The sequence below is a fragment of the Lathyrus oleraceus genome, chromosome 4 (genome assembly GCF_024323335.1).
Source record: "Lathyrus oleraceus cultivar Zhongwan6 chromosome 4, CAAS_Psat_ZW6_1.0, whole genome shotgun sequence".
Taxonomy (NCBI): domain Eukaryota; kingdom Viridiplantae; phylum Streptophyta; class Magnoliopsida; order Fabales; family Fabaceae; genus Lathyrus; species Lathyrus oleraceus.
In genome coordinates, this window is record NC_066582.1 from 475,106,847 (window position 1) to 475,178,935 (window position 72,089).

General features: G+C 35.7%; 1 protein-coding gene across 1 annotated transcript; it reads right to left on the reverse strand.

The window, feature by feature from the left end:
• Positions 1–33,779: 33,779 nt before the first annotated feature.
• LOC127138035 (uncharacterized) lies at positions 33,780–44,736 on the reverse strand. Its single transcript, XM_051064440.1, has 2 exons — positions 44,109–44,736; positions 33,780–34,396 (listed from the first exon to the last, which is right to left on the reverse strand). Exons 1-2 carry the CDS (start codon positions 44,734–44,736, stop codon positions 33,780–33,782), a joined length of 1,245 nt encoding a protein of 414 aa, XP_050920397.1.
• Positions 44,737–72,089: the final 27,353 nt, after the last annotated feature.

Sequence of the window (72,089 nt, forward strand, 5' to 3'; positions counted from 1 at the left end):
AAGAAGATGTCAGATGAGAAACTGGTAAGGAAAATACTCAAGTCACTCCCTTAGAGATTTGCTATGAAAGTGACAGCCATAGAAGAGTCTCAAGACATCTCCAACATGAAAGTTGATGAGCTAATTGGTTCCCTTCAAACATTTGAGATGGGAATGAATGATGGATCTGAAAGGAAAACCAAAAGCATAACCTTCATATCAAACACAGAGGAGGAAAATAGTCAGGATATTGATGAAGATTTGGCCAATGAAGTAGCAATGCTGGGAAGACATTTCAACAGGCTGTTGAAAAAGATGGATGTAAGATCCAAGGCTAATGTTAAGAACATCTCATCTGACATCAGTAAATCCAACAATGCTGGAAGAAGAGCAAGGTCGGATGATAAGCCCAAAGAAGGAAAAGAAGTACAGTGTTATGAATGTGATGGGTATGGACACATCAGAACTGAATGTGGAACCTACCTTAAGAAGCAGCAATTGAGTCTTGCTGCTACTTGGTCTGATGAGAGTGAAACAGAAGAGTCTGCAAATTTGGTGACTGCCTTGACTGGAAGATGGGGTTCTGATGAAGACTCAAGTGATGATGAAGTAATCTTTGAAGAGTTGGCCACTACCTATAGAAAGTTGTGTCACAAAAGTGTAGAGTTGTGTAAACAGGTTGAAAGCCAGAAGAAAGAAATAACTCAACTTGAGAAGGAAAAGGTAGAACACTTGGAAACCATCTCCAAATTAAAAACAGAAGCAGTGGTTCTGAATGCCAAGCTAGATGAAAGTCAACAAGTTGAAATCCAGAAGATAGTACAGCTGGAGAATGAGAAGGCAGACCATGTGGAAACTATCTCCAAGTTAAAAACTGAAGCTATGTTCTTGAATTCTAAACTAGAAGAGATGACCAAGTATGTAAGAATGTTAAACAATGGATCTGACTCCTTAGACAAGATTCTCCAAACTGGACAAATAACAGGAGACAAATCTGGCATTGGGTATAATGAATCTAAGCCTGAGTGCAGTTACACTGGTTGCAAACCTCAAGCCAAACCTAAATGCATCCATAGTAAAAGCAAACCTGTGATGTCACATCATATGTCACAACATCAGAAGAGAAGACATCAGAAAGGGAAACACGAAAGATGGAAATGCCATTACTGTGGGAAATTTGGTCACCTGAAGCCCTTCTGCTATAAGCTGTATGGTTATCCTAGCCCTGTTCATCATCAGACTCACTATCAACCCAGACCCAAACAACACAGGCCTGTCAACAAGAAGCAATGGGTTCCTAAGACTAATGCTACAAGTCTAATAGCTCACATTCCCCTCAGAGTTTCAGCCAAAGAAGAGTGGTATTTTGATAGTGGATGTTCCAGACACATGACTGGAAACAAAGACCTGATAACTGGACTTCATCCTCATGCCATAAACTACGTTACCTTTGGTGATGGAGCAAAGGGTGAAATCAAGGGGATAAGCAAGCTTGATTGTCCTGGAGTGCCTAAACTTGACAAGGTCCCACTGGTTAAGGATTTGACTGCAAATCTAATAAGCATCAGTCAACTATGTGATCAAGGTCTGAATGTTGACTTCACCAAAACTGAATGTCTGATTACTAACAAAGATAGTGAAGTGATTATGAAAGGAATCAGGACCAAAGACAACTGTTACATGTGGAACTCCCAAATTAGTTACTCCTCAAAATATACTTCAGTCAAGGAGAAAGGGATGAAAATGATTATATCTGCTAGAGAAACTCCCAAATTGAGAGTCTGTGGGAAATGTCAGACAAGGATGTCACACCAGAAACTCAGACTTAACATCACCTCCAAAGGAGAAAAGCTCATGATGGCTCAAATAGATAGGAAGTTGGATCAGATGGTTGAACATGTTGATAGTCATACACAGTATGAAGTTGGAAAGAGCTTTGTTGGACTTGGGCTACTAGTCAAGCAGATAGAAGGGCCTATGTGTCTATCTCAAAGCAAAAGTGCCAAGAACAATGTTGAGAAGATTGGGATGGAGAGTGAAAGGACACCTGCTCCTACACATTTGACAGATGAAAATGGTGGTTATGCTGAATATATATCATATGGAAGTAGCTGTTCTCAACAGGGTTGGTTGAAACTACTGATGATTGCATACAATGTCACACGCAATGTCATGACATTGTACTATGACAACCTGAATGCTAAAACTATGTCCAAAAATCCTATTCAGCACAGTTGGATCAGGCACATTAATTTATGTCATCACTCCATTAGAGAATTTATGAAAGACAAATTCATAGCTCTAAAGCATGAAATGCAATTAGCTGACAAATTTGCAAAGGGTTTGGATGATAATCAGCTTGAATATGTAAGAGGGAAATTGGGGATTTGGATTATTGTGAAGTTATGGCAATTAATGTGGAGTGGAAAAGGTAATAAAAATATTGTCTGCCCAATTAAAAGAAAGAGCCACATTAATGATGAATCATTACCTAGTATTGGAACTAGTATCTATGTCATTTCTACATGCTAATTAAACACAGCCATTTCCATCTTCATCCAACTTCTCAGCAAACCTCTGCTAGGGCAAAGAGATTTTTTTCAAAAGTTTAACAACACGTCTCTACATCCCTCAAAACCCACTCATCATGCAAGGACTCCCTCCATAGAGTTTCTAGATGAAGACGTGCTGGACGACGCCCCAGGTCCTTCTTCCATGGCTGGAAGTAAGCAAGGTAACATTCCTGATAAATCTCCTCATCAAGATGACATGCATTATGTTGATCGTGCCATTAGGAACCTAGTAACTAGGATTCTAAATGAAGGGCATGCAGTCAAGGGTATTTCCACCCCTCTGTCTAGAAGGGAACCCTCTCCTAAGGTGGAAACCCAAGCTGAGAAAGATGATGACTCATATAAATCAGATAAAGAAGGGGCTGCTGAAGGATTATGTTCTCTAGGTAAAAACGTACCTAGCAAGAAACCAGCAAACGTGTCTCATGAAACTGATGAGAATATTATTGATCTGGAGGAAGAAAGTTTTGAGGAAGAAGATGACACCTTGGTCCATCTTGTGAAACCAAGTGTAGCAAAGAAACTGAGGACCAGAAAAGGGAAGACTATGGCTGAAATGAGGACAGCAAGAAGAGTGAAAAAGGTTGCTGGTACCCTCCAAATCTTGGAGTAAGGTTGAGGTTAGGAAGAGGAAAGAAAGAGAGAGTTCTAACTCTGAAGAGGATGTCAAAGACGATGTCCCAGACATCTCCCCTGCTAAAAAGCAGGCTGTTAAGAAGTCTCCAGGAAAAGCTGCAGCTGTGCACTTAGATAACATCTCTTTTCATTTAGAAGATGGTGCTACAAAATGGAAGTTTGTCATTCAGAGGAGGGTAGTTGTTGAAAGAGAGCTGGGAAAAGAGGCTGTTAAGGTGAAGGAAGTCATGAAATTGATTAAGGCTGTTGGACTGATGAAGACAGTGGTTTACCCCAATGTTATGAGGGGTTAGTAAAAGAATTTGTTGTGAATATCCCTGAGGATATTTCTAAAAAGAGCAGCAGGGAATTCTGCAAGGTGTTTGTAAGAGGTAGATGTGTGAGATTCTCCCCAACCATAATCAACAAGTTCCTAGGGAGAGGAACTGATGGAGGAGTGGATTTAGAGACTACAGACAATGAGGTCTGTAGGACTCTTACAGCTGAGCCAGTAAGTGTTCCTGGTCCTTCAAGGCCTTCTGTTTTACAGGAATCAGCACCTCTAGCACCAACTCTAGTGTATCAGAGAAGAAGTAAACTTGACCTTTTCCAGAAACAAATTTAATCGCCTGAACCGGAGGTAAGTACTGAAAATGATTCCTCTAGTGATGATTGTGCCATTTCTGATACTTGTGACACTAATCCAGTTGATTTACCCATTGCTTTGAGGAAGGATAAAAGATCTTGTCCCTCCCTATATCGACACCCTATCTCTCAATATGTCTCCACTAAACATCTTTCCACACAATATCAAAGTTTTATTGCAGCTGTTGATTCTGTGAAAATCCCATCATCTGTTGAAGAAACATTGCAAAATAGAAATTGGGTCCAAGCTATGGTTGAGGAAATGAGAGCACTTGAAAAAAATGGTACTTGGGAGATTATTGAAAGGAAAAGAGACAAAAGTCCAGTTGGATGCAGATGGATCTATATTGTAAAGTACAAATCTGATGGTACACTTGATCGGTACAAAGCAAGACTAGTGGCAAAAGGTTATACTCAGACGTATGGTATTGATTATGAGGAGACATTTGCCCTAGTGGCAAAGATGAATACTGTTCGAATCTTACTATCTCTTGCTGCTTCATGTGGATGGGAATTGCAACAGCTTGATGTTAAAAATGTGTTCTTGCATGGAGACTTAGAGGAAGAAGTGTATATGGAGATTCCACCAGGTGTTGGCATAACAAATGAATCTAACAAGGTGTGTAAATTGAAGAAAGCCTTATATGGACTGAAGCAGTCCCCTCGGGCATGGTTTGGAAGATTCACAAAGGCAATGATGTGTTTGGGCTATAAGCAAAGTCAAGGAGACCACACTTTATTTTTTAAGCATTCACAAGGAGGAAAACTGACTGTACTTCTTATTTATGTTGATGATATTATTGTTACATGAGATGATTTGGTTGAGAGACATTTCCTCAAAGAGAAATTATCAGCAGAGTTTGAGATGAAAGACCTTGGGCAACTCAAGTATTTCTTGGGAATTGAGGTAGCCCACTCAAAGCAAGGCATCTTTATTTCTCAAAGGAAGTATGTGCTTGATCTTTTGCAGGAAACTGGCAAACTTGGATGCAAACCTGCAAGTGTTCCCATTGAACAAAATCACAGGATAAGCTTTGAGGAGGAAAGTGACAAAGTTGACAAGGGTCAATATCAGAGATTAGTGGGAAAATTGATTTACTTGGCACACACTAGACCAGATTTGGCATATGCAGTCAGTGTGGTGAGCCAATTCATGCATGATCCGAGGGTGAGACATTTGCAGGCTGTAGACCGCGTTCTACAATATCTTAAAGCAACTCCAGGGAGAGGACTTTTGTTTAAAAGAGGTGGAAATCTAACTATGGAGACTTACACTGATGCGGATTATGCCGGATCAGTGAGTGACAAAAGATCTACGCCAGGCTATTGTACTTTTCTGTGTGGTAACCTGTCATACGGTGAACTGACTTTGTGTGTTTTGCTTTGGAAAGCAAATGTCGCGGATAGCAAGAGTCGCCACCGGCTTTTCTTTTATCCAATAAGGAAAGGTGGAAAAGAACAGGAAAGACCTTAATTAGATTTTGGGTTCGGGAGGTACATTATACAAAGGGAAGGTGTTAGCACCCTTTGTATCCATGGTTATCCATGGGCTCTTAATTGCTCGATCACTTATGTTTGTCTGAAAAAAGTGTTTGTGGATTGCTTAAAAATGTTTTGAAAAGAGAGTTTAACTTTGTAATGATTCTTGTACGAATGTATACAAAGTATTTATCTCATTTAATTTGAAAGCGGTTTACAAAAATATAACTTGATAACGATTCTAGTACGAATGTATATCAAGTGGTGATTTTCTAGTATTTGCAAAATGTGAGGTATGAAAAATATTTTAGGTTGTGAGCTAGCAATTAAGATTTATACCACCCAAGGTCTTTATGGGCATTTCCTATCCTTATGGGTAAAACTGTCCTTACTATTGAGAAGTAAGTAGTTTTATCCTTTGGATGTAAAGGGTCATCGTAGGGTCATCGATCGGTCATTGAAGGCAACATTCGTAAGGATACCTTAGCATTCGGAGGGACGATCATCATTTAACCGTAGGCTACACCGAAGGGTCATCGAGGGACAAAATCATATATTCGAAGGCAACATCCGAGGGACTATGATTTATCGGGACATGATGATTTATTCGAAGGGTCTTTGCTAAGTGTATCCCCACATTCGCGGGACATGACTGTAATACCGTAATACCGTAATACCATAGGGTAACAAAGAGAGGTCCAAGATCACATATTCAAAGGCCATATTTTACAATCAATTAGGTAATTAGGATGAATCTCCACATTAAAATCAATACATTAAAATCAATTAAGTAATTTAGGGTGGATCTTCGCAATAAAATTAATACATTAAAATCAATTAAGTAATTTAGGGTGAATCTCCACAAGGGTATTCCACAAATAAAGTGGAATACCTATCAAGCTATCTTTTCCGGGGATATGTGAACCTTTACAAAACTCAGCAAACATGTCAGAATACCAAATCAGGGTGCAATCGAGAATTACACCACAAAAGAAATCACAACAGTCATAGGGTCAGGTAAACAATGCATGGCTATGATAAAACATGTCAGATGAGCAAAAAAACAGAACAGAAAAGTCAACGTCTGTCACGTTCGCTCCTGCCTCACCTAGCGAAGGCTTAGCGAATACTCGCTACATGCTCGCTTAGCGACGTGCTAGCGAGCGACTGCGGATTCTGGTTTTGATAACAGTACAATTTCAGCCAATTTTATGCCTTATGGCACCCATTACAGAGATTATATGGTTAAACATTCCAGATATTCATACATACTTAAACTCACATGCAAAACTTAAGATATTTTTATAAATTCAATCATAATGCCATATGCAAATTAAGAACCTAAAGCGGTAATAGCAATGCAAACCTGTTTGCAACTGAATTGCAACCTTGAATTGGCAAATCGGATTGAATTGGGCGGAGGTAACCTTGATGCAGATGAGTTTCCTTCAGGGTTTCCTTTAGGGTTGCTCTAAATTCTCTGGGTTAGCCCCCAGGGTTTGCTGTGTTGCTTCTGTTAGGGTTTCTTTGCTAGGGTTTCTCTCCGTCTGCCTCTGTCTTCGTCCTCCCTTTTCCTGACTGGAGTTGTGGTATTTATAATGCTCTTTGTGTGACCTAATGGGCTCAGAATGAAGCCCAGAATTTTCTGGTATTCGCAAGCTTCGCTAGGCGAGTGGCGTAGCGAAGGAATTGCTCGCCTAGCGAGCAAACCAACTTAGGCCATTTTCTGGATTTTGTCGTCCGTGTGCTGGGTCCTTGTTCTTTTAAGATCAATGCCTTGAAAAATAAGTTGGAGTGCCTTAGAAATGCCTTGTAATATTAACGGGCAAATTTTGGGGTATGACAGCTGCCCCTGTTCAATATTCTTGAACCGAGAGAGTTAGAATGGTATGTACGCCATTCGTGGTCTGGAGGTGGAAGATTATTGAACACTAGAATGCCCCAAAAATTTGCACTTGTTAATGAGAAGTTATTCCTGATGGAGATGGGCTTAAAGATGCCATCCAGGAGGTTTGGTGATGAAAGATCAGAATGGATCATACGCTGCTGGGGATAAAGGATCAGAATGGACCATATGCTAGATCGTATCTGAGTAGCAGAATGAGTTATCCATTAGGCGGGTGACTTCGCTGGGGATGAAAGATCAGAATGGATCGTACGCTAGATCGCATCTGAGTTGCAGAATGAGCCGTACGTTAGGCTGTATCTGACGAAGGTAGAATCAGAATGGATCGTACGCTAGATCGTATCTGAGTTGAAGGTCCAAATGGGTCGTACGTTAGACCGTGTTAGGGTTGCAGAATGAGCCGTACGTTAGGCTGTATCTGAAGAAGAAGGTCCAAATGGGTCGTACGTTAGACTGTATTGGAGTTGCAGAATGAGCCGTACGTTAGGCTGTATCTGAAGAAGAAAGTAGTCGTTGTCGCATTACGCGAAAAACCTGCGGGAAAACAAGAACAACAGAGCCGCCACCGTGCGTTATTTATCCCAAAAGCGGGAAAGGAAACGCTCAGAGTAAACCTGAGAAAGACATGGTCTCGCGACCAAAGAGAATGGGATCGGGAGTCGGTTATGCGAAGGGAAGGTATTAGCACCCCTACGCATCCGTCGTACTCGACGGGATCCACGCACAATAGGAAGGAAAATGGTTGCTAAAACACTGCTCACACACACACACACACTGGCTGAAAGAGACACAAGAAAACAAGACTGAAACTGACTCGGCAGGATGTCGCATCCTGGGCCTACTTAGTCTATCAGGCATAGACATCAGAGTCAAAGTAGTTCGGACTGGGAAACGACACATGCTCGCTAGGATGTCGCATCCTATGCATACGTATCTTCTTGGACGAAGAAGAATCAGAGCATTTGTAGCTCGGCTGACACACACACAAACAAACACAGGCAAAGGCAAACGTGGAGCCTGAATGCCAATCACTGGACTTACATCAGCATCCGAACCAAAACACACCCACACTGGAACCCGAATGCCACTCGATGGTCTTACATCAGCTTCCAAGCACACAACAAGTTAAAAGGGAGTCGGGGACTCGAGCCTATAACTGTCAAGCACACACTCAAACAAACAGACAACAAATTGCTAAGGAGCCAGGCACTCGAGCCTAGCAACTGTCAAACAACACACACAAAAAGATAAAAGGCGCCCGGAGAGATCAGCTCATCTCCTGCCTACGTACCTCATCTGGTATGAGGATCAGGGCGACGTAGTTCCCCTACGCAGGGATACAGGACTAGCCTAACCAGATAACAGAGGGAGACACAACTAGGGAGACTACGACTCGAGCCTAGATGTTATCATGCAAAATCATCCCTAAGTTAAGGTTTCTAGCTAACTGGCACAGGGAGCCAGCCTATCCTAAACATGACTTGCACAGGAAGCAAGCCACACCTGACTTGCACAGGAAGCAAGTCAAACTAAACCTAACTTGCACAGGAAGCAAGCTAAACTAAACCTAACTTGCACAGGAAGCAAGCTAAAGCAAACACACAAACACAAGTAGCACACACTATATGCAAGCAATGGGCTCAAACAAGGTTAGGTTTTAGTCGAGGGGTCATATCAACCTCAACAAACAAACCTCTGGAACTGGGTAAAGGTTGCTCTTAACCTTGACATTGAGAGCCAAGGTGAAGCAGATGAAAGGAGATGAGGGGTGTGCCTCATTGCTCTTACCCCTGGTCAGGGAGAGCATTTGAATATCAGAAGGTGTGGGAGTTCAGAAAGGGGGAACTCTATCCACAAGTTAGACTCTATAGATCTTGGGCTTTTACTCACTATGCATCAACACAGGTAGTGTGAGCAAGGTGAGTGACACACAGACTAGCAGGGGATAGATTGCTTATCCCTTGGGTTCTGCCAATTGCCTCTTCACTTAGGAGGTCTTTGAATATGTACAAGGACAAAATTAAACATCCACAAACATTGCCTCTTAAGGAGGACTTCAGACAGTTGCCTGGCCAAGTAACAGGCCAGGTCTTCCAGACTACATGAAGATAGAAAGGTATACCTCAATGCAAATTGCTTATCAAGCAAAGCAAAGCAAAAGTTCACAAGGAACTGAGCAACTAAAAGCACCTGAAACCAGTCAGACAACATTAGTACACAACTTCAAAGTTAAAGCAAAAGGAAACAGATATCAACCAGTCAACACAAACAAGCTAAGTGTGCAATGCACAAGGCTCAAGGCATGTGAGCCAAGCAACCTACAAAACAAATGGATTAGTCATGATAAACAAGCAAGCACAAACAATTTGTATTGGTCTCATTGGATAATTGTTGGTCAACCTGAAAACATGAACTCAAATGTGAGTAACAGGACCACTAGGACAAGCCTAGGGACAAAAGAGAATGAGAAAGTCAAAACAGCAAATGGCAAGTGTCCAAAATCATGTTTGAACAATCAAGAAATAAACCCAATTGGTTTCACATTCATATCAATCATTATCATCATTTCATGAACAAAAGAAGTCAAAGCATGGCATTTAGAAGCTCATAGAAGTCAACAGCAAGACTTGAATCAAAAGCAATCTCAAACATTTCCAAAAATCATCAAATAAATCATGATCAATCACAACCCACAGCATGGTAAGCATGTCAAATTTCATCTCATTTGGACAAGTAGAAGGTGGTCAATGAAAATCAGAAAGGCAAAGCAATTCCAAACATGCTCAAAGAAGTCAACCAAACATGCATCAACTTGAAAAAATCATAAATCAGGGATGGCATATGATAAATGAATGGGACTAAAACCATGGTAAAGTTTAAGATGTCTAGTAATCACATATCAAATTTCATGTCCATCTAATAAAGTATGAGGATTTCACAAATGAAATGGGAACATGTGTCACAAAAAGTCAACATTTTGGTCAAACAGGGGAGAAAATCTCAATCAATTAGGAAATGCCACAAATAATTCCAAGAAAAATCACATGTAAACTAGACATACTCAAGTGAATTCATGCAAAAAATCAAAGCATTTTGAGGTCAAGAGGCATGGCTATGAAAATCATCAAGTTGCACATCAATGGTGTGACACAAATTGTCACACCTTACTTCAAAAAATCATAACTGAACAACCAGAGATGATAAATTCATAAACTCTACACCAAAATCACCATGGATATGTCTAGTTTATGCACAAAAACATTCGAAGGCAATGGATAAAGTGTCATCATTTCACAAATGTTTTGGTAAAAGGTACAAAATATTGTCACATGTCACAAACCCTAATACCAATTAAAATCCACTTATTCAAAAAATCAGGAAAAAATATGATAATAAACTAGAGATTGTGATTAACACAATGCAAAAATTCCCATGAAATTTGGATTTAAAATGAAAGACTTATGAATTTTGCAAGTTTGTGTATCAAATTGAAATAAACATTGAAAACAAATATGATTTAATGGGTCAAGTGGCACGGGCGATGGCAATTTTGTAATATCCTGGACCACTTAACAAAACGCAGCGCTTCACACATGCAAATGGAATGTTCTGATTGGTTGAGGCAATGGCACAGTAACACGCCCATGCAATGCACGTGAACAGGAAGAAAAATCTGGGAAATTAGGGTTTAACGCTACAGTGCATTCATCATCTTTATCCAAATTCGTGAATTTTTAATGTGCCCAGAAAATCAAATTGGATACATCATTGGACTCAGCAAACATCACAAAACACGAATCCATCATTCATTTGCATTGAATCAAGCCAAGCATCAAGAATCGAGCAAAAACAAATATGAACAACAAACTTTAAAACTAGATTTCTCTCAGCATAAGCAACCAAAATGCACGACTCAAAGCTTAATGAAACCAGCAAAGTGAGATCTATTAGAAGCATGTCATGGTTTAGCAAATGGTGGAAATCGAAATCTTACTTGTTTTTGAAGAAAATGTAGAAACAGTTGTTGTTTGGTGATGCAAGCTCAAAACAGATGCACACAAAGCTTCCAAATGCTGAATGGTGAAGGATGTTTAGCTCAGGAAAGCTTGGAATGACTTTAATCCCAATCTGCCGTTGATGAGGGCTTCATGTAGCAGTATGCTTTTCTTTGATTACAGCTGGGAAAAGGTGCTTGAAATATGCTCAAAATAGATGTTGAATGATGAAGTAAATGACCAAGGCTCGAGCGCTTGAGGTTTGTTGATAGAAAATTCAAAATGAAGGAAGATGAGAATTGAGAGAAAGTGAGAAAATATGTTTGTAAAGTGGCTACTAGGGCTTCAATCAGAAAGAAAATGGTCCTTTATACTTCTGTTTATGATTGCTAAGCATGGTTAAGTTGTATGGTAATCCAAATTTGTTAAAAATGACAACTTTGCTAATTGGTCACTTTTGCTTAAATGGTGAGGTGCAAGGCCAAGGCTGCGAAATTGGGCTTTGGAACATGTCAAAAATGCAAATTCTGATCAATTCCAATTGGCCAAAGTGATGGAAAATATTTATTTTAAAAAGTCAAATTTTCACTTCACTTAAAATTAATTCAAGTAAGTTCAAAAATGCCATTTTGATCTATGATGTTTTGATGAATGATGGTTACATATTTGGAAAGAGGAGGTCAAATATGACTTGTTGCAAAAAACCCCACCCAATTTGGCCAAATGGTTTGAGAGATATGGCCTTTTGAAGTTCAAAAATTTCTGAAAATGATTTGATCATAACTTGCCAACCATACATGGGAATTGAGTATTCTTGGACTTTTTGAAAATGGGAGAACAATATCTTCAACTTTCATGTTGGGCAAAAATTCATTTGAAGCTTGTATCATGATGTAAGTTTAGGATCAAGAAGTTTCCATTTTTGGCAAATTCCAATTACAGGTCAACTTTCTATTTCTGGAAATTTCTTGTCTGACTTTATTTTCTTCACTGTGGATGCTTGACATGATATATGAAGCTTATATGGACATGAATGAACCCTCTCAAACCAAATCCCACCATCAAAATCATAAAATCAAGCCCAGTTGACCAAGGTTGACTTTTTAGGGTTTCTGGTAAACTGTGCATTGACTGATGACTTCTGAACATCCAATCCTTGACCAAAACACTTCCAAAGGATCCCTAGGTCATGTGAACATGTTGGACCAACCCTAGGGCCTTGCCTTCTTAGAAAATGCACTGAATTGCTTGATTGACTGACCTCCTGACCAGTTTGACCTAATTCTTCTGAATGGCTTGCACTTGAGGCAAAGGGACAATGCAATGCTATGCAGTGGACTATGTTAATGTTAATGACCTAATAATGAAAATGTATGTACAATGATAGGTGCAAATTTGAGGTGCTACAGTCGTACGCTAGACTACACCCCGGAATGTACCGTACGCTAGGCAGTATCTGAGGATTTGAAGATCCAAATGGGTCGTACGTTAGACCGTATTGGAGTTGCAGAATGAGCCGTACGTTAGGCTGTATCTGAAGAAGAAAGTAGTCGTACGCTAGACTACACCCCGGAACGTACCGTACGCTAGGCAGTATCTGAGGATTTGAAGATCCAAATGGGTCGTACGTTAGACCGTATTGGAGTTGCTGAAGGTCAGAATGGACCGTACGTTAGATCGCATCTGAGTTGAAGGAGTCATATGTTGAGCTGAATCAGAATGAACCGTACGCTAGGCTAAATCTGATAGTATTTATATATGTTGTATTTGCAATGAACATCTGGGGTGGGCTTTAGAGATGCCACCATTGGGAGGATATCAGAGTGTCTGTCAGGATGGATGTTCATATGGATTATATCTGAGAGCTGTATTTGAATCTTGGATGTACTTGATAAAGATGTCCGTCTGAATGGACCTTTGTTTTGACTGTACTAGGAGGATAATTAACCTGAAAAATAAAGTTAGCTTGATGCCATGTCATGGTGCATGAGATATTTTATGCTTATGAAAATAAATGCGAACAATGTATGCATGCGGATGCTGTGAAATGATGTAATGAATGAATTATGCGTCTGAAAAGTTTTTTCTGGCGACCCCCTGGGGAAAATAAATCCCCATCTTCTGGTTGGAGATACTTGTATTGATGACCCTTTCTCATCTAGGGATACTTGATTTCTGTCTGATGGTAGAAATATTTAACAGAAGCCTGGCTGGGGGTGGAAGAGATGACCAATTTGTCTAGTAATGTCAATTGCTTCTGGGGAATAACTGGCTTTGCTGGGGAATAGAATTAGCAACGGATTCATTGGAAAGCGTGGTTAGACCTTCTCCTCGATCCTAAAGTCTTGTAGTAATCGCTACTTCTATTTTAGGCATGCATTTTTGGTACATATCGATCATATTCAAATGCATATATTAATTCAAATTAAATCAATGGACGTTTACGCAAACAAAACAGAAAAAGTAAAACAAAAGCATCTTTTTGGAAATAAAATTATATTGATTTTGAAAGAGGGCCTATAAACAGGCAATTTGTGTACAAGGAGACAGAAATCCTAGTCAGAGGAAATCGTCGAGACAACAAAGAAAAAGCTATGAAGAAAAAAGAGTCCTATTGATTTTAATTCTGCTACTGTCATTATGTCTTCAAGCATCTCATCTCCTGTTGTCTGATAGAAGTGATTGGCTTGTTCAATCCCTGGAACTTGGATGAAGTTGTCTGAGAACGGGACATAGTCATACGCTTTTAATCCCTAATTTTTGCCTGGACCGCCTTTTCAGGTTTTCAGTCCACCAGGATACCCTTTTTTGCCCAAGCCGCCTTTTCAGGTTTTCGACTTGCCGGGTGTACATTTTTATATGTTTATCCCTAATTTTTTCCCGAACCCCTTTTGGTTCGTCGGGATGCCCTTACTTTTTCCTAGATACGTCGACCTAGCGGGTCTCTTTTATGCGTAGTATTTTTTAACTATGTCCGCGTTCACAGGATGCGGGAAATCTTCACCATCCATTGTAGCAAGTATCATGGCTCCTCCAGAGAACACCTTCTTAACTACAAATGGCCCTTCGTATGTGGGGGTCCATTTGCCTCTAGAGTCACCTTGTGGTAGAATGATACGCTTGATCACCAAGTCGCCAATTTGATACACCTGTCTCTTGACCTTTTTGTTAAATGCCTGGGTCATGCGCTTCTGATATATCTGCCCGTGACAAACAACCGCAAGCCTCTTTTTATCAATCAAATTTATCTGATCGAGTCGAGTCTGAACCCAATCATCCTCGTCTAAACCTGCCTCTTTCATAATTCTTAGAGAGGGAATCTGAACTTCCACTGGTAAAACAGCTTCCATTCCGTAGACTAAAGAGAAAGGAGTTTCCCCTGTCGAAGTTCGTACTGAAGTGCGATAACCATGAAGAGCAAAGGGTAACATTTCATGCCAGTCTTTGTATGTTACTGTCATCTTTTGTATAATCTTCTTAATATTCTTGTTAGCAGCCTCCACGGCGCCGTTCATCTTTGGCCGGTACGGGGAAGAGTTATGGTGTTTTATTTTGAACTGCGTGCAGAGTTCAGTAATCATCTTGTTGTTCAAATTGGTGCCATTGTCCGTGATAACTCTTTCAGGGATGCCATATCGACAAATGAGATTATTCTTGATGAATCGTGCCACCACATTCTTGGTGACAGAAGCAAATGAGGCTGCCTCTACCCACTTTGTAAAGTAATCAATAGCAACAAGGATGAAACAATGTCCATTAGAAGCAGTAGGTTTAATCTCTCCGATCATATCAACGCCCCACATTGCAAAGGGCCAAGGGGCTGTCAACACGTTCAATGGAGCAGGAGGCACATGTACTTTATCCGCATAGATCTGGCACTTGTGACAAGTTCTGGAGTGATGGTGGCAATCAGCTTCCATGGTAGACCAATAATACCCTGATCTCAGAATCTTCTTGGCCATTGTATGTCCACTAGAATGAGTCCCAAAAATACCATCATGCATGTCTCCCATAATCTTTTCTGCTTCCTCTTTATCCACACAGCGAAGCAAAGTCGAATCATGATTACGTTTGTATAATACTCCATTACTCAAAAGGAATTTAGCGGAAAACTTCCTCAGAAATTTTCTGTCATTGATGGATGCCCCTTCAGGGTATTCCTGAGTTTCTAAATATCTCTTTACTTCGTGGAACCAAGGTTTCTCTTCTATTTCATCAGCATTAAGTTCATAACAGTATGCTGGTTCATCTAATCGTTTAATGGTGATCATGGGAGCTTCATTGTCCCATCTGACTCTGAACATAGATGACATGGTAGCCAACGCGTCTGCCAACTGATTCTCTTCTCGTGGAATATGTTCGAATGTAATCTCTTCAAAATATGGGATTAATGTCAACACCCGTTCTCGATAAGGGATGAGATTCGGATGTTTAGTGTCCCATTCTCCTTTGATCTGGCTGATTACTAGTGCTAAGTCTCCGTACACACCCAAAAGCTTGATTCTTAGGTCTATAGCGGCTCTGAGTCCCAAAATACATGCTTCATACTCAGCCATATTATTGGTACAATCAAAACATAGTCTAGCGGTGAAAGGCGTATGACAACCCTTGGGGGAAATGATTACAACACCAACACCATTGCCCAATGCATTAGAAGATCCATCAAAAACCATAGTCCATCGGGATTCCAGTTCGGGTCTTTCATCCGGTCCAGGTTCTTCATAATCAGTAACAAGCATGACATCCTCATCTGGGAACTCAAAATTCATAGATTGGTAATCATCCACTGCTTGATGAGCCAAATGATCGGCTAGCACGCTTCCTTTGATTGCTTTCTGGGTAGTATACTGGATATCATACTCTGTTAAAATCATCTGCCATCTTGCTATTCTTCCGGAGAGGGCAGGTTTCTCAAATATGTATTTGATAGGATCCATCTTAGAAATCAACAAAGTGGTATGATTCAACATATACTGTCTTAGTCGGCGAGCAGCCCAGGCCAAAGCACAACAAGTTCTCTCGAGCAGTGAGTATCTTGTTTCACAGTTGGTAAACTTTTTGCTAAGGTAGTATATGGCATGCTCTTTTCGACCAGACTCGTCATGTTGCCCCAACACACACCCCATTGAATTTTCTAACACGGTCAAATACATAATTAGAGGTCTTCCTTCAACTGGTGGCACCAGAATTGGAGGTTCTTGGAGATACTTCTTGAATTTGTCAAAAGCTTCTTGACATTCATCATTCCATATCATCTCTTGATTTTTCCTTAGTAGTTTGAAGATGGGTTTGCAGGTAGCAGTCAAATGAGAAATAAATCGGGCAATGTAGTTCAAACGTCCCAAGAAACCTCTGACTTCTTTATCCGTACGGGGAACTGGCATCTCTCGAATAGCTCTCACCTTGGCCGGGTCAACCTCAATTCCTTTACCACTGACAATAAAGCCCAAGAGTTTACCGGATCTTACTCCAAAGGTGCATTTGTTCGGGTTCAATCTCAACTTGTATTTCTTCAACCTCTCAAACAGTTTGTATAAATGATCGAGATATTCTTCTTCGGTATGAGATTTGGCTATCATGTCATCCACATATACTTCTATTTCATGATGGATCATGTCATGGAACAAAACCACCATAGCACGCTGGTATGTTGCCTCTGCGTTCTTTAAACCGAATGGCATTACTTTATAACAGAAAGTGCCCCATTGCGTCACAAACGTGGTTTTCTCCATGTCCTCAGGCGCCATCTTAATCTGGTTATAACCTGAGAATCCATCCATGAAGGAGAATACCTTGTGTTGAGCGGTGTTATCTACCAGAACATCAATGTGTGGAAGTGGAAAGTCATCTTTGGGACTCACTTTATTCAAATATCTGTAATCTACGCACATTCGCACCTTACCATCCTTCTTCGGCACTGGTACCACATTGGCAACCCATTGGGGATAAGAAGTAACAGCTAGAAAACCGGCATTGAACTGTTTCATAACTTCGGCTTTGATTTTCTCGGACATCTCAGGACGCATGCGACGAACCTTCTGCTTAACAGGATGACAATCTTCCTTCATCGGCAAACGATGCACTACTATATCAGTATCCAGTCCTGGCATGTCTTCGTAAGACCAAGCAAAAATCTCAATATAGTCATGTAATATCTGAATCAATCTTTCCTTGACACTGTTTCCCAAGCCTGCTCCTATTTTGACTTCTTTCTTGTCCACTTCAGTACCCAGATTTACAATTTCGATTGACTCTTCATGCGGCTGTATAGTCTTTTCTTCTTGCACTATCAGTCTGGCAAGCTCTTCAGGTACTTCACAATCTTCCTCACTTCCATCCTCGGTTTGGTAGATCGGATTTTCGAAGTCATAATTAACAGTAGCAGAACTATTATCAACATGATCCAGAGTGGGTGTGGATTCCTGACTAAAGGAAATCGGGATAGTGTCTTCAGCCTTTCAATTATTGAGTCCGTCACCAATTGTTGGGAAAATCCAGCTATCCAAGTCACAATCGCTATCAGCATCTTCTACAACATTAATCTGATCTTTGACCATCCTTTCAGAGTTAAATCCCAGGCCAGACTTATCCAACTTGTACGGTACATCGATCAGTTGACCCCAGCCAGTACGACCACCATCTTCAACCACGACTTGAGCGTCCTTCAGAGAAATCATAGCAGGAGGAGCACTGATAACCTTGGGCACACAGGAAGTTGGCTTAAGGACATGACTGGGGGGAGGAACTACTTCAAATGACTGAGAAGGAGTCTCAAAGAATTCACCATCCATCTCGATGTATCTGAAGGCCTGGACACTACTGACAATATATTCTTCTTCTCCACACACAGTGACAATCTTGCCCTCTATTGGATACCTCAGCTTTTGATGGATGGACGAGGCTACAGCACTTGCCCCATGAATCCAAGGGCGTCCCAGCAAGCAGGAATAGGCAGGACGAATGTTCATTACGTGAAAGATAGTGTTGAAGACTTGAGGTCCTATCTTGATAGGGAGAACCACTTCACCATGGAAAACACTCTTCGCACCATCGTAAGCACGTACCACAATGTCACTAGGCTTCAGTTCAATGCTTTTACAGTCAAGTTTATCGAGCACGGCTTTCGGTAGCACATTCAAAGAAGAGCCATTATCGATCAACACATGAGACAAGGTGATCCCCTTACACTCAATGGAGATATGCAGATCTTTATTGTGATTCTTTCCTGCTGGTGTCAGGTCAGCATCAGAAAAGCCTAGGCCATTGTCAACAGCCAGATGAGCAACATAATTTTCGAACTGATCGACGGAGGTCTCCTGAGGTACATGAGCAGTCTTCAAGAATTTTATCAACGCTTTGGCATGAGATTCAGAAGATAATAACAAGGATAACATCGAGATCTTAGACGGAGTATGCCCCAGCTGTTCTACCACATCAAAATCACTCTTACGGATGATTTTCAGCATTTCCTCCACTTCCTGCTTGGCAACATCTTCGGTAGTAACTTCGACCGGTGTCTTCGACTGAGCAGGGTTGATCGTTGGTCCCTTTCCTCGAATTTCAGGGGCGGGAGGTGAGATTTCTGGAGAGAAGATCCTTCCACTTCGAGTAACTTTACTAGTCCCAACAATGTCATTAGGATTAGCAGAATTACCAACTTGCTTCACGCCATGGATGTAAACATCACCTCCATAATTCCACGGAATGGCTTTGCTTGAGGAATACGGTACTGGGCCAGGTGCAGTAATGATTAGGGGAGCTACCTTGGGCTCAACAGTAATCTTCACAGGTACTCTAGTAGCGGTAATCTTCACTGGGACTTTGGACCTAGCAATCACAGATATTTCTTCAACAGCGTTTTCCACCTTAGGAATCCTTTCAAAGAGAATTGTACGATCATCCATCAGCCGTTGAATACCATTCCTCAATTTCATGCAACCATTGGGTCGGAGTACACAAAGATCGCAACTTTCAGCACAACCTGGAAATAAACCAGCTTGCAATAAATTCTTCTTGATGGTCAGGAGAGGAGACACTAAGTCGGCTACATTAGCAATGTGAGAATTGTCATCCACAGAATTAACAGTCTTGTCATGGTTAGGCATAGGAGCAGTGATGACATTAGGAGTCTCCGGAGGATCGAATTCAATTTCCCCAGCATCGATCATATCCTGAATCTTATTCTTCAACAACCAGCAATCGTTTGTATCATGCCCGGGGCTATCGGAGTGATACGCACACCTGGCATTGGGATTATAACGGGGAGAAGTAGTGTTGAGATTTGCAGGAGGGCCTCTGAGAGTAATTAAATTTTCCTTTAGCATACCCTGCAGTGCTTGCGCTAAAGTCATATTGATCTTGGTAAACTGCCTTCTTGGCCTGTCTTGTCTGTGCTGGAAGTTTTGAGCTGGCGGGGCTGCAATTGTAACTGCTCCGATGGTATGGTCACAACTTTTCTTGTTATGACCCCTTTCACCATACATAGCATTTGACTCATTCTTTCCCTAATGGGACTTTTTGCTGCTTGCAGAGGTAGCCGCCTGTATCTTTCCACTTCGAATACCACTTTCAACACGTTCACCTGTCAATATAAGGTCAGTGAAACCCAATGAAGAACTTCCCAGTAGATGGCTGTAGAATGGGTCAGTCAGTGTACCCATGAACATGTCCACTAATTCTCGATCAGTCATAGGGGGTTTGACTCGGCCAGCTAAATCTCTCCATTTTTTAGCATATTCTTTGAAGCTTTCTTTAGATCCCATAGTCATATTCTGCAACTGTAGCCGAGTAGGCGCCAATTCAGAATTATACTGGTAGTGCTTGTAGAAAGCTGTCGCTAAATCAGTCCAGGTGCGGATGTTAGAGCTCTCGAGCTGGTAGTACCACTCCAACTGTGTGCCAGACAGGCTCTCCTGGAAGAAATGGATCCATAGCTTCCTATCAGTGGTATACGGCTGAATCTTTCTCACGTAAGCTCTCAGATGCATCTGAGGACAAGATGCCCCATCATACTTAGTGAAAGTGGGGATTTTGAATTTGCAAGGAATGACCACATCAGAGACCAGTCCCAAGCTTTCGAAATCCAGACCGGGCGCCTTCTGACCCTTCATAGCTAGCATGCGTTCTTCCAACAACTTATACTTATCCTCTTTTAGAGAGTATTGTTCATCTTCATAATCTTCATCGTCGTCCTCCTGGTCGAGAGGATCAGCATTCTCATCTTCCGAATCATTTTCTGTCTCCTCTTCTTGATCCTTCGGAAGTCTAATCTTGACTCTTGCAGCCTGTCCTTTAAGCCTTCTTCCCGGGTTAATGTAACTCACAGGTTTCTTGTCTTTCTTCTTCTCGAGCAAGAGAGCCTTCAGTTCTTCCTGCCCCTTGGATAAGCTCAGCATCATCTCCTGGAATTGAGCATTCTGAGCTTGGAGATCTTTGACAGTCTGTTCGAGGGCCATTTTCTGTTTGCAACTGAATTGTAACCTTGAATTGGCAAATCGGATTGAATTGGGCGGAGGTAACCTTGATGCAGATGAGTTTCCTTCAGGGTTTCCTTTAGGGTTGCTCTGAATTCTCTTGGTTAGCCCCCAGGGTTTGCTGTGTTGCTTCTGTTAGGGTTTCTTTGCTAGGGTTTCTCTCCGTCTGCCTCTGTCTTCGTCCTCATTAAGCTGGCAGGTGAGTTCCAACACTTTCTTCCTTTCAGCACAGAACTGGGCTTCAAAAGTATCCCTTTCCTCCCTCAACTGGATCCAGGATCTCTTTAATTCTTCCATACTGGTAGGCATATCTGGATAAGGAATGATCTGAGGAGTACTTCCCTCAACTTCTGGTTCAACAATCAGCGGTCCAACTGCGAGATATGGCATGACAAGTTCACGAGCTCTTGCGCGTACCCATCTGAGATAAGGTTCCATAGGAATAGAGTTTTTCGGTCCTAAAGTACTTCTTTTCACCATGCCCCAAGCTCGTATAAACCTTTGACGGAGACTTTGGGAATCATTGTCATAGTCAAACACAGTGCCTTGGATAATCATTTCATGTGGACCATCTCTTCGAGCACAACCAAACTGACGTAGGGCTAAAGCAGGATTATAAGTAATACCTCCCCTCATTCCCAGGAGTGGTACGTTAGAGAATTCTCCACAACGGTCAATGAGGATAACATTTTCTTCGAGATGAGGACACCAACGGATGTCTGAATGGGAGAGTGACATTATCTTTTGAGACCATTTCAAATTCTGCTCATTCTTCAAGACTGATTGAGGAAGGTGTGAAATAAACCACCTAGATAATAAAGGTATGCAGCACATAAGAGTCCCTTGCCTTTTCATAGTACGAGTGTGAAGGGAATGCAAAATGTCTCCAAGCAAGGTAGGCACAGGGTTATGAGTGAGAAATATCTTAATAGCATTCATGTCTATGAATTGATCCGGGTTAGGAAATAGCACCAAACCATAGATTAGTAATGCTAGGACATCTTCGAAAGCATGGACATTCATATCTTTTAAGAATTCTCGGGCCTGATTTATCAGAAACTTGGCAAGTAAACCCTTAATTCCACTTCTTGTTACCCAATTGGTTTCAATGTCTGACTTTGTCATGTGTAAAGCTGCGGCGACTTCTTCAGGCTTCGGAATCTTTTCCCAACCACTGAAAGGTATTTGATCAAGGATAGGCATCCCAAGCAGTTTGGAGAATTCTTCTAATGTGGGTACCAACTAATAATCTGGGAATGTGAAACAATGATGTTTGGGATCAAAGAACTCGAATAGAACTCTCATCATATCTTCTTTGAAACCAGTGGTAACTAAATTGAGGAGACAACCATGTTTCTTGATGAACTGAGCCTGATCGGGAAATTCTGACACTAAATCCTTGAGTTGAGGAGAGATGGCTACAAAATTGATCCGGATGGTCTTCCTGGGAGTCATAGCCTTACAAAATAGAGCAACGTTAAATCCCTAAGTCCTTGAATGGTTAGTACAATGCCATGATGTTATGATGTTATGATGTTATGATGTTATGATGTTATGATGTTATGATGTTACAAGCACAAACAAGTCACACAACAATCATACTTAGGTTTTAAGGCTTGCATGAGTTGCATAGGTAAATACCCTCCCCATTGAAGTTTGGTTGGTTCAACCTGTCCTAGAATAATAACCGGATTCTAGAAGGATCTCAAATCATTGACCTTCCTTTAAGTCCACTTCAGTGCAACACCAAGTGGTTGACCGAAGCTTCCCTAAAGTCCAATCTCAAAGAGTGTAGTATCGAGTCTCAACCAACCCCAGTCGGAACCGAAGTCAGTTATCTCACTACTTTCTAATGGCTAGGATGAGTCAATTAGGGTTCTAAAGGTCTGGTTAATGCTTTGATGACACCACGCGGAAGCCAAATTTTTCCTCAAGTAAACATGAGGAACATCAGGACATCCAAAGTGTCACATTAACCGTAGCCATCATTTTAACCATTCCAGTATACGCCGGATAGTCGCGATGATCTATTGCCACTACGCCAAATAAGGGAAAAGAGGGCGCTTATTTTGGCCTATAACAGCGCTTTTAAGAGCCCTCTAAAGTGGCGCTGGCATAGGTAAAGACAGCGCTTTGTTTTCCTGGAGAAAGCGCTGTCTAAAGTGGCCCTTTAAGGGCCACATTATAGTGCGCTTTCAGAAAAAAGCGCCCTCTGGAGTGGTCCATAAAGGGACACCTTAGAGGGCGCTTTCAGGAAAAAGCGCCCTCTAAAGTTGTCAATGTAAAGTGTTTAGAGGGCGCTTTCAGGAAAAAACGCCCTCTAAAGTTGTCAATGTAAAGTGTTTAGGGGGCGCTTTCAGGAAAAAGCGCCCTCTAAAGTTGTCAATGTAAAGTGTTTAGAGGGCGCTTTCTGGACAAAGCGCCCTCTAAAGTTGTCAATGTAAAGTGTTTAGAGGGCGCTTCCTACAAAAAGCGCCCTCTAAAGTGTTAGTTATTTTAAAAAAATTTGTTTGAAAAACAGTGGATATTTAATTGGTAACCTGTTCGCATGCTGCAAAAGTGTAAAACTCATATTGATTTCATCCTTTAATCCAATGTTATACACCATTAATCCATTGATATATACAACATGAATCCATTTATATACAACATTAATCCTCCATATATACAACATTAATATATGATTCTTTGATCAACAATATACAACAACATATTCATGATTTAGTAAAAGTACAACAACAATATACAACATATATACAACAACAACATACAACAACAACATTCCATACATATATGTACAACAATATACAACCTAGCTATATGATTCTTTGATCAACAATGAATTGACACAATTCATCCTTCATTTCATCCAAATTTGCTCTTGAGTAAGATTTGTATTCCTCAAAGTACTACAATTAAGAGAATAAAACATATTCATGATTTAGTAACAAATTAGATGAAATATCCGATAATATTAAAATAAACCCTAAGTTATTATTCCATACCATTTTTGGGATGTCTATACGATTCAACGCAATGATGTCTCTCATAAATCTCAATACAAAAAATCCGCAATCGACCGAATTATTTTGCTGAGGACACTACACAGAAAAACAAACAATATATATATAGTTAATTTCTTACAAACACTATTATAAGCAAAAAAACAAACACTATTATAAGCAAAAATAAGATACTTAATATATACCTGAACTCTGATCCAAGTAATGTCCTTCCTATTGCGGTAATTCTTTTTCGTTCTAAATTTTATTATTGCCCTAACAAAATAAAAACGTATATTGAGATCAATCTGACAGACATAATTAAATATACAAATACACACGAATATTTAGGGGAATTTCACTTACGCGTCAACCGTCTTCTTCATATTCGGATATTTACTCCAATCACCCGATAAAGAATGGAGATAATACACTATTAGTCTCGAAAGATCCATAGCAACCAACACCCAGTGACCACTGTAAAATAAAACAAAAATTTAGATGAATGAAAATTTTCTACGTAAAAGATATACATAGATTAGAATGAAATTATTAGAAAGAAAATCTAACCCGTTGCCAGAATTAAACGGTAAAAAATACAAACTGGGTGTAGTATTATCGCCGGCCGCCATGAATCTATCGACTAGATCATTCTTTACGGATGTTGGATTTTTCGTTATTAACGTTGCGTTGATATGGGAAGCAGCAATAAAATTGAAACGGTTACACAATTCATTTTCCCGCATCAATGTTACATACATATACCTTAAATAGAAACATAATAAACATTAGACTACTCATTGAAATGTATAAATAAATTGTTCAACTAAGTAAATTATAGATTGATCGGAGTACCATATGTATGTATGAATGACAGCGATGCCCAATTCGGTGTGTTCAAAAAGTTGTTGGAAGTCCTCCTTTCCAATTATTTCGAAATGAGCAGATCCGAAAACACCTTCATCAAAATATATAGTACGAATGGCCCCGTGCATAATATCGGACTCATCCACCATTTTCTCAAGACGCATCATAATTTGAGATTTTGTCCCGGACGTCGTTGGAATATCCTTAGCAGCGCTTTTCAACTTTCGACCGGGAACCTAAAAATTCATATAAAATAAATCATGACTTTTTGTGATGCAACAGAATCGTTGCGTATATAATTCAATGAGTATATATATTTGTACCTCTTTTTGAGATGCAACCGACTCGATGCGTCTTGAAATCCCTTTACCAACTTTATGTGTGGGTCTTGTAGGAGTCTAACATTACCATGTAATAAGGATTGATTAAATATCACAATTGTAGCTGAATTGAAATGTGAATACTAAATATTCATAATCATTTAGAACATATATACCTCGGCATCAGGGAAAATTAGATCTGACGGCCAACCAACAAAGAATCCGACTGCATCTCGCATCAACGTTGTCTCTGAAACAACGTCAGGTAATGGTAGAACGGCGTCCGTATCTAATACAAGGTCAACCGAAACTTTCATAAATCCCACCGGGAGGGGATTATGGTGAAGTAATTCACCCGAAGTATTGTGTACTTTTCCCTTGCCAACCATGCGATAAGTTGGTGACGATAGATACAGCTGACAAGGTGAAATGCCCTAAACCAATAATAAATGTTATTGTTAACGTGTATATGTGTCAAGTAAAAAAGTGCTATTTTAATTTCATAATAACATATATAATTACCTCGGGAAATTTCGGTTGACAATTGATACTAGCTCGGTCACTAGTATCTTTTGCCTCGGAGGCGCACCTTTCCTCTCTATACCTTGCATTCTCGATTTGCAGTTGGAGTACTTGTGCCCTTAACTCCGCCAAGGTCTCCATCACCTCTTTGTTGGTAGGATTTTTTGTTTTTGGTTTTTTATAAAATGACGACGGAGTCACACCAAAACCCTTACCCCTCACACGACCGGAATACTCAGGAACATTTAGTACTCGACTAAGTACGCTCCTGCAATCCTGGACCTCGGTTGAAGGTACGGTTTGGGATAAAGTCTCCTGAAATATTATTAGAGGAGCCTTGCATAATACGTGCTCCGGAAGAGATGTTGCGTCACTTTTCTCCTCGGCTAGCTACACATTGAATTAGATTATAAGATCATCAATTATAACATATTGTGACAATGTATAAGCTCATAGCATTTGAATATACTCACAATTCTTTGTTGTAACCGTGCATAACCCGTACGCCCTTTTTTGTACGGATACGCGGGTTTTGATGCCCTTTTCCTATTTTTGTCGCTTACTTCCTGGATAAAAAAGTTTAAGGCATATTAGAACCAAGTAACTTAACAATTGTATAATACCATAATTAATAGACATTACATGGAATTTTTCGTTTCTTCGTTTGGCGACAAAGTTATCCCATTCATCGGCTGAAATAATCTCGGCATACTTCATTGGTCGTTCTCCTTCAACAAATTTTCCTTCCTCATCCTTGAGAAATTTGTTGCACAAAAAGGATCGAAATCCTCGGAGTCTTTTTCCGGCCAATTGAATACAATATTTTTGCCGGCTTTCATCGATGTGAAAGGATCTCTAAAAAACATACACATGGAGTGTGTTATTATAAAGTAATATTATAACAATATATGGTCAACAAATAGTCAAAAAAAAAACATATAACAATATATGGTAAGTACCTGTATCTCCGACCATATTTTTTCTTTGCCAACCTTCAAGTCCGGACTTCTCCAATTATCACATGTAATCGGAATATGTTGTCGAACAAGGAAACCAATGTAACTTGCCAACATTGAACCGTTAGGCTCAATTAGTTGGTCTTCAGCACTCCAATGCACTTCAAATTTTACACCCTTGTCTCTTGCACGAATGATTGACTTCATAACAGTCAATCCTCGTTTGATTTCTTTTTCAACATTGTTACGTGATCCATTCTTGTCATGGGTATCGTCTTGGTTAGACATTTTATCTGTAATATAGAAATGATTCAATAAGACCAAAGTAAGACAATGATTCAATACGTGAACACATTCATATACCTTCCATTTCTCATGCAAAAGACCTACTGCATGCAAAAGACCAATGCAAACTCACACACATCTACTGCATGCAAAAGACCAATGCAAACTTATGGTGTTTGGAACATGAACAAGCTTGCATCCATAATCATCAAGCTTCCAAGCACAAGCTCAAACACACTTCAAATGATATCAGTTTTCAATCAAAAATAAAAAACTCAGTTTGCCCTAAACAACATTAATCAACATAATGCACAAAATGTAAAACTAAGTTTAGAAAATGCCCTAATCAAACACATGAAGAAAGTGAACGGTAAAGATGGAGAAGAGAAATACCTTCAAGGTGACGGTAACGATGGAGAAGAAAGTGAACAGTGACGGTGGACGTGAACGCAGCAGCAGAAAAAGGCGACGGCGACGACGACGGTGAGGGAGGGAGAACGAACGGAGGACGAGAGTAATCGCAGTAGATGGTGGACGCAGTAGAGAGAAAACCCAGTTACGTAAGCGAAATAGCTTGTAGAAAGGGAAAATAAAGAGACATGCAGTATATGTTATAATTTTAATGTTTACTAGAGGGGATCTTAGAGGGCGCTTTTGTAAAAAAAGCGCCCTCTAAAGGGGGCCTAAGAGGGCGCTTCTGAAAGCGCTCTCTAAGGCTTTCCAAAAGCGCCTTCTAAATTGGAAATGTACATGTACTTAGAGAGCGCTTTTTTAAAAGCGCCCTCTAAGGGTAACCTTAGAGGGCGCTTTCACTAAAGCGCCCTCTATTGTTGTCCCTCCATTTCCTCATTATTTTTTTTTGACTTCACTTTAGAGGGCGCTTTTTTACAAAAGCGCCCTCTAAAGGGGGCCTAAGAGGGCGCTTCTAAAAGCGCTCTCTAAGGCTTTCCAAAAGCGCCTTATAAACTGGAAATGTACATGGACATAGAGAGCGCTTTTTCAAAAGCGCCCTCTAAGGTTACCCTTAGAGGGCGCTTTCAATAAAGCGTCCTCTATTGGTGTCCCTCCATTTCCTCATTATTTTTTCGCTTCACTTTAGAGTGCGCTTTGTTACAAAAGCGCCCTCTAAAGTGCGCTGTCTATTCCAATAGTATGCTCCTTATTTTTTCTCTTCACTTTAGAGTGCGCTTTTGTAATAAAGCGCCCTCTAAGGGGCGCTGTCTATTCCAGTTTTTGGCGTAGTGTGCTACTTACCTAAGGTACACTAGATCCGGGTGTAGGATCTTTCACTCAAGCATAAAATACCCAAGCAATCCCTTAAAAGTAAATCAGACAATTTGAATAAGTGATCTTGTTTTTTAAGGTAACCTCTCTTTTATTTTCCCCAGCAGAGTCGCCAGTTCTGTCATACGGTGAACTGACTTTGTGTGTTTTGCTTTGGAAAGCAAATGTCGCGGATAGCAAGAGTCGCCACCGACTTTTCTTTTATCCAATAAGGAAAGGTGGAAAAGAACAGGAAAGACCTTAATTAGATTTTGGGTTCGGGAGGTACATTATACAAAGGGAAGGTGTTAGCACCCTTTGTATCCATGGTTATCCATGGGCTCTTAATTGCTCGATCACTTATGTTTGTCTGAAAAAAGTGTTTGTGGATTGCTTAAAAATGTTTTGAAAAGAGAGTTTAACTTTGTAATGATTCTTGTGCGAATGTATACAAAGTATTTATCTCATTTAATTTGAAAGCGGTTTACAAAAATATAACTTGATAACGATTCTAGTATGAATGTATATCAAGTGGTGATTTTCTAGTATTTGCAAAATGTGAGGTATGAAAAATATTTTAGGTTGTGAGCTAGCAATTAAGATTTATACCACCCAAGGTCTTTATGGGCATTTCCTATCCTTATGGGTAAAACTGTCCTTACTATTGAGAAGTAAGTAGTTTTATCCTTTGGATGTAAAGGGTCATCGTAGGGTCATCGATCGGTCATTGAAGGCAACATTCGTAAGGATACCTTAGCATTCGGAGGGACGATCATCATTTAACCGTAGGCTACACCGAAGGGTCATCGAGGGACAAAATCATATATTCGAAGGCAACATCCGAGGGACTATGATTTATCGGGACATGATGATTTATTCGAAGGGTCTTTGCTAAGTGTATCCCCACATTCGCGGGATATGACTGTAATACCGTAATACCGTAATACCATAGGGTAACAAAGAGAGGTCCAAGATCACGTATTCAAAGGCCATATTTTACAATCAATTAGGTAATTAGGATGAATCTCCACATTAAAATCAATACATTAAAATCAATTAAGTAATTTAGGGTGGATCTTCGCAATAAAATTAATACATTAAAATCAATTAAGTAATTTAGGGTGAATCTCCACAAGGGTATTCCACAAATAAAGTGGAATACCTATCAAGCTATCTTTTCCGGGGATATGTGAACCTTTACAAAACTCAGCAAACATGTCAGAATACCAAATCAGGGTGCAATCGAGAATTACACCACAAAAGAAATCACAACAGTCATAGGGTCAGGTAAACAATGCATGGCTATGATAAAACATGTCAGATGAGCAAAAAAACAGAACAGAAAAGTCAACGTCTGTCACGTTCGCTCCTGCCTCGCCTAGCGAAGGCTTAGCGAATACTCGCTACATGCTCGCTTAGCGACGTGCTAGCGAGCGACTGCGGATTCTGGTTTTGATAACAGTACAATTTCAGCCAATTTTATGCCTTATGGCACCCATTACAGAGATTATATGGTTAAACATTCCAGATATTCATACATACTTAAACTCACATGCAAAACTTAAGATATTTTTATAAATTCAATCATAATGCCATATGCAAATTAAGAACCTAAAGCGGTAATAGCAATGCAAACCTGTTTGCAACTGAATTGCAACCTTGAATTGGCAAATCGGATTGAATTGGGCGGAGGTAACCTTGATGCAGATGAGTTTCCTTCAGGGTTTCCTTTAGGGTTGCTCTAAATTCTCTGGGTTAGCCCCCAGGGTTTGCTGTGTTGCTTCTGTTAGGGTTTCTTTGCTAGGGTTTCTCTCCGTCTGCCTCTGTCTTCGTCCTCCCTTTTCCTGACTGGAGTTGTGGTATTTATAATGCTCTTTGTGTGACCTAATGGGCTCAGAATGAAGCCCAGAATTTTCTGGTATTCGCAAGCTTCGCTAGGCGAGTGGCGTAGCGAAGGGTTCGCTAGGCGAAGGAATTGCTCGCCTAGCGAGCAAACCAACTTAGGCCATTTTCTGGATTTTGTCGTCCGTGTGCTGGGTCCTTGTTCTTTTAAGATCAATGCCTTGAAAAATAAGTTGGAGTGCCTTAGAAATGCCTTGTAATATTAACGGGCAAATTTTGGGGTATGACATAACCTTGTAGCTTGGAAGAGTAAGAAGCAAAGTGTAGTTGCTCGATCAAGCGCCGAGGCAGAATTTAGAGCAATGGCACTAGGAATTTGTGAGCTATTGTGGATGAAACAAATTTTAGAAGACTTGAAGATACAATGTGAAGGTCCTATGAAATTGTTTTGTGACAATAAATCGGCTATTAGTATTGCTCATAATCCTGTTCAGCATGACAGGACTAAACACATTGAGATTGACCGACATTTTATCAAAGAGAAGTTGGATAGTGGACTGATAACTACATCTTACGTTCCTTCCGGGCATCAGCTGGCAGATGTGTTAACAGAAGGCTTACCAACAGAAAGATTCATGCAACTTACTTGCAAGCTGGGAATGATAGATATCCATTCACCAGCTTGAGGGGGAGTGTTGTAAATATTAGATTGTAAATAGTAATTATTTCTATTAGTAATGAGGCCCATTAGTCAAAGCCCATTAGGTTTTCTATTCTCTCTTATTTAAAGCATGTAGATGTAACATGTAAGAATCACTTTTTAATATATCAGTAAAATATTTTACAACAATTTATATGGAAGACATCTTAAATTTTCACCTTTCATATATATGCTTTTTAGAATCTATTTAACTTATCCTCCTCCATTGACACTCCTTTGAAATCTTGGAATGTTGGCATAAATTTGTTATTGTTAATATATAGAAATTTGTTATTGTTACAAAAAAAAAAGATCTTTTAGTTTCAATATATTTAATTTTTCAAATATTCTATTTTTTTTTACAACAAAATATCTTATTTGTTGTTTAGTCTTTTAATTAATTTGAAATTATTTTGAAGATACTTGAATATTGTACCTTATTAAAATTTATTACTATTTATGTTTATTAAATTATTTTTTAAAATTATTAATTTAGGTAAAGTTCTCAATTCTTTCTAATATATTATACACTTTTAGAGTTTTTTTTATCAAATACAACTCTTGAATAAATTTCTAAATAACTTTTGAAAATTTATCATTTCATTTCCTATTTTATAAAAAATTCTATTTTCACAAATTATGTTACTATTAATATATTACCAACCTTTCAACTACTTTTCATATTTATCAAAAGAAATTTTACATTGATGACTACTATAAATTTATACTACTCCTATTATGTTATGTTAATGGTTAACTTTTTATTATAAAATATATATCTATCCATATCTCTTTATAAACTTTACACTTTTCCTTGAACTATTTATTCTATTTATTGTCTTCATAAATATTTAAAGTAGTAGTTTATTTTGATTAAATCGTTAAAAATAAATTACTTAATGTGTAACATTTTTATTTTATTAACTCTATAAAACCTTCATGTTGCTCAATATTGATGGTATTTTCATAGTCTCTATGCAATAAAGTTGTTTTGAAATTCACCATAACTACACTTATTGTATTATGTTTTATCATAGGTGAAAAAAATTTATTGGAATCAATTTTATCCTTTGACTAAATCTTTTTGCTACAAGCCTTGTCATATATATTTGTTCTTCAATCTCAAAAATACATTAATTTTTATTGAATACCCACTTGCTTCCAATCACCATTTACTTTTTTTAGATAGTCTTCCAAATCAAAAACTATGGTTTTTCATAGTGGCGACATAACTAGCAAACCCATCATGTCTAAGCTCGCACTGCTTAAGCTTGTCGATACACATGCGAGAATAATTCGAGTCAACTTAAGTAGTTGAGACCAAAATCTAACCATGTTCCATTTAAAGGCAAGCTAGCTGGTTGGCCCATGAAACAAAAATATCTTTTAAAACATTTGTTAATTAATAATCAAATGAAAATGTTTATAATTTTAATAAAAAATTAAACATTGTAGTGATATTTGTGGGGCTCTCAAATAAGACGGTATGTGTTCGTTGGATGTGTGTCCCGTGAGGCACCACCCAGGGTGTGTCTGTTACGTGGCATTGAGACTCGCCTTAAGAGAGAACCGTGGATAAATACTGTCTTTCTAGATCCTAACTACATGCACGGAGTCATGCCATAACTCACTAGAAAATAGGTCGTTAACTGTTTTAATCAAGGGGGAACAATTACCACTTCTTGAGGGTTCTTTGAATCCTTGGCCCATATGCCTCTATAAATACATCAACCATAGGGTTGAGGACACTAATCATAAATACATACGATACACACTTAAAAGCCACATAGCTTCTCACCTCACATGAGCTTACTCTCTCATCATCATAAACACCAACAAATAGGGCTTCTCGTCGCTGCGCGAAAGCCCTACATCACCAGAAAAATAATAAGGCATCTTGTCACCCCTACTAGTACAATGATACCCACTGTGGGTCCTTGATAAAACTAACCTGGACATCACCTTTCATTACAATTGCCACTTCGATATTCAATACCACCTACACTCCTAAACCTAATTGTTCTAAATCATAATTGTTAGGAAAGCACAATCTCCTACACCAGAAAACATCAAAAGTAGCAGTGATCTCGATGCCCTGGCGAAAATGCGTGCTGACATGGAAGAATTGTATCATCAGAACCAGAGTCTGAAGAACAATGTCCTTAACATCCAACTGCGCCAATAGGAGGCTAACCAGCCTGAGGAGATGCAACTGACATACTTCTAACCACTTTTAGAAGAAATGTGTGAAGCGCCTTCCTCTGAAAGGGTCAAACATCCCTCCTTGCCGAAGTTTAATGGATGTAGTAATCCTTATGAGTATGTTTCCTCCATCAACACACATATTAACATCACTCTAGCGCCTAACTCCCTGAAGTGCAATTTGTTTTGTGGAACTTTCATAGACTCAACCTTGCAATGGTATATGAGCGTAACCTGACCTTCCATCATCATCTATTAGGATCTGGTGAAGAAACGTGTACATTAGTTTGCAATCAATCGATAGTGGAAGATGTCCACCACCAACCTATTTAACATATGATAGGGCGCCTCATAGTCTTTAAGGGAATACCTTGCCCATTTCAATGATGTTACCATAAGTATTGTCCATCCAAATCAAGAAATGTTTGTGGGGGCCATCTAGAATGGTCTCAAGGTAGGACACTTCAACAAGTCTCTCGCCCAGAGGCCAACTTCTTTGTTAACAGAAGTTCCCACGAGGGTGGAACATAAAGGGCAAAGATCAACACCAAAAAAAAGGCATGAAACGTAAAACCGTTTGTACCTAACGCCGAAGGTTCACATCACCCATTGAAGAACAATTATACCTTGCCTATCGAGGACAAGGCCACATCCAATCGAGTAGGAATGACGATGGAGAGCTTCACGCACCTGAACACTCATTATGAACAGATTTTGGCAGGAGTTTGTCCACTTGCAATATCCTTATGCCTCCAAAGAGTATATCAAGGGTGATTCCTTCCAAGGGGAACGTGGGTCCAACTCCAGAGAGTGAGATGATGCAGGAATACCCGGATAAAAAAAAGGGAATGAGGCATCCAAATATGAGGACAATAAGGTCCTATGCTCAATACAATTGCAGGAGGATTTTAAATTTTGTTGTAATTGATGTTTGTGATTTTTGTGGTATATATTTATGAAGTCAAAGAGAGTTTAGGGGTCAAAATCCATATTGACGCAAATAAGAATTTCATTAAATTAAATTTTATTAAATTAAAAATCGTTTGCAATAAAGAAAAAGTAATACAAGAAAATCACATTTGTTAACAGAACTTAATATTAAAAATGAAAATCACAAAAATTTATTGTTAACAGAAATTAATTTCAAAAGCAATTCTAGACCTTGCCGCCAAACTTAGCCTTAAGCTTGAGAATTTGTGCCTCATCAAGTAGAGTAGTCTTTGCAAGTATAGAAGTTGATAGATCGTTCCCAAATAAAAGAAAATCATATACATGCACAGCAGGACTTGAGCTACTTAAAGCTCCAAAAGTAACAGCTTTTCCAGAACCAGAGTTAATCACAAAATGCAATAGTCCTTTTGGAATAACTATAACATCACCAGGTTTAACAGTTTTCACATAAGCTTTTGTTGGTGTAATAAATCCAACAGTAACTTCACCTTCAAATATTATAAGTAATTCACTTGCATCTGGATGACTATGTATTGGTACAGTTCCATTTACACCAATGTCTACTCTTGCTGCAGCAATATCAAGTCCATTAAGACCTGGTAAATTTTCAATAGTTGCGGCGGTTAATCCAGCGTTAAAAGGTGCTTCTAGCTTTCCCTCTACCAAGCCAGAGAAGACAAAGTCATTCACTGTTACATTTGTTTCTGCCTTGGATGGATAATAGCCTGATGGGTTTTTTGGAAGTGATAAATCTGCTACACAAAAATCAGTGGCAGAAGAAACAGCATGGAAGGTATATGATGAGAGAAAAGCAAAAACAAAGAAAATAATATTCATGTTTTTAAATTGGGCCAAGGATAAGAGAATTCAGAGATTTAATTTGTTGTGATATTCTTACAAGAGAGATGGAAGATATATATAGCCTTAGCTTTTCAACTTATTAGTTAATCAATTTCTTTAATAAATTTGAAACTATTATTATTGGAATTAAAGATATGAAACTTTGAATATTCAAGATATTTGATAATTTTCTTTTATTCAAACTTATTACTATTTGTGAATATTAAATTATACAAAAGGTTATTAATTTAAACAAATATCCCAATTTTTTAAAAATATTCTATAATATTTCTTCGAAATGCACCTCTTAAATTTTTTTTTTTTACTATAAAGAATTATTTACTATTTTGATAACTAATTTTATTATTATATATTATCAAGAACTACTTTTCCTATAAATATTTTTTTTTACTACAGAATGGTTAAATATTTTGTTATAAAATAAGATTAATATGGTAGATACATATCACCAAGTTTGTTGAGATCCTCAGCACCCACTTAGGCAAGTTTGTTTTGGATTTCCTTTTAACCCTTTGGTTATCCAAATTAATGTTTTTATTACTTATTAGTTTTATTTTTAATTGACTTAACATAATAAAAATATTTATATATGAAAATTGATGTTTAAAAATATTTAAGATTAATATGGTAGATACATGAACAACAATTTTTCTTAATAAGAATAATCAATTGGTGAAAAATAATAATTTTCTACTTTTAATTTAAATTTATGAATACATAATATGTTACCACTATAGAAAATAAAACCCGCATGCAACTCTCGAATATATAAACAAAGTATTTGAAAACAATAGATCATAATAAACGTGATTTAACAAATGAAAAATATAAAAAAAGACAATGACTATATATATTTTAAATTGACAATGTGGATAATATTCATTCATATAGAATATAAATTTATGTTCTTTTTTATGTTTTAAATTATAGACTAAACAACAAGTGAATAATTAAAGTGCTGAGTAATCTTCTTTTATATATATTAAGAATATAATGTTTATTAAAAATTAGTATAACCTAAATAAATTATTATTACAAATTCTAATAAATATAAATATACAAAATAAAAAAAATTACATTGATATGTGAAATAGGTTTAAAAAAATTTCATGGGTAATTTTATGCACAAATAAAATATTATCATTAAAAGGTAGGAGATAATGTTAGAACATTTTTCTTTTTGAGATGTCGAATATACTACTACATAAAAGTCATTTCACAATGGTTCAGAAAGAGATACCACAACGCGTGACCAACCATTGTAAGGTAGGGAATAATTGTATATATATGATGTTTTTCACCATGGTCCAGCGACTGTGATTATAAGCTTCATAATGCGTGTTACCTATCACAACAGATATTTTAAACAATAGTTGTGGTATTCTTAACATATAACTTTTAACAATAATTGGTATAAATAACCGTTGTGATATATACATTGAATTTATTATAAATTATGTTGAATGCTTATTTCGCCAATGCTTACGGACCATATAACTTTTCAATTTGATCTATAACTTTATAATATGAAAAATTAAGTTATATTAGAATAACAAATTCACATTCAATGCTAGACAAGCGTTCTTCCACTCCTTATCCATATTTTGCTATTTAACGGTTAGAATTTTGTTTAATTCTTGTAGTTCTTCAACCTCCCATTCATTCACCTCTAGTTTATTTTTCAACTTTGCAAACAAAATCAGAGGTGGAGAAAATAAGCGGTTAAAGAACTACAAATATTAAATAAAGTTCTAACTATTAAAGAATGAAATGTAGATAACGGAATGAAGAATTCTCATCTAGAATTGAACGTGTACTTTTTTTCTAATATAATTTTATCTATCATATTATAATTTTCTATTGCAATCTGAAAAGGAAAGGGATTGAAAAAACACTCAAACCATATAAGAGATAATAAATTCATCTTTTAAATAAACATTAACAACAACATTCATCAAGAATAAGCCTTAAACAACAAACAACTCTTATTAAAAACAAAACAATCATCAACACATATCATAAATTACATGCAATATAAAACTTTTATTAATAAGAACAATAAAAATATATCAACTCATATAATATTTCAAAAACGTACATGTCTCCTATTATGACATCCATAATAAAAGAAGGATAAAACTGAAGTGAGAGCTACAAACTTGTGTTAGTTTTGAATGGAACACTACTATGGAAAGCAGTTATTACAACGGTTGGAAAATGGATACCACCATGTTAAACCAACTGTTATGAGGTAAGGTGTGATTGTATGTACAATACTTTCCACCAGGATCGTGCAATCGTGATTATAAGCTATGTAGCATGCGACCTACCACAACGGTTAATTTAAACAACCGTTGTGATATTCTTTAAAATAAAAAATTTAACAATGGTTGGTATAAATAACCATTGTGATATATACAAGTGAGTGTATTATAAATTATGTGGAATGCTTATTTCGTTAATGCTCACTAAATGTATAACTTTTCAATATGATATAGAACATTATAATACGGCTAATCAAGTTATATTAGAAGAACAAGTTCACGTTCAATGCTTGACAAGAGTTCTTCAACTTCTTATCCGTATTTTCCTCTTTAACAGTTAGAACTTTGTTTAATGATTATAGATCTTCAAACTCTTCTTCCTTCACCTCTAGTTCATTTTGAAAAATATATTTACTTTGCAAACAAAGTTGGAGGTGGAGAGAGAGGCGGTCGTAGATCTACAATCGTTAAATAAAGTTCTGACAGTTAAATAACAATATGCAGATAACAAATTAAATAATTCTTGTCAAGATTTGACTTGTTAACCCCTACATTCCATTTCCTTTGAGCATTTTCCTTAATATCCTTTATTTTCATCCTAGGAATAATTTAAAGGAAATTTGAATCCTCTTACTCGACAATTTTGTACTCATCATCTTGACATTGTATTCTCCACTACAAGTATGATTGTCAATTACTTTCCTAAGCTACCAAGTTTCCTCCTCGGCCAACTTGGCATAGTATGCTTCCCGCTCACAATTCTCTTTACATCTAATCCTTACCCTTTGTTTGTCATCTTTTTGAACTTGAGGTTCCTACCAGATTGGACATCATATGTTGTTATTACTTCATTAAACTCACTTTTGGTACTAAAATATATTCCTAACTCTAATTTGTAATTGGAGATGTCTTTCTGCAAATTGAACATTGGATACTTCTTATTGGTTGTTTCACTACTCTATCACTTTAGGGTCAATTTTCCAACTCTTTACTCTCATTTTCACTCCCATTTGATTCTCCATTTAGCTCTTCCCATTTCTATTTCTTTTTTTACTAGTTCCCTCCTGATTTCCCTTATAGTCAATTAGATTACCATTTTATTCTTCAACACAATCTTCACTCTCATTAGAATAATCAAAAGTAATTTCCATAGCAATATCATAATTATAACTCTCATCCTCACTTTCATCATAGCTTACATCAGCATTCAACACACATGCATTAGTTTTATCAGTCTATATCCCATCATGCATCTCACTAACAACAGTCTCTACTCCATTATGCACCTCATCATCATTTTTCCCTTCAGCAATAGCAATCTCTATAATATCAGGCACCTCATCATCATTCTCCCCCTCACCAACATTAACACCATCATCATAATCACCATCCTGGACATTATCATTTTGGTCCTCATTCACTCGTTTTCACCTTCGATTATGATTTCGCCTTCAAAGCTTCTTCAAACATTGTCTCTTCCACTCGTTATTAGGTTCACATACACCTTAGTTTGTCTTGGTTTGGAAATGATAAAAAAAAGAATTTTATCTTAGATACTCGAATTTTAACTTTATTTAATGTGCATGTCAACTTTTTTATCACCACTATGGCGCCTAAACCATATCAGTGCAATGTGGCAATTTAATATAAATTTAACTAACGAATCTAACAAAATGGACAAACTTGACACATTATGAATAAATAAAGGATCAAATTGGTATTCTTAAAAGATAAGGGACCAAAACGGAGCTAGAGGTAAAGATAAGGGACTAAAATGATATTAAGCCATTTTTTAAATAATGATCATGCATCTCTCGTTAGTGAGACGTTTATTGCTTTTGATAGTTTAGTTAAAAAGTAGTTAAGACGAAATGTGATACTTGTCCAATTTTAAAACTTGAATATGAAAACCTTAAAGGACAAATAGCACAAGCTATTTTTCTATCTATTATTGTTTCTACTTCTTCAAGTGAAAGATGGTAATTTTTAAGAAATAAAACCATGTTTTGCTAAAAGAGATCAAAAGAATATTTCATCTAAAGGAACATGTCATTATTGTTGTGATAAAGGTCATGTTAGACCTCTTTTCTATGTTAGAAATGTCAAAGTTCCTAATGGTACCATGACTTAGATACCTAAGTGTTATTTTACTAACCCTCTAGGATCCATTAGTTGGGTGCATAAATTACCTGTTTAATTTTCTGTGGGATGGTCTTGCCTTTGCAAAATGGTTGTGGTTCCTAGACAACGGATGTTCAAGGAACATGAATGGAGCTTTAATGTTCATCAAGTTTGACTCCAAAGAAATCAGTCACGTTTCTTATTGAGACAAACTAAAGATAAAATCTTAGGAGAAGGTGTTATGAGAAATCCATCCACTAGTACCATAGAAGATGTTTTATTTGTTAAGTGGTTTAAACATAACTTTTTAAGCGTTAGTCAATCATGGGACGAGGGGGTATTCAATTGTTTTTGGTACTTTGAGTTGCTTAATTGAACATAAGGCACTTTGACTTGATAAATAGGATAACATCCAAAATCTAGTAGTTGGTCTATCTAATACAAAATTTTCTAAAGATAAGCTGTGTAATGTTTTCCAAATAGGACAACAACCGAGAGTGTCTTTTAAACCTTAAAAACATTGTTTCAACTTCAAAATCTCTCTGTATTGAGTTTGTAAATCATCAATTTAAAAAAATAGTACACATACACTTTGACTTGATAAATAGGAAAATATCCAAAAATTTAGTAGTTGGTCTACTTAATATAATTTTTTTCTAAAGATAAGCTTTGTGATATTTTCCAAATAGGAAAATAAGTGAGAGTATCTTTTAAACTTAAAAACAATGTTTAAACTTGAAAACCACTCCATAATGAGTTTGTAAAACATAAATATAAAAAAAATTATGATGAAAACAGGATAATTCATAACTTCTCATCTCCGTGTACTCCATAACAAAATGGTGTTGTTGAGCGCAAACCTGTATTTTGGAAGAGTTGCCCCAAACAATGATAAGTGAAATTAGTTTGTTTAAGTATTTTTTGGAGGATGTGGCTAATATTGCATGTCATGTCTTAAACGAGATGGTCATACGAACCATCCTAGAGAATAAAGCATATGTAATACTTAAAGGTAGGAAACCTAATATTTCCTACTTTTGTGTTTTCAGCTGCAAATCCTTTATTTTAAATAACATAAAGGTTAACTTTGGAAAATTCGATGCAAAGTCTGATAAAAGAATTTTTCTAGGATACTCACCATCTAGTAAAACGTATATAATTTACAACCTTAGAACTTTTGTTTTTGAAGAGTTAGTCTATGTGGCTTTTGATAAAACCAGACCCCAAAAGTCGGGAAAATGTAGCCTTTATGATGTTTCAAGTGTGATAATAAAACAACCGGTCAATGACGACACTCCCAAAGAAGATCCTTCGATAAAAGAGGATAATAAGGATGATAAAGTGAAAAGTGAACAAGAGGAAGAAAAACAAGAGACCACAACTCAGTTACCTCGAGATTGGATTGTAGCAAAAGACCGTTCGTTAGATCAGATACTTGACGATGTTAGCAGATCAATTGAGTTTTTCTCATACACATTTTTATCGAATTCCCCTAAAATTGTACAAACTTGAAAACCCCCTTTATAAATTTAGGTAATGGAATTACGATTCTCTATTATATGAATCGAATGTCATTTCCCTAAACTATATTTTTAACTCTTGTTTTTGTGTGTGTGATAATGGATCAAATTGAGAGTAATATCATTTAGATTTTCCTTTTCATTATAAATAAATAAATGTTTTAATATATTTGTGTGTGTGTGTGTGTATATATATATATATATATATATATATATATATTTTGATGTAAGCCCTAGAGGCCAATACTTTTGGTACTTGTATCGAATTATTTATTAATAATAAAAGGCTTTTTTTTTATTATGTTTGTTTAATAGAGTCCCTAGAATAGCTAGTCAGTTTAATATATCAAGTGTGACTTAATCATGAGATCACATTAAACATAAGGACATTATTCTTAAAGTATCAGTACTCGAGCTTTATTGTGAAGTGGAATAACATTAAAGCATTAAGACTATTATATATATAGACTGATGATCACATCTCATGGATCATGGATAAGGAGTTATCAAGTCTTAAACATAGGTCTGAATATTAAGAGTAATATTTATACTGGATTGACCCGCTATGAGAATACTATATAGAATGTTATGCAAAGTGTCATAAGTTATTCTCATGGTGATAATGGTTTATACCACCCTTCGACTCGAAACCACTATGGATCCTAGATGTAGAGTCGAGTGCCTTATTGCTGATCAAACATTGTTTGTAACTGGATGACCATAAAAACAGTTGATAGGTACTCCACGAAGCATGCTAAGGGACATGAGTGACCTAGATGGAATTTTCCCATCCTGCGTAACAGGATAAATGTCTATGGGCCCAATATTGAACTGAAGAATGATGACACGGTATATGCCTTGTGTTCAATATAGACATAAGGGCAAAAGGGTAATTGTACACATAAGTATTATCACCAAAGGATTTGTCAGATCACATGACATTTTCATGTCTTGGGTAGCAGTGATGTGTTGCTAGATACCGCTCGCTGTTTATTATGTTAAATATGTGATTTAATATAATTGCCAATGCCGCGAAAACCTACAGGGTCACACACAAAAGGACGGATTGATGAGAGATAGAGTAACTAAGGAACACTGTAAGGTATGGTGCACTTAAGTGAATTGTAGAACATCGTAAGATACGATGTACTTAAGTAGAATACAAAATATGGTAAGGTACCACACGCTTAAGTGATTTTGGCATATTATAAGATATGAGTCACATACACTTAAGTGGACTTTTTAGCTTGCAGCCCTCACAAGTGGTTATATAAATATAACCCTTGTGCAGAAGCATTTGTGCAGTTGCAATTTTGTTTCTCTTTCTCTCTTTCACTCAAAGCCTTCATTCGTAGCAGCTAGCAATGAGATTGAAGGAATCCGTTCGTGTGGACTGAGTAGAGGCGTTGTCATCATTCAACGTTCGTGATCGCTCCGTAGATCTGCATCAAAGGTTTCAATTGTCACAAGAGGTAACGATTCTATCACGGATCATGCCCATTCGTAAGGATCACTAAAGGAGAAATTTTTAAATTCCATTGCGTTTTGGATCGCTCTTCTCCTTCAGTGGTATCAGAGCCACTTACGAAACCATGCTTTTGATAGCTGTTTATTTTCTGTATTTTCTATATTAATATGATTAAAAGACAGAATGAATCAAAGAATAACCGAGTAATTAAATTTGGCATCATGTCTAAGACCAAAATCTTGTCGATACACATGCGAGAATAATTCGAGTCAACTTAAGTAGCTGAGACCAAAATCTAACCATGTTCCATTTAAAGGCAAGCTAGCTGATTGGCCCATGAAACAAAAATATCTTTTAAAACATTTGTTAATTAATAATCAAATGAAAATGCTTAGAATTTTAATAAAAAATTAAACATTGTAGTGATATTTGTGGGGCTCTCAAATAAGATGTTATGTGTTCGTTGGATGTGTCCCCCATGAGGCACCGCCCAGGGTGTGTCTGTTACGTGGCACTGAGACTCGCCTTAAGAGAGAAACGTGGATTATACTATCTTTCTATATCCTAACTACATGCACGGAGTCATGCCATGACTCACTGGAAAATAGGTCGTTAACTGTTTTCCCCAGTCAAGGGGGAACAATTACCATTTCTTGAGGGTTCTTTGAATCCTTGGCCCATACGCCTCTATAAATACCTCAACCATAGGGTTGAGGAGACTAATCATAAATACATACGATACACATGAGCTTGCTCTCATCATCATAAACACCAACAAAAAGGGCCTCTCGTCGCTGCGGGAAAGCCCTACACCACCAGAAAAATAATAAGGCATCTTGTCACCCCTACTAATACAATGATACCCGTTGTGGGTCCTTGATAAAAATAACTTGGACATCACCTTTCATTACAATTTCCACTTCGATATTCACTACCACCTACACTCCTAAACCTAATTGTTATAAATCATAATTGTTAGGAAAGCACAATCTCCTACACCAGAAAACATCGAAAGTAGCAGTGATCTCGATGCCTTGGCGAAAATGCGTGCTGACATGGAAGAACTGTATCATCAGAACCAGAGTCTGAAGAACAATGTCCTTAATATCCAACTGCGCCAATAGGAGGCTAACCATCCCGAGGAGATGCAACTGGCATGCTTCTAACCACTTTTAGAAGAAATGTGCGAAGCGCCTTCCCCTGAAGGGGTCAAGCATCCCTCCTTGCCGAAGTTTAATGGGTGTAGTAATCCTTATGAGTATGTTGCCTCCATCAACACACAAACTAACATCACTCTATCGCCTAACTCCCTGAAGTGCAAATTGTTTTGTGGAACTTTCATAGACTCAACCTTGCAATGGTATATGAGCCTAACCTGACCTTCCATCATCATCTATTAGGAGCTGGTGAAGAAACGTGTACATTAGTTTGCAATCAGTCGATAGTGGAAGATGTCCATCGACAACCTATTTAACATATGATAGGGCGCCTCATAGTCTTTAAGGGAATACCTTGCCCATTTCAATGATGTTACCATAAGTATTGTCCATCCAAATCAAGAAATGTTTGTGGGGGCCTTCTAGAATGGTCTCAAGGTAGGACACTTCAACAAGTCTCTCGCCCAGAGGCCAACTTCTTTGTTAATAGAAGTTCCCACGAGGGTGGAGTGCTACATAAAGGGCAAAGATCAACACCAAGAAAAAGGCATGAAACGTAAAACCGTTTGTACCTAACGCCGAAGGTTCACATCACCCATTGAAGAACAACTATACCTTGCCTATCGAGGACAAGGCCATATCCAATCGAGTAGGAATGACATGGAGAGCTTCACGCACCTAAACACTCATTATGAACAGATTTGGCAGGAGTTTGTCCACTTGCAATATCCTTGTGCCTCCAAAGAGTATATTAAGGGTGATTCCTTGCAAGGGGAACGTGAGTCCAACTCCAGAGGGTGTGATGATGCAGGAATCCCCGGATCAAAGAAAGGGAATGAGCCATCCAAATATGAGGACAATAAGGTCATACACCATATGCTAAATACAATTGCAGAAGGATTTTAAATTTTGTTGCAGTTGATGTTTGTGATTTTAGTGGTATATATTTATGAAGTCAAAGAGAGTTTAGGGAGTCAAAATCCATATTGACGCAAATAAGAATTTCATTAAATTAAATTTTATTAAATTAAAAATCGTTTGCAATAAAGAAAAAGTAATACAAGAAAATCACATAAGGTTATTGTTAACAAAATCACATAAGTTTATTGTTAACAGAACTTAATTTTAAAAGCAATTCTAGGCCTTGCCGCCAAACTTAGCCTTAAGCTTGAGAATTTGTGCCTCATCAAGTAGAGTAGTCTTTGCAAGTATAGAAGTTGATAGATCGTTCCCAAATAAAAGAAAATCATATACATGCACAGCAGGACTTGAGCTACTTAAAGCTCCAAAAGTAACAGCTTTTTCAGAACCAGAGTTAATCACAAAATGCAATAGTCCTTTTGGAATAACTATAACATCACCAGGTTTAACAGTTTTCACATAAGCTTTTGTTGGTGTAATAAATCCAACAGTAACTTCACCTTCAAATATTATAAGTAATTCACTTGCATCTGGATGACTATGTATTGGTACAGTTCCATTTACACCAATGTCTACTCTTGCTGCAGCAATATCAAGTCCATTAAGACCTGGTAAATTTTCAACAGTTGCGGCGGTTAATCCAGCGTTAAAAGGTGCTTCTGGCTTTCCCTCTACCAAGCCAGAGAAGACAAAGTCATTCACTGTTACATTTGTTTCTGCCTTGCATGGATAATACCCTGATGGGTTTTTTGTAAGTGATAAATCTGCTACACAGAAATCAGTGGCAGAAGAAACAGCATGGAAGGTATATGATGAGAGAAAAGCAAAAACAAAGAAAATAATATTCATGTTTTTAAATTGGGCCAAGGATAAGAGAATTCAGAGATTTAATTTGTTGTGATATTCTTACAAGAGAGATGGAAGATATATATAGCCTTAGCTTTTCAACTTATTAGTTAATCAATTTCTTTAATAAATTTGAAACTATTATTATTGGAATTAAAAATATGAAACTTTGAATATTCAAGATATTTGATCATTTTCTTTTATTCAAACTTATTACTATTTGTGAATATTAAATTATACAAAAGGTTATTAATTTAAACAAATATCCCAATTTTTAAAAAATATTCTATAATATTTCTTCGAAATGCACCTCTTAAAAAATATTTTTTTACTATACAAAATTATTTACTATTTTTATAACTAATTTTATTATTAATATATTATCAAGAACTACTTTTCCTGTAAATATTTTTTTTACTAAAGAATGGTTAAAATTTTTGTTATAAAGTAAGATTTATATCGGTATATATCCGATCAAAATAAACTTTATTAACATTTAACATCCTTATTATATAATGTGTAACATTAAAATATTATTATTTTTTTAAAAATATTTGATATATAAGTCCGATCAAAATAAACTTTATTAACATTTAACATCCTTATTATATAATGTGTAACATTAAAATATTATTAGTTTTTTAAAAATATTTGATATATAAACTTAAATAGCATCGCTATCTCATCTATCATCTATTATTAGTTTTTACAAAATATAACTATGTGAAAAGTAGGTTTAATACAATCATTCCATTACTATATAGTAATTTTTTATGGTTAAAAATGAAGATCTTTTAATTTCTAAATTTTTAAAATTTCAATTATTATGTTATTTATTTTTTATAACAAAAAATCTTATTTGTTGGTTAGTCTTTTAATTAATTTGAAATTATTATTTTGAAGATACTTGAAAATTGTACTTTATTGAAACTTATTACTATTTATGTTTATTAAATTATTTTTAAAAATTATTAATTTAGGAAAACCTTCCCAATTTTTTTCTAATAAACTACACACTCCACTTTTTTTTATCAAATACAAATCTTCAATAAATTTCTAATTTACTTTTCAAAATTTATCATTTCATTATCAATTTTTTTCTTTTTTCTATTTTTACAAATTATGTTTCTATTTACAAATTAACAACCTATCAACTACTTTTCATATTTAAATTTTACATTGAAGACTACTATAAATTTATACTACTCTTATTATGTTATGTTAATAGTTGATATTTTATTATAAAATATATATCTATCTATATCTCGTCAAAATGCACTTTCTTACATCTTTTTATAAACTTTACATTACGGTCTATGAATATTTTAAATAGTAATTTATTTTAATTAAATCACTAAAAACAAATTACTTAATGTGTAACATTTGTATTTTATTAACTCTACAAATCTGTCATGTTGCTCAATATCGAGATGATATTTTCATAGTCTCCATGCAATAAAATTGTTTTGATATTCACCATAAGTACACTTATAGTATTATGCTTTATCACAGGTGAAAAAATTTATTGCAATCAATTTTATTCTTTGAGTAAATCTTTTTGTTAAAAGTCTGACCATATATATTGGTTCTTCAATCTCAGAAATACATTAATTTTTATTGAATATTCACTTGAATCCAATCACCATTTGTTTTTTAGATAGTCTTCCAAACTGCAAACTATGGTTTTTCATAACTAAGGTTGACACAACTAGCAAACCTATCCTATTTAAACTCACATTGTTTATGCTTGTTAAGTAGCTGAGACTAAAATCTAATCATGTCTCATATAAAGGCGAGCTAGCAAGTTGGCCCATGAAACAAAAAAATATTTTAAAACATTTATTAATTAAAGATCATATGAAAATATTTAGAATTTTAATAAAAAATTTAACATTATAGTGATATATTTGTGGCGCCCTTAAATAAGGCGACATGTGTTCGTTGGACGTCTGCCCCATGAGGCACAACCTAAGGTGTGTCCGTTACGTGGAACTGAGACTCACCTTAAGAGAGAGATGTGGATAAAACTGTCTATCTAGATCCTAACTACATACACGGAGTCATGCCACGACTCACTAGAAAATAGGTAGTCAACAGTTTCCCTCATTCAAGGGGGAGTAGTTACCTCTTATCGAGGGTTCCTTGAATACTTGGCCCATACGCTTCTATAAATAACTCAACCATAGGGTTGAGGAAGCGGATCATAAATACACACCTAAAGTCCATATAACTTCTCACCTCACGTGATCTTGTTCTCTCATCATCGTAAACACCAGCATATAGGGCCTCCCGCCGCCGCAGGCAAGACTTAAATGACCAGAAAAATAATAAGGCCTTTGGTCACCTCCTACTAGTAAAATGGCATCCGTTGTGGGTCCCTGATAAAAATAACCTGGACCACACCTTTCGTTACAAATGCCCTTCGATATTCACAACCACCTGCACTCCTAAACCTAACTGTTCTCAACCATAATTGCTAGGAGAACACAATATCCCTCATCAGAAAACATCGGAAGTAGCAATGATGTTGATGCCATGGAGAAGATGTGTGCTGCCATTGAAGGACTACACCTTCAGAACCAAAGTCTGAATAACAATGTCCTTAACATCCAACTGCGCCAACATGAGGCTAACCATCCAGACGGGATGCAAGTACCATACTCCTAACCACTTTTAGAATAAATGTGCAAAGCGTCTACCCCTGAGAGTTCAAGTCTCCCTCCTTGGTGAAGTTTAATGCGTGCAGTAATCCTTAGGAGTACATCGCCTCCATCAACACACATATTGACATCACCAGAGCGATGTATGAAGGGAGGACTTTAAGAATCCTAAAAGAATCATCATCAAGTTCATCGAGAGATTATTCTGTTGAAGAAATAGTGAAATCAACTCAATGGTTTTGTTTAAAAGAATAATTTTGGTAGATGACAATTTAAAATTATAAGCTCATATGACAATTTAGACATGTTTAATAACGTTTTTTCATCACGAGTTTATAGCGTATTTTACTAACTTATAGCTTATTTTCCAGACGCTATTTTAAATAGTTCTTTAGTTTATAGCCTATAACATATAATTTTTTCTTCCACTTTTGTCCTTATTATTTTAATAAAAATCCACTTTTATCCTTTATAATTTATTTTAATGTAACATAAAATAATTTTGTATTAAATATCTTTTATGAAATTTTATATTTATAAGTTAGTTTTATCAAATACTTCTATTGACTTATCAACTATTAGTCATCAACCATCTGCTATAAATTATAACCTATCAATCATCAATCATCAGACATAAGTTATAAACTATCAACTATCTTATCAATCAACCGCTATTTTTACCAAACAAAGTCTTAAAGTAAAAATAGAATTCAAAAAAGAAAAATCAAAATTCAAGATTAATTGTTCAATTTTTTATTAGGGTTTCCAATTTATTATTTGCTATGGACCTCTAAAATATCAGGACCAGCTATATATATATATATATATATATATATATATATATATATATATATATATATATATATATATATATATATATATATATATATATATATATATATATATATATATATATATATATATATATATATATATATATATTTTAATGTGTAACATTAAAATATTATTAGTTTTTTAAAAATTTTAAATTTGATATATAAACTCAAATAAATATCAGCTTAGCTACCTCATCCATCATATATTATTAGTTTTCACAAAATATAACTCATCAAAAATTATATGTTTTAATACAATCATTTCATTATTATATAGTATTTTTTTATTGTTAAAAAAATGAATAATTTTTTATTTTAATATGTTTAAAATTTCAAATATTTTATTATTATTTTTTTACAACAAAATATCTTATTTGTTGGGTAGTCTTTTAATTAATTTGAAATTATTTTGAAGATAATTGAATTTTGTACCTTATTGAAACTTATTATAATTTATGTTTATTAAGTTATTTTTTGAAATTATTAATTTAGGCATTCCTCCAAAAAAAACATTTCTAATATAATACCACACTTTTAGGAATTCTTCCCATCTGCTACCTGCTCTCGAAGATAATGGAACCTCATCTCGATGTTCATTCTTCGACCATATGCTATCGGATTCTTCACCAAATTGATAGCTGACATGTTGTTGATCTTCATGGTAATTGCTCCATGATTCTTCGTTGTTATCTCTTCGACCAGATTCACCATCCATGTTGCTTGACATGCACAAAGAGAATCAACTATGTATTCTGCTTCGCATGACGATAATGCCACTACTGACTCTTTTCTCGAACTCCAAGCAACTGGTGAACCACCTAGCATAGACATATAGTCAGTTGTGGATTTTCGATCCTCGTCATCACTACACCAATTTGAGTCGGTGTATCCCACTAATTTGCATTCTTTTCCTTCATCAGCTACAGGAAACAAAATTCCATAGTCAAGAGTTCCTTTCAGATACCTTAGTATCCTCTTCGCTGCTTCTAGATGTGATACCTTTGGCTTCTGCATGAATCTACTCGCCATACCTACACTGTATTCTAAGTTAGGCCTTGTGTGACAAAGGTATCAAAGTGACCCAATAATTCTTCTATATTAGATTGGGTTGACATCATCTTCATCTGAACCTTTCGACAGTTGTAATCTAGGTTCAGCTGGAGTCAAAGTTGGGTTGCAATCTTGCATCTCAAATCTCTTGATTATTTCTCATGCATGCCTTCTTTGGTGTATCATCAAACCTCTACCACTCTTGTAGAATTTTATGCTAAGGAAATATGAAATGTCACCCAGATCTGACATTTCAAGTTCCTTGTTGAGATCACATTTTAAGTCTTCGATCTCCTTCTTGCAGCTACCTGTTATTAACAGGTCATCGACATAGAGACATAGCATAATCAATTCACTCCTGCTTCTTCTTACATATACTCAATGTTCAGATTTGCACTTCACAAATTCCTTCTCCCTTAGAAATCCATTTATCTTCTTGTTCCAAGCACTTGGAGCTTGTTTAAGTCCGTACAGGGCTTTATGTAGCATGTACACCTTTGTTTCTTCACCTTGTTTCACAAACCCAGCTGGTTGTGCAACATAAACTTCTTTTTCTAAGGGGCCATTCAGGAATGAACATTTCACATCCATCTGACACATCTTCCAGTTGTTTATGTTTGCTAGACCAACAACAAACCTGATTGTTTTGATCCTAGCAATAGGTGCAAAAAATTCATCAAAGTTGATTCCTTCTTTTTGAAGAAATCCTTGTGTCGAGTCACTTGTACTTTGGGATTCAACTTCACCTTGTATACCCACTTGACATCGATCGCCTTCTTGTCTTGGGACAATTCGGCAAGTAAAGTGATGTTGACTTCGATAGACTTTAACTATTCATCCATTGCTTTCATCCACTTCGAATCTTTCAATGCCTCATCTGTATTGACTGGTTCGACATTTGCGTAGAAAGCATAATGTACCAGCTCACCTTCTTCATTAACCATATCATCTGATGTAATCACATATTCTTGCAACCTTGCAGGCATGTGTCTTGTTCTTTGAGGTATGCTTGGGCCTGTTTCACCTCTAACTTCTTCTTGTCGAACTTCTCCTTCGACTTCACTAGCTGGTTCATCATAAAATATTCTTAATGAATCTTTCTTGACATTCTCAGTCCAATCCCACTCCTTAAGCTCATCTACGATCACGTCCTTGTTGACCACCACTTGCTTATTCACTAGGTCGAACAACTTGTATCCTCTAGTCGAATGATATCCTCTCAGGATCATCTGATTTGACTTGTCATCAAGTTTTCTTCTCAAGTGATCTGGCACATGTCTATGTGTTATATATCCAAACATATTCAGATGACTCAAGTTAGGCTTGACACCAGACCAACATTCTTCTGGTGTGATTCCTTCTAACTTCTTCGTCAGACATCTGTTCAGGATATATCTCGCAGTCGACACAGCTTCTCCCCATAATTCTTTGGGTAAATGCTTTCCTTTCAACAAACTTCTAACCATATTCTTGATGGTTCTATTATTCCTTTATGCAACTCCATTCTGCTGTAGAGTGTAGGGTGGCACCACCTCATGCACAATCCCTTTTTTCACACATAATGCATCGAACGACACATATTCTCTATCACCATCAGTCCTCAAAATCTTGATCTTTTGATCGCTCTGTCTTTCAACCATAGATTTAAACTTGGCAAATACCTCGATCACTTAACTTTTCTTCTTGATCAAGTAAGACCATAATTTTCGACTAAAAACATCTATGAATGTAACAAAGTATTTGTTACCTCCAATCGAATCCACCTGGAGAGGACCACATACATCATAGTATATGATTTCAAGAATTTCCTTTGACCTGCTTCCTGCATCCTTACTGAAGTTGTTTTTATGTTGCTTCGTCTGCACACATTCTTCACACACTTCATTTGGAATGTCGATTTCTGGTAATCCTGAAACCATATTTCTTCTCTTCAAATCTCTGATGTCTTTGAAATTGAGATGTCTAAGTTTATAATGCCATATCCATTCGTCTTTCCTAGATGCTGTTGCAAGGAACTTATAATCTTGAAGGTTCTGTTCTGAGACATTGGAGCCTTCAAAATAAACCTTCCATTTGAGTCGAGAACTCTCATCATCTTGTCTTTGATCGACACCTTGTAGTTCTTTTTAACTAACTGCCATATGCTAAGTAAATTCCTCTTCATGCCTGGTATGTACAACACATTTGAAATTACTGACCTTTTGCCATCTTTCCTCATAATCAGAACATCACCAACACCTTTAGCTACTAGAGTGTTGTCATTTGCAAATTTCACCATGTTCTTTATTGAGGGCTTTATGTTGACAAACTAATATTTCCTTCCAGACATGTGTGATGAACATCCTGAGTCCAAGTACCAATGATCCTTGAATTTCTCTTCATCTCTTGTTGTAATCATCACCAACGTCTCCTCTTCTTCATGTTTCGCCAGTTTGCATAAGTTTCTTGATTCTTCTGCTTTTCTGGACAATCACTAGAATGGTGACCATACTTATGACAATTGTAACACAGAATGTGACTCTTGTCTGACTTTTGAACAACACCTCTTCCTCTATCTGCAACACCATCTCTTTGGTTTCCTTGGTTCCAGGGTTTTCTCTTATTCGACTAGTTTCCATCTTGTTGATTTCGACTAGTCGAATTGTTGTAGCCCCCTCTGCCTTTGTTGCCATTCCAGCTTCCTTTTCCTTTCCTTTCTTTTGTTGATTGCACATGCAAAGCCATATCACTCTTCGACTTTCCTGCAGCTCTTTCAACCATTATTTGTTCATGAGATTCAAGCGTCCATTGAACCTCTTCCTTTGTCAACTTTGACAAATCCTTTCACTCTTCTATGGCTACTACCACGTGGTCGAACTTTGGAGCCAATGACCTCAAGATCTTTTCAACAACAGATCTTGATGCCAACACTTCTTCATATACCTTCATTTGATTCACCAGTTTCGTAACCTTGGTGAAGAAATCAGTTATGCTTTCATTGTCTTCCATCTAAATCAATTCATACGTTCTTTTGTGAGTTTGGAACCTCACCTCTTTCACCTTCTCCGCGCCTCCAAAAGATTTCTCTAGAATTTCTCATGCTTCTTTCGTTGACTCTGCATCATTTACCTTTTCAAAGTTATCAGCATCAACACATTGATGGATTATAAAGAGAGATTTTTGATCTTTCTTCTTCAATTCTTTATGTGCAACCTTTTCTTGATCTGTCGCGTCTTCTGCAAGCGTTGCTACTCCTTTTTTCACAAGATCCCAAAGATCTTGATAACAAAACACAACCTTTATCTGCTTGCACCAATTCCCATCATTTCATTTCCAATTAAAAATTAAAATTAAAAATATAATCTAGACCTTAAATCAAAATATGAAAGTGATTGTGATTTTCATAAAAAATCTAATAAGGGAGAAGTCCTTGAAAAGCTTCGTAATTTAATTTAAAGGTTGAAGGATGAAGGGATGACTTTAAGAATCCAAAAAGAATCATCATAAGTTCATTAGGAGATTATTTTGTTGAGTAAATAATGAAATCAACTTCATCGATTCATTTGAAAGAACAATTTTGGTAGATGAATGAACTTCTAAAGAATCATCGTCGGCTAATGAAGAAACTTCATCAAAGATAATATATGTTTCAAACAATGAAGATGATGTAGAAGCTTCGGTCAGCAGAATCTCTGAAAAAAGAAATGATGGAGGATTTTATAAATAATGACAAATGTAATCGAAGGCATACAAGAAAACTACAAATTCTACCATGACCAATCAAGCTAATCCAATTCTTTGCTCTTATGTGCTTTTCTATTTATAATAGTTATTTCTTAATCATTAACTTTTAGGCTCTAATTGACCAGACACATTTTTCAACTTGTTATAACTTATAGCTTATAAACTCAAATGACAATTTATAAATGTTTGATTACGGTGTTTTCATGATGAGCTTATAGCTAATTTTCTTAACTTATAATTTATTTTTGAGACGCTATTTTAAATAGCTTTTTAGCTTATAACTTATAATTTTTTCTTCTACTTTTATCATTTATAATTTATTTTAATGTAAAATATAATAACAATGTATTAAATATCTTTTATGTCACTTTATATTTATAAGTTAGTTTTATCAAACATTTCAATTGACTTATCAATTATTAGTCACCAACCATATCCGCTATAAACTATAAGGCATCAGCCATCAGCTATAAGCTATCAACTAGCTTATCAATCAACTGTTATTTTTATCAAACAGAGCCTTAATGTAAAAACAAAAAACAAAAAAAAAAGAATCAAGATTTAAGAAAAATTGCAAATGTTTTTATTAGGGTTGGACCTTTAAAATGTCAGGACCGACTATATATATATATATATATATATATATATATATATATATATATATATATATATATATATATATATATATATATAATATATATTATATATATATATATATATATATATATATATATATATATATAATATATATATATATATATATATATATATATATATATTGAAATATTAAAATATTATTAGGTTTTTTATTATCTTTTAATATGTAAACTCAAATAATACATATAAGCTTAGCAACCTCATCCATCATATTTTATTAGTTTTCACAAAATATAACTCATCAAAAATGGGAGGTTTAATACAATCATTTCATTACTATATAGAAATTTCTTATTGTTTCAAAAATGAAGATCTTTTAATTTCAACATGTTTAATTTTTTAAATATTCTGTTATTATTTATTACAACAAAATATCTTATTTGTTTGTTATTCTTTTAATTAATTTGAAATTATTTTGAAGATACTTCAATATTGTACCTTATTGAAACTTATTACTATTTATGTTTATTAAATTATTATTTTTAATTATTAATTTAGGTAAAGTTCCCAAGTTTTTTCTAATATATTAGAAACTTTTAGAGTTTTTTTTATCAAATACAACTATTGAATAAATTTCTAAATAACTTTTGAAACTTATCATTTCATTACCTATTTAAAAAAAAAATATTTTCACAAATTATGTTACTAATAACGTATTACCAACCTTTCAACTACTTTTGATATTTATCAAAAGAAATTTTACATTGGTGACTACTATAAATTTATTTTACTCTTATTATGTTTTGTTAATGATTAATTTTTTATTATAAAATATATATCTATCAATATCTCTTTATAAACTTTACACTTTTCCTTGAGCTATTTGTTATATTTATAGTCTTCATAAATATTTAAAATAGTAGTTCATTTTAATTAAATCGATAAAAATAAATTATTTAATATGTAACATTTTTATTTTATTAACTCTACAAAACCTTTATTTTTCTCAATATCAATGGTATTTTTATAGTCTCCATGCAATAAAAGTTGTTTTGACATTCACCATAAGTACACTTATAGTATTATGTTTGATGACATGTGAAATTTTTTTATTCCAATCAATTTTATCCTTTGAGTAAATCCTTTTGCTACAAGCCTGACCATCTATATTGGTTCTTCAATCTCAGAAATACATTAATTTTTATTGAATATTGACTTGCATCCAATCAGCATTTGTTTTTTTAGATAGTCTTCCAAACTGCAAACTATGATTTTTCATAGGGGTGACACAACTAGCAAACCCATCATGTTTAAACTCGCATCGCTTAAACTTGTCGATACAGTGGGAGAATAATCTCAGTCAACTTAAGTAGTTGAGACTAAAATCTAACCCTGACTCATTTAAAAGGCGGGCTAACAGGTTGGCCCATGAAACAAAAATATCTTTTAAAACATTTGTTAATTAAAAATCAAATGAAAATGTTCAGAATTTTAATAAAAAAATTGGTCATTATAGTGATATATTTATAGGGCTCTCAAATAACATGGTATGTGTTCGTTGGATGTCTGTCCCAAGAGGCACCGTCTAGGGTGTGTCTCTTACATGACACTGAGACTCGTCTTAAGAGAGAAACATGGGTAATACCGTCTATCTAGATCCTAACTACATGCGCGGAATCATGCCATGACTCACTAGAAAATATTTTGTCAACCGTTTCCCCCAGCTAAGGGGGAGCGATTACCACTTCTTGAGGGTTCTCTGAATCCTTGGCCCATACGCATCTATAAATACCTTAATCATAGGGTTGAGGAGACAAATCATAAATACATATGATACACACCTAAAAGCCACATAGATTCTCACCTCACATGAGCTTTCTCTCTCATCGTCATAAACACCAATAGATAGGGCCTCTCGCCGTCTCGGGTAAGCCCTACACCACCCGAAAAATAATAGCAAGGATAGTTTATACTACACAATCATTATTGATTAGAACACACGGTTTCATAAACACATAACAAAATGCAATGTAATGTTCATCCTCTTCTCAATATCTCTTTATAAACTTTACACTTTTCCTTGAGCTATTTGTTACATTTATAGTCTTCATAAATATTTAAAATAGTAGTTTATTTTAATTAAATCGATAAAAATAAATTATTTAATGTGTAACACTTTTATTTTATTAACTCTACAAAACCTGTATGTTTCTCAATATCAATGGTATTTTTATAGTCTCCATGCAATAAAAGTTGTTTTGACATTCACCATAAGTACACTTATAATATTATGTTTGATCACATGTGAAATTTTTTTATTCCAATCAATTTTATCCTTTGAGTAAATCTTTTTGCTACAAGCCTGACCATCTATATTGGTTCTTCAATCTCAGAAATACATTAATTTTTATTGAATATTGACTTGCATCCAGTCAGCATTTGTTTTTTTAGATAGTCTTCCAAACTGCAAACTATGATTTTTCATAGGGGTGACACAACTAGCAAACCCATCATGTTTAAACTCGCATCGCTTAAACTTGTCGATACAGTGGGAGAATAATCTCAGTCAACTTAAGTAGTTGAGACTAAAATCTAACCCTGACTCATTTAAAAGGCGGGCTAACAGGTTGGCCCATGAAACAAAAATATCTTTTAAAACATTTGTTAATTAAAAATCAAATGAAAATGTTCAGAATTTTAATAAAAAAATTGGTCATTATATTGATATATTTATAAGGCTCTCAAATAACATGGTATGTGTTCGTTGGATGTCTGTCCCAAGAGGCACCGTCTAGGGTGTGTCTCTTACATGACACTGAGACTCGTCTTAAGAGAGAAACATGGGTAATACCGTCTATCTAGATCCTAACTACATGCGCGGAGTCATGCCATGACTCACTAGAAAATATTTTGTCAACCGTTTCCCCCAGCTAAGGGGGAGCGATTACCACTTCTTGAGGGTTCTCTGAATCCTTGGCCCATACGCATCTATAAATACCATAATCATAGGGTTGAGGAGACAAATCATAAATACATATGATACACACCTAAAAGCCACATAGATTCTCACCTCACATGAGCTTTCTCTCTCATCGTCATAAACACCAATAGATAGGGCGTATCGCCGTCTCGGGTAAGCCCTACACCACCCGAAAAATAATAGCAAGGATAGTTTACACTACACAATCATTATTGATTAGAACACACGGTTTCATAAACACATAACAAGATGCAATGTAATGTTCATCCTCTACCCAATATCTCTTTATAAACTTTACACTTTTCCTTGAGCTATTTGTTACATTTATAGTCTTCATAAATATTTAAAATAGTAGTTTATTTTAATTAAATCGATAAAAATAAATTATTTAATGTGTAACACTTTTATTTTATTAACTCTACAAAACCTTTATGTTTCTCAATATCAATGGTATTTTTATAGTCTCCATGCAATAAAAGTTGTTTTGACATTCACCATAAGTACACTTATAGTATTATGTTTTATCACATGTGAAATTTTTTTATTCCAATCAATTTTATCCTTTGAGTAAATCTTTTTTCTACAAGCATGGCCATCTATATTGGTTCTTCAATCTCAGAAATACATTAATTTTTATTGAATATTGACTTGCATCCAATCAGCATTTGTTTTTTTAGATAGTCTTCCAAACTGCAAACTATGATTTTTCATAGGGGTGACACAACTAGCAAACCCATCATGTTTAAACTCGCATCGCTTAAACTTGTCGATACAGTGGGAGAATAATCTCAGTCAACTTAAGTAGTTGAGACTAAAATCTAACCCTGACTCATTTAAAAGGCGGGCTAACAGGTTGGCCCATGAAACAAAAATATCTTTTAAAACATTTGTTAATTAAAAATCAAATGAAAATGTTCAGAATTTTAATAAAAAAATTGGTCATTATAGTGATATATTATAGGGCTCTCAAATAACATGGTATGTGTTCGTTGGATGTCTGTCCCAAGAGGCACCGTCTAGGGTGTGTCTGTTACATGACACTGAGACTCGTCTTAAGAGAGAAACATGGGTAATACCGTCTATCTAGATCCTAACTACATGCGCGGAGTCATGCCATGACTCACTAGAAAATATTTTGTCAACCGTTTCCCCCAGCTAAGGGGGAGCGATTACCACTTCTTGAGGGTTCTCTGAATCCTTGGCCCATACGCATCTATAAATACCTTAATCATAGGGTTGAGGAGACAAATCATAAATACATATGATACACACCTAAAAGCCACATAGATTCTCACCTCACATGAGCTTTCTCTCTCATCGTCATAAACACCAATAGATAGGGCCTCTCGCCGTCTCGGGTAAGCCCTACACCACCCGAAAAATAATAGCAAGGATAGTTTACACTACACAATCATTATTGATTAGAACACACGGTTTCATAAACACATAACAAGATGCAATGTAATGTTCATCCTCTACCCAATATCTCTTTATAAACTTTACACTTTTCCTTGAGCTATTTGTTACATTTATAGTCTTCATAAATATTTAAAATAGTAGTTTATTTTAATTAAATCGATAAAAATAAATTATTTAATGTGTAACACTTTTATTTTATTAACTCTACAAAACCTTTATGTTTCTCAATATCAATGGTATTTTTATAGTCTCCATGCAATAAAAGTTGTTTTGACATTCACCATAAGTACACTTATAGTATTATGTTTTATCACATGTGAAATTTTTTTATTCCAATCAATTTTATCCTTTGAGTAAATCTTTTTTCTACAAGCATGGCCATCTATATTGGTTCTTCAATCTCAGAAATACATTAATTTTTATTGAATATTGACTTGCATCCAATCAGCATTTGTTTTTTTAGATAGTCTTCCAAACTGCAAACTATGATTTTTCATAGGGGTGACACAACTAGCAAACCCATCATGTTTAAACTCGCATCGCTTAAACTTGTCGATACAGTGGGAGAATAATCTCAGTCAACTTAAGTAGTTGAGACTAAAATCTAACCCTGACTCATTTAAAAGGCGGGCTAACAGGTTGGCCCATGAAACAAAAATATCTTTTAAAACATTTGTTAATTAAAAATCAAATGAAAATGTTCAGAATTTTAATAAAAAATTGGTCATTATAGTGATATATTTATAGGGCTCTCAAATAACATGGTATGTGTTCGTTGGATGTCTGTCCCAAGAGGCACCGTCTAGGGTGTGTCTGTTACATGACACTGAGACTCGTCTTAAGAGAGAAACATGGGTAATACCGTCTATCTAGATCCTAACTACATGCGCGGAGTCATGCCATGACTCACTAGAAAATATTTTGTCAACCGTTTCCCCCAGCTAAGGGGGAGCGATTACCACTTCTTGAGGGTTCTCTGAATCCTTGGCCCATACGCATCTATAAATACCTTAATCATAGGGTTGAGGAGACAAATCATAAATACATATGATACACACCTAAAAGCCACATAGATTCTCACCTCACATGAGCTTTCTCTCTCATCGTCATAAACACCAATAGATAGGGCCTCTCGCCGTCTCGGGTAAGCCCTACACCACCCGAAAAATAATAGCAAGGATAGTTTACACTACACAATCATTATTGATTAGAACACACGGTTTCATAAACACATAACAAGATGCAATGTAATGTTCATCCTCTACTCAATATCTCTTTATAAACTTTACACTTTTCCTTGAGCTATTTGTTACATTTATAGTCTTCATAAATATTTAAAATAGTAGTTTATTTTAATTAAATCGATAAAAATAAATTATTTAATGTGTAACACTTTTATTTTATTAACTCTACAAAACCTTTATGTTTCTCAATATCAATGGTATTTTTATAGTCTCCATGCAATAAAAGTTGTTTTGACATTCACCATAAGTACACTTATAGTATTATGTTTGATCACATGTGAAATTTTTTTATTCCAATCAATTTTAATCTTTGAGTAAATCTTTTTGCTACAAGCCTGGCCATCTATATTGGTTCTTCAATCTCAGAAATACATTAATTTTTATTGAATATTGACTTGCATCCAATCAGCATTTGTTTTTTTAGATAGTCTTCCAAACTGCAAACTATGATTTTTCATAGGGGTGACACAACTAGCAAACCCATCATGTTTAAACTCGCATCGCTTAAACTTGTCGATACAGTGGGAGAATAATCTCAGTCAACTTAAGTAGTTGAGACTAAAATCTAACCCTGACTCATTTAAAAGGCGGGCTAACAGGTTGGCCCATGAAACAAAAATATCTTTTAAAACATTTGTTAATTAAAAATCAAATGAAAATGTTCAGAATTTTAATAAAAAAATTGGTCATTATAGTGATATATTTATAGGGCTCTCAAATAACATGGTATGTGTTCGTTGGATGTCTGTCCCAAGAGGCACCGTCTAGGGTGTGTCTGTTACATGACACTGAGACTCGTCTTAAGAGAGAAACATGGGTAATACCGTCTATCTAGATCCTAACTACATGCGCGGAGTCATGCCATGACTCACTAGAAAATATTTTGTCAACCGTTTCCCCCAGCTAAGGGGGAGCGATTACCACTTCTTGAGGGTTCTCTGAATCCTTGGCCCATACGCATCTATAAATACCTTAATCATAGGGTTGAGGAGACAAATCATAAATACATATGATACACACCTAAAAGCCACATAGATTCTCACCTCACATGAGCTTTCTCTCTCATCGTCATAAACACCAATAGATAGGGCCTCTCGCCGTCTCGGGTAAGCCCTACACCACCCGAAAAATAATAGCAAGGATAGTTTACACTACACAATCATTATTGATTAGAACACACGGTTTCATAAACACATAACAAGATGCAATGTAATGTTCATCCTCTACCCAATATCTCTTTATAAACTTTACACTTTTCCTTGAGCTATTTGTTACATTTATAGTCTTCATAAATATTTAAAATAGTAGTTTATTTTAATTAAATCGATAAAAATAAATTATTTAATGTGTAACACTTTTATTTTATTAACTCTACAAAACCTTTATGTTTCTCAATATCAATGGTATTTTTATAGTCTCCATGCAATAAAAGTTGTTTTGACATTCACCATAAGTACACTTATAGTATTATGTTTTATCACATGTGAAATTTTTTTATTCCAATCAATTTTATCCTTTGAGTAAATCTTTTTGCTACAAGCATGGCCATCTATATTGGTTCTTCAATCTCAGAAATACATTAATTTTTATTGAATATTGACTTGCATCCAATCAGCATTTGTTTTTTTAGATAGTCTTCCAAACTGCAAACTATGATTTTTCATAGGGGTGACACAACTAGCAAACCCATCATGTTTAAACTCGCATCGCTTAAACTTGTCGATACAGTGGGAGAATAATCTCAGTCAACTTAAGTAGTTGAGACTAAAATCTAACCCTGACTCATTTAAAAGGCGGGCTAACAGGTTGGCCCATGAAACAAAAATATCTTTTAAAACATTTGTTAATTAAAAATCAAATGAAAATGTTCAGAATTTTAATAAAAAAATTGGTCATTATAGTGATATATTTATAGGGCTCTCAAATAACATGGTATGTGTTCGTTGGATGTCTGTCCCAAGAGGCACCGTCTAGGGTGTGTCTGTTACATGACACTGAGACTCGTCTTAAGAGAGAAACATGGGTAATACCGTCTATCTAGATCCTAACTACATGCGCGGAGTCATGCCATGACTCACTAGAAAATATTTTGTCAACCGTTTCCCCCAGCTAAGGGGGAGCGATTACCACTTCTTGAGGGTTCTCTGAATCCTTGGCCCATACGCATCTATAAATACCTTAATCATAGGGTTGAGGAGACAAATCATAAATACATATGATACACACCTAAAAGCCACATAGATTCTCACCTCACATGAGCTTTCTCTCTCATCGTCATAAACACCAATAGATAGGGCCTCTCGCCGTCTCGGGTAAGCCCTACACCACCCGAAAAATAATAGCAAGGATAGTTTACACTACACAATCATTATTGATTAGAACACACGGTTTCATAAACACATAACAAGATGCAATGTAATGTTCATCCTCTACTCAATATCTCTTTATAAACTTTACACTTTTCCTTGAGCTATTTGTTACATTTATAGTCTTCATAAATATTTAAAATAGTAGTTTATTTTAATTAAATCGATAAAAATAAATTATTTAATGTGTAACACTTTTATTTTATTAACTCTACAAAACCTTTATGTTTCTCAATATCAATGGTATTTTTATAGTCTCCATGCAATAAAAGTTGTTTTGACATTCACCATAAGTACACTTATAGTATTATGTTTGATCACATGTGAAATTTTTTTATTCCAATCAATTTTATCCTTTGAGTAAATCTTTTTGCTACAAGCCTGGCCATCTATATTGGTTCTTCAATCTCAGAAATACATTAATTTTTATTGAATATTGACTTGCATCCAATCAGCATTTGTTTTTTTAGATAGTCTTCCAAACTGCAAACTATGATTTTTCATAGGGGTGACACAACTAGCAAACCCATCATGTTTAAACTCGCATCGCTTAAACTTGTCGATACAGTGGGAGAATAATCTCAGTCAACTTAAGTAGTTGAGACTAAAATCTAACCCTGACTCATTTAAAAGGCGGGCTAACAGGTTGGCCCATGAAACAAAAATATCTTTTAAAACATTTGTTAATTAAAAATCAAATGAAAATGTTCAGAATTTTAATAAAAAAATTGGTCATTATAGTGATATATTTATAGGGCTCTCAAATAACATGGTATGTGTTCGTTGGATGTCTGTCCCAAGAGGCACCGTCTAGGGTGTGTCTGTTACATGACACTGAGACTCGTCTTAAGAGAGAAACATGGGTAATACCGTCTATCTAGATCCTAACTACATGCGCGGAGTCATGCCATGACTCACTAGAAAATATTTTGTCAACCGTTTCCCCCAGCTAAGGGGGAGCGATTACCACTTCTTGAGGGTTCTCTGAATCCTTGGCCCATACGCATCTATAAATACCTTAATCATAGGGTTGAGGAGACAAATCATAAATACATATGATACACACCTAAAAGCCACATAGATTCTCACCTCACATGAGCTTTCTCTCTCATCGTCATAAACACCAATAGATAGGGCCTCTCGCCGTCTCGGGTAAGCCCTACACCACCCGAAAAATAATAGCAAGGATAGTTTACACTACACAATCATTATTGATTAGAACACACGGTTTCATAAACACATAACAAGATGCAATGTAATGTTCATCCTCTACTCAATATCTCTTTATAAACTTTACACTTTTCCTTGAGCTATTTGTTACATTTATAGTCTTCATAAATATTTAAAATAGTAGTTTATTTTAATTAAATCGATAAAAATAAATTATTTAATGTGTAACACTTTTATTTTATTAACTCTACAAAACCTTTATGTTTCTCAATATCAATGGTATTTTTATAGTCTCCATGCAATAAAAGTTGTTTTGACATTCACCATAAGTACACTTATAGTATTATGTTTGATCACATGTGAAATTTTTTTATTCCAATCAATTTTAATCTTTGAGTAAATCTTTTTGCTACAAGCCTGGCCATCTATATTGGTTCTTCAATCTCAGAAATACATTAATTTTTATTGAATATTGACTTGCATCCAATCAGCATTTGTTTTTTTAGATAGTCTTCCAAACTGCAAACTATGATTTTTCATAGGGGTGACACAACTAGCAAACCCATCATGTTTAAACTCGCATCGCTTAAACTTGTCGATACAGTGGGAGAATAATCTCAGTCAACTTAAGTAGTTGAGACTAAAATCTAACCCTGACTCATTTAAAAGGCGGGCTAACAGGTTGGCCCATGAAACAAAAATATCTTTTAAAACATTTGTTAATTAAAAATCAAATGAAAATGTTCAGAATTTTAATAAAAAAATTGGTCATTATAGTGATATATTTATAGGGCTCTCAAATAACATGGTATGTGTTCGTTGGATGTCTGTCCCAAGAGGCACCGTCTAGGGTGTGTCTGTTACATGACACTGAGACTCGTCTTAAGAGAGAAACATGGGTAATACCGTCTATCTAGATCCTAACTACATGCGCGGAGTCATGCCATGACTCACTAGAAAATATTTTGTCAACCGTTTCCCCCAGCTAAGGGGGAGCGATTACCACTTCTTGAGGGTTCTCTGAATCCTTGGCCCATACGCATCTATAAATACCTTAATCATAGGGTTGAGGAGACAAATCATAAATACATATGATACACACCTAAAAGCCACATAGATTCTCACCTCACATGAGCTTTCTCTCTCATCGTCATAAACACCAATAGATAGGGCCTCTCGCCGTCTCGGGTAAGCCCTACACCACCCGAAAAATAATAGCAAGGATAGTTTACACTACACAATCATTATTGATTAGAACACACGGTTTCATAAACACATAACAAGATGCAATGTAATGTTCATCCTCTACTCAATATCTCTTTATAAACTTTACACTTTTCCTTGAGCTATTTGTTACATTTATAGTCTTCATAAATATTTAAAATAGTAGTTTATTTTAATTAAATCGATAAAAATAAATTATTTAATGTGTAACACTTTTATTTTATTAACTCTACAAAACCTTTATGTTTCTCAATATCAATGGTATTTTTATAGTCTCCATGCAATAAAAGTTGTTTTGACATTCACCATAAGTACACTTATAGTATTATGTTTGATCACCTGTGAAATTTTTTTATTCCAATCAATTTTATCCTTTGAGTAAATCTTTTTGCTACAAGCCTGGCCATCTATATTGGTTCTTCAATCTCAGAAATACATTAATTTTTATTGAATATTGACTTGCATCCAATCAGCATTTGTTTTTTTAGATAGTCTTCCAAACTGCAAACTATGATTTTTCATAGGGGTGACACAACTAGCAAACCCATCATGTTTAAACTCGCATCGCTTAAACTTGTCGATACAGTGGGAGAATAATCTCAGTCAACTTAAGTAGTTGAGACTAAAATCTAACCCTGACTCATTTAAAAGGCGGGCTAACAGGTTGGCCCATGAAACAAAAATATCTTTTAAAACATTTGTTAATTAAAAATCAAATGAAAATGTTCAGAATTTTAATAAAAAAATTGGTCATTATAGTGATATATTTATAGGGCTCTCAAATAACATGGTATGTGTTCGTTGGATGTCTGTCCCAAGAGGCACCGTCTAGGGTGTGTCTGTTACATGACACTGAGACTCGTCTTAAGAGAGAAACATGGGTAATACCGTCTATCTAGATCCTAACTACATGCGCGGAGTCATGCCATGACTCACTAGAAAATATTTTGTCAACCGTTTCCCCCAGCTAAGGGGGAGCGATTACCACTTCTTGAGGGTTCTCTGAATCCTTGGCCCATACGCATCTATAAATACCTTAATCATAGGGTTGAGGAGACAAATCATAAATACATATGATACACACCTAAAAGCCACATAGATTCTCACCTCACATGAGCTTTCTCTCTCATCGTCATAAACACCAATAGATAGGGCCTCTCGCCGTCTCGGGTAAGCCCTACACCACCCGAAAAATAATAGCAAGGATAGTTTACACTACACAATCATTATTGATTAGAACACACGGTTTCATAAACACATAACAAGATGCAATGTAATGTTCATCCTCTACTCAATATCTCTTTATAAACTTTACACTTTTCCTTGAGCTATTTGTTACATTTATAGTCTTCATAAATATTTAAAATAGTAGTTTATTTTAATTAAATCGATAAAAATAAATTATTTAATGTGTAACACTTTTATTTTATTAACTCTACAAAACCTTTATGTTTCTCAATATCAATGGTATTTTTATAGTCTCCATGCAATAAAAGTTGTTTTGACATTCACCATAAGTACACTTATAGTATTATGTTTGATCACATGTGAAATTTTTTTATTCCAATCAATTTTAATCTTTGAGTAAATCTTTTTGCTACAAGCATGGCCATCTATATTGGTTCTTCAATCTCAGAAATACATTAATTTTTATTGAATATTGACTTGCATCCAATCAGCATTTGTTTTTTTAGATAGTCTTCCAAACTGCAAACTATGATTTTTCATAGGGGTGACACAACTAGCAAACCCATCATGTTTAAACTCGCATCGCTTAAACTTGTCGATACAGTGGGAGAATAATCTCAGTCAACTTAAGTAGTTGAGACTAAAATCTAACCCTGACTCATTTAAAAGGCGGGCTAACAGGTTGGCCCATGAAACAAAAATATCTTTTAAAACATTTGTTAATTAAAAATCAAATGAAAATGTTCAGAATTTTAATAAAAAAATTGGTCATTATAGTGATATATTTATAGGGCTCTCAAATAACATGGTATGTGTTCGTTGGATGTCTGTCCCAAGAGGCACCGTCTAGGGTGTGTCTGTTACATGACACTGAGACTCGTCTTAAGAGAGAAACATGGGTAATACCGTCTATCTAGATCCTAACTACATGCGCGGAGTCATGCCATGACTCACTAGAAAATATTTTGTCAACCGTTTCCCCCAGCTAAGGGGGAGCGATTACCACTTCTTGAGGGTTCTCTGAATCCTTGGCCCATACGCATCTATAAATACCTTAATCATAGGGTTGAGGAGACAAATCATAAATACATATGATACACACCTAAAAGCCACATAGATTCTCACCTCACATGAGCTTTCTCTCTCATCGTCATAAACACCAATAGATAGGGCCTCTCGCCGTCTCGGGTAAGCCCTACACCACCCGAAAAATAATAGCAAGGATAGTTTACACTACACAATCATTATTGATTAGAACACACGGTTTCATAAACACATAACAAGATGCAATGTAATGTTCATCCTCTACCCAATATCTCTTTATAAACTTTACACTTTTCCTTGAGCTATTTGTTACATTTATAGTCTTCATAAATATTTAAAATAGTAGTTTATTTTAATTAAATCGATAAAAATAAATTATTTAATGTGTAACACTTTTATTTTATTAACTCTACAAAACCTTTATGTTTCTCAATATCAATGGTATTTTTATAGTCTCCATGCAATAAAAGTTGTTTTGACATTCACCATAAGTACACTTATAGTATTATGTTTTATCACATGTGAAATTTTTTTATTCCAATCAATTTTATCCTTTGAGTAAATCTTTTTGCTACAAGCATGGCCATCTATATTGGTTCTTCAATCTCAGAAATACATTAATTTTTATTGAATATTGACTTGCATCCAATCAGCATTTGTTTTTTTAGATAGTCTTCCAAACTGCAAACTATGATTTTTCATAGGGGTGACACAACTAGCAAACCCATCATGTTTAAACTCGCATCGCTTAAACTTGTCGATACAGTGGGAGAATAATCTCAGTCAACTTAAGTAGTTGAGACTAAAATCTAACCCTGACTCATTTAAAAGGCGGGCTAACAGGTTGGCCCATGAAACAAAAATATCTTTTAAAACATTTGTTAATTAAAAATCAAATGAAAATGTTCAGAATTTTAATAAAAAAATTGGTCATTATAGTGATATATTTATAGGGCTCTCAAATAACATGGTATGTGTTCGTTGGATGTCTGTCCCAAGAGGCACCGTCTAGGGTGTGTCTGTTACATGACACTGAGACTCGTCTTAAGAGAGAAACATGGGTAATACCGTCTATCTAGATCCTAACTACATGCGCGGAGTCATGCCATGACTCACTAGAAAATATTTTGTCAACCGTTTCCCCCAGCTAAGGGGGAGCGATTACCACTTCTTGAGGGTTCTCTGAATCCTTGGCCCATACGCATCTATAAATACCTTAATCATAGGGTTGAGGAGACAAATCATAAATACATATGATACACACCTAAAAGCCACATAGATTCTCACCTCACATGAGCTTTCTCTCTCATCGTCATAAACACCAATAGATAGGGCCTCTCGCCGTCTCGGGTAAGCCCTACACCACCCGAAAAATAATAGCAAGGATAGTTTACACTACACAATCATTATTGATTAGAACACACGGTTTCATAAACACATAACAAGATGCAATGTAATGTTCATCCTCTACCCAATATCTCTTTATAAACTTTACACTTTTCCTTGAGCTATTTGTTACATTTATAGTCTTCATAAATATTTAAAATAGTAGTTTATTTTAATTAAATCGATAAAAATAAATTATTTAATGTGTAACACTTTTATTTTATTAACTCTACAAAACCTTTATGTTTCTCAATATCAATGGTATTTTTATAGTCTCCATGCAATAAAAGTTGTTTTGACATTCACCATAAGTACACTTATAGTATTATGTTTTATCACATGTGAAATTTTTTTATTCCAATCAATTTTATCCTTTGAGTAAATCTTTTTGCTACAAGCATGGCCATCTATATTGGTTCTTCAATCTCAGAAATACATTAATTTTTATTGAATATTGACTTGCATCCAATCAGCATTTGTTTTTTTAGATAGTCTTCCAAACTGCAAACTATGATTTTTCATAGGGGTGACACAACTAGCAAACCCATCATGTTTAAACTCGCATCGCTTAAACTTGTCGATACAGTGGGAGAATAATCTCAGTCAACTTAAGTAGTTGAGACTAAAATCTAACCCTGACTCATTTAAAAGGCGGGCTAACAGGTTGGCCCATGAAACAAAAATATCTTTTAAAACATTTGTTAATTAAAAATCAAATGAAAATGTTCAGAATTTTAATAAAAAAATTGGTCATTATAGTGATATATTTATAGGGCTCTCAAATAACATGGTATGTGTTCGTTGGATGTCTGTCCCAAGAGGCACCGTCTAGGGTGTGTCTGTTACATGACACTGAGACTCGTCTTAAGAGAGAAACATGGGTAATACCGTCTATCTAGATCCTAACTACATGCGCGGAGTCATGCCATGACTCACTAGAAAATATTTTGTCAACCGTTTCCCCCAGCTAAGGGGGAGCGATTACCACTTCTTGAGGGTTCTCTGAATCCTTGGCCCATACGCATCTATAAATACCTTAATCATAGGGTTGAGGAGACAAATCATAAATACATATGATACACACCTAAAAGCCACATAGATTCTCACCTCACATGAGCTTTCTCTCTCATCGTCATAAACACCAATAGATAGGGCCTCTCGCCGTCTCGGGTAAGCCCTACACCACCCGAAAAATAATAGCAAGGATAGTTTACACTACACAATCATTATTGATTAGAACACACGGTTTCATAAACACATAACAAGATGCAATGTAATGTTCATCCTCTACCCAATATCTCTTTATAAACTTTACACTTTTCCTTGAGCTATTTGTTACATTTATAGTCTTCATAAATATTTAAAATAGTAGTTTATTTTAATTAAATCGATAAAAATAAATTATTTAATGTGTAACACTTTTATTTTATTAACTCTACAAAACCTTTATGTTTCTCAATATCAATGGTATTTTTATAGTCTCCATGCAATAAAAGTTGTTTTGACATTCACCATAAGTACACTTATAGTATTATGTTTTATCACATGTGAAATTTTTTTATTCCAATCAATTTTATCCTTTGAGTAAATCTTTTTGCTACAAGCATGGCCATCTATATTGGTTCTTCAATCTCAGAAATACATTAATTTTTATTGAATATTGACTTGCATCCAATCAGCATTTGTTTTTTTAGATAGTCTTCCAAACTGCAAACTATGATTTTTCATAGGGGTGACACAACTAGCAAACCCATCATGTTTAAACTCGCATCGCTTAAACTTGTCGATACAGTGGGAGAATAATCTCAGTCAACTTAAGTAGTTGAGACTAAAATCTAACCCTGACTCATTTAAAAGGCGGGCTAACAGGTTGGCCCATGAAACAAAAATATCTTTTAAAACATTTGTTAATTAAAAATCAAATGAAAATGTTCAGAATTTTAATAAAAAAATTGGTCATTATAGTGATATATTTATAGGGCTCTCAAATAACATGGTATGTGTTCGTTGGATGTCTGTCCCAAGAGGCACCGTCTAGGGTGTGTCTGTTACATGACACTGAGACTCGTCTTAAGAGAGAAACATGGGTAATACCGTCTATCTAGATCCTAACTACATGCGCGGAGTCATGCCATGACTCACTAGAAAATATTTTGTCAACCGTTTCCCCCAGCTAAGGGGGAGCGATTACCACTTCTTGAGGGTTCTCTGAATCCTTGGCCCATACGCATCTATAAATACCTTAATCATAGGGTTGAGGAGACAAATCATAAATACATATGATACACACCTAAAAGCCACATAGATTCTCACCTCACATGAGCTTTCTCTCTCATCGTCATAAACACCAATAGATAGGGCCTCTCGCCGTCTCGGGTAAGCCCTACACCACCCGAAAAATAATAGCAAGGATAGTTTACACTACACAATCATTATTGATTAGAACACACGGTTTCATAAACACATAACAAGATGCAATGTAATGTTCATCCTCTACTCAATATCTCTTTATAAACTTTACACTTTTCCTTGAGCTATTTGTTACATTTATAGTCTTCATAAATATTTAAAATAGTAGTTTATTTTAATTAAATCGATAAAAATAAATTATTTAATGTGTAACACTTTTATTTTATTAACTCTACAAAACCTTTATGTTTCTCAATATCAATGGTATTTTTATAGTCTCCATGCAATAAAAGTTGTTTTGACATTCACCATAAGTACACTTATAGTATTATGTTTTATCACATGTGAAATTTTTTTATTCCAATCAATTTTATCCTTTGAGTAAATCTTTTTGCTACAAGCATGGCCATCTATATTGGTTCTTCAATCTCAGAAATACATTAATTTTTATTGAATATTGACTTGCATCCAATCAGCATTTGTTTTTTTAGATAGTCTTCCAAACTGCAAACTATGATTTTTCATAGGGGTGACACAACTAGCAAACCCATCATGTTTAAACTCGCATCGCTTAAACTTGTCGATACAGTGGGAGAATAATCTCAGTCAACTTAAGTAGTTGAGACTAAAATCTAACCCTGACTCATTTAAAAGGCGGGCTAACAGGTTGGCCCATGAAACAAAAATATCTTTTAAAACATTTGTTAATTAAAAATCAAATGAAAATGTTCAGAATTTTAATAAAAAAATTGGTCATTATAGTGATATATTTATAGGGCTCTCAAATAACATGGTATGTGTTCGTTGGATGTCTGTCCCAAGAGGCACCGTCTAGGGTGTGTCTGTTACATGACACTGAGACTCGTCTTAAGAGAGAAACATGGGTAATACCGTCTATCTAGATCCTAACTACATGCGCGGAGTCATGCCATGACTCACTAGAAAATATTTTGTCAACCGTTTCCCCCAGCTAAGGGGGAGCGATTACCACTTCTTGAGGGTTCTCTGAATCCTTGGCCCATACGCATCTATAAATACCTTAATCATAGGGTTGAGGAGACAAATCATAAATACATATGATACACACCTAAAAGCCACATAGATTCTCACCTCACATGAGCTTTCTCTCTCATCGTCATAAACACCAATAGATAGGGCCTCTCGCCGTCTCGGGTAAGCCCTACACCACCCGAAAAATAATAGCAAGGATAGTTTACACTACACAATCATTATTGATTAGAACACACGGTTTCATAAACACATAACAAGATGCAATGTAATGTTCATCCTCTACCCAATATCTCTTTATAAACTTTACACTTTTCCTTGAGCTATTTGTTACATTTATAGTCTTCATAAATATTTAAAATAGTAGTTTATTTTAATTAAATCGATAAAAATAAATTATTTAATGTGTAACACTTTTATTTTATTAACTCTACAAAACCTTTATGTTTCTCAATATCAATGGTATTTTTATAGTCTCCATGCAATAAAAGTTGTTTTGACATTCACCATAAGTACACTTATAGTATTATGTTTTATCACATGTGAAATTTTTTTATTCCAATCAATTTTATCCTTTGAGTAAATCTTTTTGCTACAAGCATGGCCATCTATATTGGTTCTTCAATCTCAGAAATACATTAATTTTTATTGAATATTGACTTGCATCCAATCAGCATTTGTTTTTTTAGATAGTCTTCCAAACTGCAAACTATGATTTTTCATAGGGGTGACACAACTAGCAAACCCATCATGTTTAAACTCGCATCGCTTAAACTTGTCGATACAGTGGGAGAATAATCTCAGTCAACTTAAGTAGTTGAGACTAAAATCTAACCCTGACTCATTTAAAAGGCGGGCTAACAGGTTGGCCCATGAAACAAAAATATCTTTTAAAACATTTGTTAATTAAAAATCAAATGAAAATGTTCAGAATTTTAATAAAAAAATTGGTCATTATAGTGATATATTTATAGGGCTCTCAAATAACATGGTATGTGTTCGTTGGATGTCTGTCCCAAGAGGCACCGTCTAGGGTGTGTCTGTTACATGAC

What these genes read in the sequence shown, in the direction of transcription:
- LOC127138035 (XM_051064440.1), bottom strand. Translation starts at nt 44,736, where the DNA reads ATGAATATTATTTTCTTTGTTTTTGCTTTTCTCTCATCATATACCTTC. An exon ending in GGCTAAGTTTGGCGGCAAGG is followed by an intron (nt 34,397 to 44,108) that starts CCTAGAATTGCT and finishes ATATTATTTTCT; the next exon opens with TTGTTTTTGCTTTTCTCTCA.